Here is a 72,089-nt window from a genome sequence, read left to right as displayed (position 1 = left end):
TTAGTGAGCCTTTAGTCTTCTTTATTGCCTTCATTACATTGCATATCCTCTTCATTAGATACTCCTCAATGAATTCTAAACATGCAATTACAGGTTTGTCCTTACCTTTCACTATCTTCCCATTAAAAACTTCACACATGTTTGAAATAAACACATCAAAAACTGCTCTTCCTATACATTACAATAGCATACAATTAATGTTGATAAATAACTAAAACACATAATCACCATATTGAAACATATACAATTACCTGGGAAATGACTTCTTGCCTAATATACAGGAGGAATCTGCTTCAGCCATTGACATGCCTCCTTATCATACTCACTAAACTCCTTCATCAAATGCTCAAACTCAATAATGGTGGTTGTTGATTGTGACAACCCGAAATTTCTATCTTGTGCAACCTTTCAATTCAATCAAAGTCAGACTTGAAAATTGTTATCTTTTTAGCCCTGTTTAAGGTCTGTTTGAGTGTTATAAGGCTAGTACCCTCAAGGATAAAGTGTTAGAAAGTGTATTCTAGAGTGCAGTGTGCAGCATACAAGCCGAAAACTCCATTCATAAGGAGTTTACAGCCATAAACTAGAGTTTACGGTCGTAAACACCTCCTTGGCCGTAAACTCATACCCATATATGAGTTATGCCTTCATTTCTAGTCATTCTTTACACTTCCAAGTCAAGAAAAGTCAACTTTCTCTCAACTATCATCGAGCTTACACCTTGATCTTCCAAAATGTAAGAATTCCTTCCATTTTAATTGTTGTTATTCTTCTTACTCTAGTATCACCCTTTGATTTCACCCATGAAAATCATCTTTTTGGGTAGATCTTCAAGTATTCAACATTCTCAACAAGAACACACACTAGTTCTTGGACCTTAAACACCCCCTTCAAGCTTCAAAACGTAAGTAATCTTCCATATAATAGTTATACTATAGGAGCTCTTCACATTCACCCTTGAAAACAACCATTTCCATTGAACAATGAGAGTTTATGGCCATGAACATCTCCTTTGGCCGTAAACCCTTATTAAGGTTCCTAGTTAGCCATAAACTCTTCTTCAGGCTAGGAATTCGTCAAGACACACTTCCTTGATGTTGTTTAGGACCATAAAACACTCTTTGGCACATGTCTTCATGAGTGTACGACCGTAATCTCTTAGGGCCGCAAACTCCATGGCCGTAAACACCTTGGGCTGTAAACATCTTGGTCGTGAACACCATGTGTGGCTGTAAACCCCTTTATGTGCAATCACACGTGATCGTAACACTTCCATTCAAGTGGTTCCTATATACTTGCCAAATATCTCATTTCAAACTCATTTTCAAACTACTTCTTAACATTGTTAGACTTTACTGTAAAACCTTTTTTTAAAACTACTTTTAAACTCTTTTTCAAACTCTTTTACTTTCAAAACCATATTCATTTATTTATTATTGTATAAGTATGCTTTAATGGACTTAGGACTATTGCTGATAACCTTGACTGATGTTTCTTTTTGGTTGTGGGCTTAGGGTAGGATACACTAGTCCGACTGTCGATTAACTCATAGTTATACATGCTAAATACTTATAAGAATATAAAATTTTACCTTTAAAAGTTATACTTAACTCAATTGTTCAAGTTGAGCAATTGAGACCTTTCTACAAGTCAAGAACAAAACAAATATACTAGTAAACTATAATAGGTATAGTTAAGAGAACATATACAAGAACAAAAGAGAACGTATACATATACATATACAAGAACAGGAAAGAACATATATATATATATATATATATATATACAGGTACAAAAAGAACATAATAACTAGAATGTAAGATACTACTTCATGGTACAATAATACATTGTTGTATCAGATTGTAACCAGAGTCTCCTGGAGGGAGAGCAAGCATTCTGTGTATAGATCTATACGGGACAGACACTCCCACACCCTGACTGCTAGCTACAATCCCAGCTGGTAAGGCCAAGGGGTGACACAATGTCACCCCACTATTTTCGACGCCGAAAGGTCGTCGTGTATTAGCCGTCAATCAGCATGGTTACAACTACATCACATTTTAAATCTTTTTATTATCCAAACTTTTTTTAAAGGCAACAAGACTCCCAAAGCGTATAGTACATTTAATACGACTATGAGTCTTCATTTTCCCATTTAATATTCAGCAGTGATACCGTTGGGTTAAAACATACTATTTTCCTAATAAAAGATGGCGATAATATGGGAAAACCTACTTTTATACAAATATAAAGTACTAATATTTTTTTCCATACTATTTCAAGTGTGTATACAAATATTACATTTTTATACGAGAACAAACATGTCAACAGTCGGGCCTCGGGTAGAAGGCCACATTTCATTATAAGCAAGAAATATAGGATTTTCTGGGAAAACATCACAAACATTTCAAGGTTTTAAATGCAAACATTTTGTGGTTTTAATTACAAACAAATTACACTAAATACTTATGAACTCACCAGCATTTATGCTAATACTCGCTTTCAAAATAACTTATATTCTCAAGAAACCAGTATACAAGTACACCCACGCAACTTTTGAAGGACGGAGTGGACTCAAGACTCGTCATTATTTTGATTACATTTTTGGTGTCATTTGAACTTTACCAAAGAACACACATGTATTTAACTATTCTATTAATGCAATGGATGTTGTTGCTTGTTTTAATATTATGCATTGTTATGATATTGTACATGACGTCCTCCACCCCCGAATATTTCCGCCAATTCGGTTTGCAGGTGTGACAGATTGGTATTAGAACATTGTTTATAGTGAACTGAGTATATCAACTCATAAAAGATATAAAACTATAAAAACATTGTTATTAAAACACCCCGACCAAGAGATTATACTTTTAAAAATATATCAAAGTATTTTACTAAAAGTATACATTCATGCATTCATACTTGGGTCAGTATCATACTAGAACAGAACAAAAGTATTATGATTGTTGAACAACACAAGTAGGCTTGGGGATGTATGGTCAGTTCTGGGAATGATATAGCCTGATCAACTATGTCGGTCCGAGAAGTGATTAGCATATGCCCAAGAATGGTTGTGATGTTGCAGCAAGTCTAAACACTTACCAACTATCCACAAAAACTCAGTAAGAACATAAAACAAACTTAAAATACTATAGGAGTATTTTGTGTTACTATTAACTTATGCGAGAACTAAAGACTCTTATTAGTAGGTCTATGAGTATGGAGTGCATACGCTAAAGTTATATATAATTAAAGATTCTATAGGCTTAGAATTTATGACTATCGCTTTACTTCCTGTTCCTTGTTTGGTTGTGGACTTAGAGTTGGGTCATTTATTCGAAGGTCTATCTTATCTCAGAAATTATATATAGCTGGTATGCACTACTTATTTATAGAAATAACTAATAAGGATCACTCCCCTATAAGTATCATTAGATTAAGACGCCTAATAACTATCTCTTTTATCCCTTTTCTCGCGTGGATTCCATGGCTGGTGTCCATCATCCGGGAGACCCGTATTTTCCCAATCAGGGAAATGCGAGATGGCCACAGGATGAGCCTAAACAAAACCATGAGATTCCCCTAGACGATGACATCACAGAACAATTCCCCAAAGAGGCCGACTCAGACCCTGGAGTCGAGAACCTACCTCAAGTGGCCCCGATACCAAATCCTAACCAGCAACTTGAATTCCAAGGCCCAACGCCCATGTGGGCCGGGAGCCTGGATAGGTGGAGCCACAAGCAAGGCCAACCCCACCCGTATAATGGGGATCATCACTTCTACAATGTGAACGAAGGAGGCTCTGTAGACAGAACTCTTCCAATCGTAGTGCACCGAGTGGCCCGCAATGTTGAGCTAAGCGTGGCGACCATTCATCAAATTGTATTGCTTGAGGCAGATTCTAATGCCAACACAAACCGCATTCACAATCTCAAAGTTGCTTATGCGAGGGCTATGAGAGACAATGAGGCTCTGTGGCAAGAGCTAGCTGCAGCTCGAGCTGATGTCATCGAGAACCGAGCTCGTCTGACTGTGTATAAAAGACACCTGCTTGACATGGAGCGCCAGCTGGATAGATTAAGGTTCCGTTCGAGGGGTGCCCGCCGCCACTAAAAGATGTCATATCGCCCTTCTCTTTTGGTTTAAGGAATAGCCTTAGTAGATGCTCTATATAACACTCTTTTATGTAAATATTCCTATCTAGCAAGTGCTGTTTCCACTAAACTTCTATGTTGTCATATTTTACCTCTGTTGGTATGTTGTAAGACCAGATCCAATGTCGAATTTTCAGAACTCTATGTAACTTCTATACCAACTATTATGACACATATAGTTTCTTGTAAGGGGTGTGTACGACACAAAGGCTCACAGCCAAAGTGTGTGTACGACCCATGAGTGTGTATGCACATACACTCATGGAAGAAGCATGAAAAAGGTATTTGATCCAAAGGGAAAACTAGTGTGTCTAATGTTCATTAAGGAGATGGAAAAAACACTCGATTTGGACCCCTTTTAGGGTGTGTATGGCCAATGAACCTATGAAGGGTTCACGGCCGTACACCCTTCAAGATCATGAAGGTGATGCCGAAATATGAAGAATCAAGGCTTGGATCTAGTGGCCTTTCAAGTATAACAAGTTTAAGGTTGGAATACTTGCGTTTTTGGGGCCTTGGGGTGTTCACGATCGATGTTAGTTCAAAGAGAATGGGAGTGATCATGGTTGGGAGGAGGAAAAATGAGAATAAAATGAGCACCATATATATATATATATATATATATATATATATATATATATATATATATATATATATATATATATATATATATATATATATAGAGAGAGAGAGAGAGAGGGTGGTGTACGGTCGTAAACCCTGTGTACGGTTGTACACACCTTGTGAATGGTTTTCCAGACCGAGTCAATCCCTCCAACCTTGAGTAAACATATTATAACACCCATTCATACATTACACTAAGGCGAGAAACTCTCAAACGATCCTTTAATATGACTAAAAGGTAGCAGAAACAAGTTGGACTTTGGATTGAATTGATTGACTTTATAAAGCGGGATTTCGGGTTGTCATATCATCCCCCCGTTAAAGGTAATTTCGTCCCGAAATTTAGAGTTTTATACAATTACAAATACCAAGTAAAAAGATGAGGGTATTTCAGTTTCATTTGATCCTCGCGTTCCTAAGTGAGTTCAGGCCCCCGCTTGGCATTCCAACGAACTTTTACTATCGGGATACGACTTTGCTTCGTTTGCTTGACCTCTCAGTCCATGATCTCTACTGGTTCTTCCACGAAGTTGAGGCTCTCGTTGATCTCGATCTTGTCGAGTAGGATTACAAGAGTCTCATCGGATAGACACTTTTGGAAGTTCAAGACGTGGAAGGTATGATGTACGTTACTAAGTTCATGAGGTAGTTTGAGTTTGTAAGCTATGGGGCCTATTCTAGCGATAATCTCGAAAGGCCCTGCATATCTTGGATTTAGCTTTCCACGCTTTCCGAAGCGTATCAAGCCCTTCCAGGGTGAGACCTTCAAAAGGACACGGTCACCAACCTGGAATTCCAAAGGTTTCCTTCTCTTGTCTGTGTAGCTTTTCTGTTGGTCTCTAAAGGCTTTCAATCGTTCCTGAATTTGAACGATCTTCTCTGTCGTTTCCCGAATGATCTCCGGACCTGTGAGAGTGCTGTCAGGAACTCGTCCTTTAGTTAACTGGGTGTCACCCACCTCAGTCCAACACAGAGGGGATCTGCACTTCCGGCCGTAGAGCGCTTCTAACGAAGCAACCTTTATGCTCGTGTGACCATATTGGAGGAGTGCATCAGTGTCACACCCCCAAACCGAATTGGCAGAAACATTCGGGGGGCAGAGGACGTCATGTATAGTATTAAACAATGCATAATAGTAAACAAGGAACAACATCATCCATTGCATTAATAGTATAATTCAATACAAGTGTGTCCTACTTAATAATAATTAGACACCCAAAATGAATGATCAAAATAAAGACGAGTCTGAAAGTGTTCCGTCTTCTCAAAACCTGCCATCATTACCTGTCTACTGATGACCTGAGAATACAATTTATTTTGAAAGAAAGGATCAACGTTTAAGCTAGTGAGTTCATAAGCATTTAGTGTCAAATGTTGTATAAATTCGAAGAAAAGTGTTTGTGAATGTTGTAAATATCTGTAAATGTTTGAAATGAAAGTTTGTTGTAAATGTTTGAATCTCCTAGAAAATCCTATATTTTCTAGTGAAATGCAGCCTTCTACAAAGACAGGAATATTCTAAATGTTTGTTTCTTTTAAGAGTGTGTGTTTTTCCCAAGTGTGACTATCATTATCAAGTATAGTTTTACATTATCGTTTATGTTAGAAGATCACAATGTGAATGCAATGGGAAAATAATAAAGTATTGTAGTATTGTATATAGTAACTACTGTTGTACTAACTACCTTAAATCAATTATTAATTAAGGTATAATGTGATTTGATTGTAACCATGCTTGATCGACTAGTGGTAAACACGACGCTCGAAGGCGTCGAAAAGTTATGGCATTCGTCACCCGTAGACCTGTAGGTCCCACTGTAGCTAGCAACAAGGTGTAGGATGGCCAGTCCAGTATAGATCTATACACAAATTTACGCTCTCCCTCTAGGAGACTCTGGTTACAAAACGAGTCACAACAGTATGATGCCCTGCCCCGAATTAGTGGCTCACATTTATGTTATAGTATTATTGTATTTGTATAGTATGCTCTATCTATTATAGTGTATTGTATGTTATCTTTATATAGTGTATAGTATGTTACTGCTTGTTTCTCATTATAGTATGTTCGAACCGACTAATGTATGAACTGACTCTTGTATGTTTTATTGTACTATAAGTAGTGAGTAGTAATCTCCTAAACTATACCTATTATAGGTTACTAGTAATGTTGTTTGAATGACCGAGTATGTTTGTACACCTTTGCTATCTAAAAGCATTGAACTAATGTAAGAACTTTTATATTTATTCATATATACATGGTATATAACTAAGATTCAAATGACATTCAGGCAAACAACCGATTCCCTAAGTCCACAACCAAACAAGGAATAGGAAATAAAGTGAGTTATCAGTCCTAAGTCCTTTCAACCTTGTTTATATAACTATATCTGGATAGAGTGATCATCTCTATCAAACTCTATTCAGACACTATATTTCTCTTGATAACCCTAATGAAGTCTTATCAATCATTTTAGCTTTTTATAGCTAAAAGATGTCGCCTCACAAGTGTCCAAACAAAAACCCACCCATAAACCAAAATCCACCGCCACCATCCCCTCCGCAGTTTGATGTGTTGATGTTCCAAGCTGTTGTGACTGTGGCTGTGACCGCAGCCATGGCGCAGGTGAATTTTGGTGGTGCCAGTGGAGCTGGAACAGGTGCCAACTCTAACCATGGTGATAGCCAACCGTGTACACGGGAGTGTACATATAAAGACTTCATCAACTACAAACCAATATTATTCAACGTAACCGGAGGAATCATTGCGTTGTCGCAATGGTTCAAAAGAACGGAGTCGATCTTCGAGATCTGCTCCTGCCCAGAAGGAAGCAAAGTAAAGTTTGTTGCCTGCACTTTCTCCGAAAGGGCCCTGACATGGTGGAATGGCCATGTCACGTCACTCACCCTGGTAGTAGCTAACACAATGGGCTGGAAGACACTGAAGGACCTGATGACAAAGGAGTATTGCCCGAGGGGTGAAGTTCAAAAACTCGAGGAAGAACTTTGTAGCCTTAAGATGAAAGGTTCTGATATAGTGGCCTATACAACCAGATTCAACGATCTGGTGACTCTATGTCCCAATATGGTCCCCACCAAAAGCAGGAAGATCGAGAGATACATCTGGGGTTTAGTACCCCCCATATCAGGGAAACATTATGGCATCAAACCCTGCAACCTTTGACAGTGCCAAGCAACTGGCCCAAATACTTATCGACCATGGGGTCCATCCTCCAACAATAACTACAACTACTGTCTCAACACTAGCCAGAACGACCGACAACAAGAGGAAGCGTTGGGACAGAAAGAAAGACAAATCAACTCAACCTTCTTCCAAGAACCAACAGATTGTTATTGTTCGTGCTACCACGATCCCTGTTGCCCATGCACCAGCAAAGCAATATGCAGGGAGTTTACCCAAGTGCACCAAGTGAAATTTCCACCACAACAGCCCCTGCCGGGAGATGCACCGCACCAACTACGACAGGAAGGGCCATACTATCCGGTTTTGCAAAGCACTACCTAGACCAATCACCCAGGTCCCTCGTACAGGAGTAAGCCAGGCTTGCTATGGGTGTGGCGAGATAGGGAATGTAGGCAGAGCGGGAAGACTACTTTCTATTTGTCACAATGAAGCCGTGGCAGACCCTACGGTGTTCACAGGTACGTTTCTCCTCGATAACTCATATGCATGTGTCCTATTTGATAGTGGGACGGAAAGGAGTTTCGTGAACCAAAATTTTTAACACTTACTTAATCAAGCACCGCAAGCACTAAAAGAAACCTTCGTCGTAGAAATGGCTAACAGAAAGACCAAGAGCTCTAACGAGATTTACCTAGGTTGTACCCTCATGCTAGATAGCTATTCATTTCCGATTGACCTCGTGCCTGTGTTAATTAAGAGTTTCGACGTCATTGTGGGCATGGACTGGTTGAGTCTCCATCATGTCGATATTTTGTGTTTCGAGAAAGCAGTCCATCTAAATCTACCAAGTAGCAAAACTTTAGTGATCTACGACGACAAACCAAGTGAGAACCTTCGTATCATCTCGAGCATGCAAGCCCATAAGTACCTACGAAAGGAATATCGTGCATTCCTTGCTCATATAGTCGATGTGAGCCAAGAAACGAAAGACCTAAAAGACATTCCATTAGTGCGCGACTTTCCCAACATCTTTCCAGAAGAGCTACCATGATTACCACCTCAACATCAAGTCGAGTTCAAAATCAACTTAGTCCTACCCCCGTAGCAAAATCGCCCTATCGTTTAGCACCAGCTGAGATGCAGGAACTGTCCAGACAACTGAACGAACTACTCAGCAAGGGCTTTATTAGACCAAGCTTCTCATATTGTGGAGCACTAGTCTTGTTCGTGAAGAAGAAAGACAGATCGTTCCGAATGTGCATCGATTACAGAGAACTGAACAAGCTTACTGTCAAGAATCACTACCCTCTACCTCGAATATACGAATTGTTCGATCAACTCCAAGGAGCGAGCTACTTTTCAAAAATTGATTTAAGATCCATGTATCACCAGTTGCGAGTGCTAGAGGAAGATGTTCCCAAAACAACCTTTCGAACTCACTATGGTCACTACGAGTTTATAGTGATGTCGTTCGGATTGACCAATGCACCTGCAATATTCATCGACTTAATGAATAGGGTGTGTCGTCCTTACTTGGATCAGTTCATCATTGTATTCATCGATGGCATACTTATTTACTCTCGTAGTAAGGAGGAGCATAACAAACATCTATGACAAGTCTTGCAAACATTGCGAACAGAGAAACTTTACGCGAAGTTCTCTAAATGCGAATTTTGGATCTGAAGAGTCGAATTCTTGGGTCACGTGGTTAGCGAAGAGGGAATACACGTGGAACCTTCCAAAATTAAATCCATTGAGAACTGGTCAACACCGAACACGCCTACCAAAATTCATCAATTTCTAGGCCTCGCTGGCTACTATCGCAGGTTTAATCAGAATTTCTCTAGGATAGCAAAACTACTCACTACATTGACCCAGAAAGGTGTGGCCTTTAACTGGGAAGAAAAACAAGAAAAAGCATTCCAAGCGCTGAAACAAGCCTTATGCAACGCACCGATACTCTCCCTCCCAGAAGGGATAAAAGACTTTGTGGTTCATTGTGATGCATCCAACCAAGGTCTTGGTTGTGTTCTTATGCAACGAGGTAAGGTGACCACCTATGCCTCAAGACAGCTAAAGACACACAAAGTCAACTACACCATGCATGATCTGGAGTTAGGAGCAGTGGTATTTTCTATGAAGAGCTGGAGACACTACATGTATGGTCACAAGAGCCTTCAACATATATTCGACCAAAAGGAGCTCAATATGAGACAACGATGGTGGGTAGAGCTATTTAATGACTATGAAAGTGAAATTCTCTATCATCCCGGTAAAGCCAACGTAGTAGTTGACGCCCTAAGTCGGAAGGAATACTATGGTCGTAGAGTCAAATCATTGACTATGGCTATCCATTCACATCTGTCCACACAAATTAAGGAGGCTCAACTGGAAGCTTTGAAGCCCGAAAATGTGGAGGGTGAATCCCTAAGAGGGATGGATAAAAACCTAGAAGTCAAGGATGGCGGAGCCTTATATCTCATGGACCGGATCTGGACACCGAAGCATGGTAGTCTTAAAGACTTAGTCATAACTGAAGCACACAACACTTGGTATTCCGTCCACCCAATTTCAAATAAGATGTATCTGGATCTCAAAAAGTTATATTGTTGGCCTAACATGAAAGCAGAGATTGCTACCTTCATGAGTAAATGTCTTGCTTGCACCAAAGTGAAGATCGAATACCAGAAACCCACAGGTTTACTAAAACAATCGGAGATACCGGAATGGAAGTGGGAGCGGATCACAATGGACTTCATAACCAAATTACCCAAGACAACGGGTGGTCTTGATACCATTTGGGTGATCGTGGACAGGTTAACAAAGTCCGCACACTTCCTGCCTATCAAGGAAACTGACAAGATGGAGAAACTAACGAGAACCTACATTAGGGAGATCGTACGACTGCATGGTGTTACCATATCCATTATCTCTGATATAGATAGTAGAATCACTTCAAGGTTCTCGCAGTCGCTACAAAGTTCCCTAGGAACTAGACTGGACATCAGTACAACCTACCATCCATAAACCGACGGATAAAGTGAGAGAACTATTCAAACTTTGGAAGATATGTTGCGAGCCTAGGTGATAGACTTTGGGAAGACATGGGATACTCATTTACCCCTTGTCGAGTCCTCTTACAATAACAGTTATCATACGAGCATAAAAGGCTGCTCCATTTGAAGCCCTTTACGGCCGAAAGTGCAGATCCCCTCAGTGTTGGACTGAGGTGGGTGACACCCAATTAGCTAAAGGACAAGTTCCTGACAGTACTCTCACAGGTCCGGAGATCATTCGGGAAACGGCAGAGAAGATCGTTCAAATTCGGGAATGATTAAAAGCCTCTAGAGACTGACAGAAAAGTGACACAGACAAGATAAGGAAACCTTTGGAATTCCAGGTTGGTAACCGTGTCCTTTTGAAGGTCTCGCCCTGGAAGGGCTTGATACGCTTCGGAAAGCGTGGAAAGCTAAATCCAAGATATGCAGGGCCTTTCGAGATTATCGCTAGAATAGGCCCCGTAGCTTACAAACTCAAACTACCTCATGAACTTAGTAACGTACACCATACCTTCCACATCTTGAACTTCCAAAAGTGTCTATCCGATGAGACTCTTGTAATCCTACTCGACAAGATCGAGATCAACGAGAGCCTCAACTTCGTGGAAGAACCAGTAGAGATCATGGACTGAGAGGTCAAGCAAACGAAGCAAAGTCGTATCCCGATAGTAAAAGTTCGTTGGAATGCCAAGCGGGGGCCTGAAATCACTTGGGAACGCGAGGATCAAATGAAACTGAAATACCCTCATCTTTTTACTTAGTATTTGTAATTGTATAAAACTCTAAATTTCGGGATGAAATTCCCTTTAACGGGGGGATGATATGACAACCCGAAATCCCGCTTTGTAAAGTCAATCAATTCAATCCAAAGTCCAACTTGTTTCTGCTACCTTTTAGCCATATTAAAGGATTTTTTGAGAGTTTCTAACCTTCTTGTAGTGTATGAATGGGTGTTAGAATATTTTTACTAGAGGTTGGAGGGATTGACTCGGTCCGGAAAACCATTCACAAGTTGTGTACGACCATACACCACCCTCTCTCTCTCTCTATATATATATATATATATATATATATATATATATATATATATATATATATGGTGCTCATTTTATTCTCATTTTTCCTCCTCCCAACCATGATCACTCCCATTCTCTCTCAACTATCATAGGCCGTGAACACCCCAAGGCTCCAAAAACGTAAGTATTTCAACATTAAACTTGTTATGCTTGAAAGGCAGCTAGATCCAAGCCTTGATTCTGCATATTTCGGAATCACCTTCATGATCATGAAGGGTGTACGGCCGTGAACCCTTCATAGGTTCATTGGCCGTACACACCCTAAAAAGGGTCCAAATCGAGTGTTTTTTCCATCTCCTTGTTGAACATTAGACACACTATTTTTCCCCATGGATCAAAAACCTTTTTCATGCTTCTTCCATGAGTGTCCGGCCGTACACACTCATGGGCCGTACACACACTTTGGCCATGAACCCTTGGGCCGTGCACACCCATACACAATCACATGTGATTGTAATACTTAGTTTCAAGTGCACACCCGCGAGCCAAAAGGGTGACTAACCCCCAATGCAAATATCATCAGAAGCTTTGCTTCTCATGTGTGCACATTTATGGAAAAAGAATGAAGCAAAGTTCGGGATTGGTGGGCTGTCACGCATCATCATACACCAAAGAAAGAAGAGCTCATTTTTGGTGACCTGACCGGTTTCTTTGCAGGAAAAAACCGTACACGCCAAGATGCGATGGGCAATGCAGAGACACGGGTCAATGATGGAGGTTGCTTTATCCCGACCGGCACACGAAAAGATACCCCCGATTATTTCCATCCAAAAGGTCTCATGATTGAACCCAACAGGTAAGACGTCGAAAACCGTGGAGGTGTTTGAAGAAGAAGGCAAGCCCAAGATGTCATTTATTTTTGCAAAATCGATGTACCTTCGGTCCCCTAGATGTTGGAATGCGGCTTTTCTTTTTTCGCTATCGTACCAGCAATCGACAAAAAACTCTCTAGTGGGGAGCTCGTAAGTGTGCGCCATGAGGTTGAGAAGGTTTTGCCACCCTATATTACGGAACAATTGGGTGACCCCTTTAAGAACCCCAACGAAGTGAGTGTGGGTCTGCACACGAACTTGGTAGATGCAACCTTTCTAGGTAGGCTTTTCGTGTAGTTTTCGGCTGTCATGGCATCCCGAAATCTTGGAATGTTGGGCGCATCAGTTTGATTTCTAGCTGGGGCCTTGCCTCGGGCGGCAGCCGGGCGCTTCCTAGATGTGGATATGGACTAGTTGCACGAAAAAAATAACCACTACACAAACAACAATCTCAACAAGCGATATTTCAATCCAAATCACCAATCTACTCCCTATGGACTTCTAAAGCAGTTCAACAATCAAAGCAAGAAATAATTCCTAAACTCATATGATGCAATAGCATATGGAATGTTGTTCAGAGACATGCATATTGATCAATTAAAATAAACGACAGAAAGTACCCGTTTTGTTGAAAGTTCAAAATTTACCGCGAAAATTCGAGATTTGAAAATCTTGCAACTCTCCACCCTAAGCTTTAAGCTTTGTTCAATATCCCGTGAGAAGAACTTTACCGCGAAAACCCAAGGAATCCGACAATGGCTTGAAATTCCAGCGAAATTTTCCGGCGAGCTTTGGGAGATATTTTTGGTGGGGTTTGTAGCCTTGTCCAAGAAGATCACAATGGTGGTGTTGGAATCGCGAAAGGTGGTCGGAGTTAGCCGGAAAGCGGCGACTGAGTGGTGGTGGCGTCCAAAGTTACAACAACATATCAGACCGGTTTTTTAGTGAGGTTTGTAGAGCTCGGAAGTTGGTGAAGAATGGCGCTGGTCTTACGGAATTCCGACCGGCGGTTTGACGGGAAACTGAGTTTTAGTGGAGGAGAAGGAGGTGTTCTAATGGAAGTTAGGGGAGAAGAATGGAGAAGAAAAAGGGAAGAAAGGGCCGACTGGTAGTGTATATTGGTCTAATATCACGGTCAACACTGGTCAAAAATGAGTCAACGATGGTCAACAATACACACAGACGCGGAATTGGGTACACGCGGTCCGCGTGAATAAATCCGAAATCATTATGTTTCCCTTCATCACAGGCGGTCAAATGCTGGAGTATACACGGTCTGCTTTAATAAACACGCGGACGGAGTCGCGACTACAAGCGATCCGTGTGAATGGGCTTGAACCTTTTTTGTTTTCTGATGATGGACGCGGACACATGAGGATACCACACGCAGACCATTTGTTTATTATCGCGGACAGGTTCTGGAGTACACACGGTCCGCGTGAATTCTGTTGCATTTTTCTCCATTTTTGCTCTTTGACCAATACGAACACTGGGTCATCAAATCTAACATTCTTTTACCGCAAGAAGGAAGAAAAAGAGATGTTAAATGCAAAAATGGTCCATCTACGACATTTATTCGGAACTAGAAAAGATGAAAAATTTTAGTTTTCCAAAAATGCCCCTCTTTAACGTCTTTGGCGAGACGTGCTTCCCTTTTGATTTCAATACACTGGGGCATCCAATTGGATGAAATCTAGTACATTTGCATTAAAATCTTCATAGAAAGGTTTCAAACGATGCCCATTAACTTTAAAGATTTTCCCCGTTTCTTCACTTTGAATCTCAACTACTCCATGCTCAAAGACTTTTAACACAACAAACGGACCTATCCATCTTGACCTCAACTTTTCAGGAAATAATTTCAATCGTGAATGGTAAAGCTAAACCCTATGTCTCGGTTCGAAATGCTTGCGGTTAATGGAATTTCCATGGAAAAGCTTTGTCCTCTCATTGTAAATTCTTGAGTTTTCATAGGAGTTATTTAGCAACTCCTCCAACTCTTGAAGTTGAAGCTTTCTATGCCTTCCCGCCTCATCGATGTTGAAGTTTCATTGTTTGACCGCCCAAAATGCATGGTGTTCTAATTCCACGGGAAGATGACATGGTTTTCCAAAAACCAACCTAAATGGGGACATTCCTATCGCGGTCTTGTACACGGTCCGATAGGCCCACAAGGCATCATCAAGCCTTGAACTCCAGTCTTTTCTTGAGGGATTCACTATTTTCTCAAGTATACTCTTCACTTCACGATTCGAAACTTCCGCTTGACCATTTGTTTGAGGGTGGTAGGTTGTTGAAACACAGTGGGTCACGTTGTACTTCTTCAATAAAGCCTCCATCATCTTGTTGCAAAAGTGCATCCCCCTATCACTAATGAAATCCCTAGGCACACCAAACCTCACAAAGACATTAGATTTTAAAAAGTCGATAATTGTTTTGGCATCATCCGATCTTGTGGCTTTGTCTTCAACGCACTTAGAAACATAGTCAATCGCGAACAAGATGTAAACATTGCCAAACGAAACTGGGAATGGGCCCATGAAATCAATCCCCCATACGTCAAAATTTTCACAAACAAAGATTGGATTTTGTGGCATTTGATTATTTTGTGAAATGTTTCCCGTCCTTTGGCACCGTTCACAACTTTTGCAAAACAAGTAACAATCATGTGACATGGCCTAAATAGTCCACATTCAAGGACCTTTCTCAAGGTCCGACTAGGTCCAAAGTGTCCCCCACAAGCAAATTCATGACAAAATTGCAAAATGGATTGGTGCTCTTGTTGGGGTACACGTCGCCTAATGATTAGATCGGGACAATGTTTCCACAAATAAGGCTCATCCCACACATAATATTTTGCATCACTTTTCAACTTGTCTTTTTGAGCACGTGTGAATGTGTCGGGATACCTTTTTGTGACCAAAAAGTTAACGATATCGGCATACCAAGGAATAGATTAAGTAAGGGGAAAGAGATGCTCATCCAGAAACTCGTCCCGTAAAGGGAGAGGAGTTTCATTTGAAGTGATCCGGCTCAGGTGATCGGCAACAAGATTTTCACACCCACTCTTGTCCCGGATTTCCAAATCAAATTCTTGTAACAATAAAATCCACCGGATGAGTCTAGTCTTTGCATCTTTGTTCGTCATCAAGTACTTAAGAGCTGCGTGATCCGAATACACAATGACCTTGGTACCAAGTAGATATTATCTAAATTTCTCCAAGGCGAACACTATGAATAATAGCTACTTCTCCTAGTAGAGTAGTTGCTTTGAGCATTGTATAGTGTCCTCGATGCATAGTAGATCACATGGGAGGCTCATCCATTCTTTTGACCCAAAACGGCGCCTATTGCATAGTTGCTTGCATCACACATGATCTCAAATGTGAGATCCCAATTTGGAGCTTGCATGATGGGAGCAGACGTAAACAACTCTTTAAGCTTATCGAAAGCTTCTTTGCACACCTCATTGAACTCGAAATCAACATCCTTTTGAAAGAGTTGGCACATTGGTCTTGTTATCTTTGAAAAATCTTTGATGAATCTTCGGTAGAAACCTACATGGACCAAAAAAGAACGAACTTCCCAAACACAAGTCGTATAAGGTAAGCTTTGAATAACATCAATCTTGTCCTTATCTACCTCAATTCCTTTCTTTGACACAATATGACCCAAAATAAGACCTTGAATCACCATAAAATGATATTTTTCAAAATTTAAAACCAAATTTATTTCAATACATATTTTCAAAATTTTGGTGAGATTGATCAAACACTCTTGAAAGGAGTTTCCATATACTGTAAAATTATCCATGAAAACTTCAATTATATTTTCAACATATTCCGAAAAGATACTAACCATATAACGTTGGAAAGTGGCCGGGGCGTTACATAATCCGAATGGCATTCTCCGATATGCAAAAGTGCCAAATGGACATGTAAATGTTGTCTTTTCTTGGTCTTCCGGTGCCACCAGGATCTGGTGAAAACCGGAATACCCGTCTAGAAAACAATAATGGGATTTCTCATCCAACCTTTCTAATATTTGGTCAATTAAAGGCAATGGGAAGTGATATTTTCTTGTGCTAGCATTAAGTTTGTGGTAATCAATACATACTCTCCACCCGTTTTGCACACGGGTGGGGTCCATCATACCTTTGTTGTTCTCGACCACCATGATCCTCGTCTTCTTCGACACGACGTGAACCGGGCTCACCCATTTGCTATCCGAGATTGGATAGATCATTCTCGCATCTAAGAGCTTCAAAATCTCTTTCTTGACCACTTCCATCATTGGCAGATTCAACCTTCTTTGCGCGTCTCTACTTGGCTTGCATTCATCCTCCATTAAGATCTTATGTATACAAGTGGAGGGGCTCAAACCTTTGATATCTGCAATCGTCCAAACCATTGCTTCTTTATGTTCCCTCAACACCTTGAGGAGTTTTTTTCTTCACACTTGGTTAGGTGAGTCGAAGTGATGACCGGAAGAGTCTCGTTGTTTCCCAAGTATGCATGTTGAGGAAGGACCTTCAATTCTAATTTCAGCGGTTGGACAAGGGAGGGTGGCAATCTCGTGTGAGTTTGAGGTAACTCAATTTGCTTCCGACTAAATTGGGTGGTCTTCTTGATCCCTAAATTGTTGACCAATCTTTCAACTTCGGGATCTAATGAGTAGAGCTTCAACTTCTTGGATAATTTTCCACAATCAAACCCGTTGCTCGAAACCATCTTCAACATGTCACCATTAGACAAATCGAACAACTCTTGGGTTAATGCTTCAACAACATCAACAAATCACAAGGATGAAACATCACTAGGATATTTCATAGCATCATAAATGTTAAAGCTTATTGTTTCACCATCAAATTCCATTGTTAAGCTTCCCGCATACACATCAATATTTGTTCTAGCCGTCTTCAAGAATGGTCTCCCAAGTAAGGTTACAACCGATTTTGAGGATACTTGTTCATTTAGATCAATCACATAGAAATCCGTCGGGAAGGCCAATTGGTTCACTTGCATTAGGACATCTTCCAAAACACCTCTAGGAAAGACACCTGATTTATCCACAAGAGAGATTACAAAACCGATTTCACTTAAGGGTCTGACATTCAATGATTCATACACCGAATAGGGCATGACATTGATAGAGACACCAAGATCAATCATAGCACTACTAAAAGTGACATCTCTAATATTGCAAGGAACCGTGAACATTCCAGGATCTTTTCACTTTGGTGGAAGCTTCCTTTGTAAAACCGCGAATGCATTTTCGTTCATCGAGATTTTCTCATTTCCTTCCAACTTTTTCTTGTTGGTGCAAAGCTCCTTCAAGATTTTTGCATATCTCGGAATATGTTTGATTGCATCAAGTAAAGAAATGTTTACTTCATCCTTTCAGAAGGTGTCCAAAATCTATTTCTCCTCCATTTTCTTCTTCGAAGTTACACGACGGGAAGGGAATGGCGGTTGAGTGGCTATTGGAGTCACTAGAGGGGTTGTCTTTTTTAGGGCTCCGGTTTGTGCATCATTCTTGACTATAGATTCTTCAATGGGAATGACTTCTAATTCTTCCTCTTCATCCCTTGGTTTCTTTTTTGAACTACTTTCCTCGGCTTGTTTGCCACTTCTCAATGTCACCACATTGACATTTGGGTTCTTTTCGGTTTGAGAAGGCAATTTCCCGCAGGACTCCAACTTGCTTGTGTATGTAACTATATATCCTATTTGTGCTTTAAGGTTGGAGATACTAGTTCTTGTCTCTTTTTGGATTTGTTGGGTACTAGTAGCCAAGGATTTGACAATGTCTTCAAGAGACATTCCAGAGTTACTTAATTGGGATTGAGGAGGTTTCTGGTGATGTGGAGGGTGTGGTTTGGGTTGATAATGTGGTTGCGGGTGTTGGTAGTGAGGTTGTGGAGGTAGGTAGGAAGGTCTAACCAATGCATTTTGAGGCAATGGTCTTGGGTTGTAGCTCATGATGGGATTTGGATTCCAACTTGAATTGTAAGCATTTTAGTGACTGAATGGTTTTTTGTGGTAGTTTTAGATCTCTCCCGTGACATTTACATGTTTCGCATCTTCTTGTAGAATGGGGCACATATCCGTAGGGTGTCCCATGGTTGCACATATTCCACAAACCATCACTTGTGGAGTTTGTCTCATGGCTAGCTTCTGGACAACGGAGGTTAGATCTTTGATTTGAGACTCGAGGTTTTATGATCCCACTTCATTGACTTTGTGCTGTGTGTCTCTTTTCATATCTTGGCGCAGACCAAAATGTTGAGAATTTGTGGCTATGGTGTTGAAGAGTTGTCTCGTTTGTTGCAAAGTTTTACTAAAGACATCACCACCACTTGAGGCATCAACTAGTCTTCTCTAGGGATGACAATGGGTACGGGTATACCGGGTTTCGTGCTCCCCATACCCGAATCCCCATCCCCATACCCGACCCCATCCCCATCGGGGATTAAAAATGTATCCCCATCCCCATCCCCAATGGGTATCGGGGATCCCCAATGGGTAATCGGGGATTTTTCCCCGTTACAAAGTTTTGAACTTTTATGAAAAAATACTCATAATTATATATTAACCAACAAAACAAAAACTAACAGAACTAATATATAACACTATAATCACTGAATGTCTTCAAACACGAACAATAACATTCAAGGTTACAAATTAAATCATTCTTTCCAAAAAAGGTCATAAAAAGTCTTCCCAAAACCATACGTTTGATTGTTAGAAAACCTTATTTTGTCTAATGAACATTTGCTTATGCATTATTAAAAATAAAAACATAAATAATACTATATATATATATATATATATATATATATATATATATATATATCAGGTACCCATCGTGGCCGGTTTCGGGTACGGGTATGGGTACCCGACAGGTAAAACCATCCCCATCCCCATCCCTGCTTTTTATATTCGGGTAATACCCATCCCCGTCCCCATCCCCGGTCAACTCGGGGATTTACCCTGTCAACTCGGGTTAGGGTTTCGGGTACCCGTTGGGTACGTTTTTTTTTTTTTTTTTGCCATCTCTAGTCTTCTCTCCATTAGAAGCAATCCCTCATATAAGTGTTGAATGAGGAGTTGTTTCGGAATTTGGTGTTGTGGGCAACTATAGCACAAGTTGTTGAACCTCTCACAATAATCATGAAAAGTCTCATTTTGACCTTGGCGGATTCCACAAATCTCATTTCTAAGACTTGAGACTCTTGAAGCGGGATAGAATTCATCAAGGAAAGATCTTGCCATGTCGGTCCATAAGTTAATTGACCCCGGGGGAAGACAGAATAACCAATCCTTTTGCTCTATTGGCCAATGAAAAGGGGAATGCCCTTAGCTTGATTTGGTCATCGGTTGACCCTTGTGGCTTCATACTAGTGTAAATAATGTGGAACATCTTCAAGTGCTTATGCGGGTCTTCGTTCTCCAATCAATGAAAAGTTGGGAGGTGATGAACTAAACTTGACTTCAACTCCGAGCCTCCTTCCAAAACCGGGTAATTGATACCGGTTGGAGTTTGTGTAACATCGGTCTCCATCATTTGCCTCAAAGTTCTTTCGGGAACTTCTCATTTGTCCATCATTGCAATTGGTTCAATAATGGGTGGATTTTGCTGTAGGGGTGGTGTTTCGGGAATTTCTTGGCGAGGGTCGGGACTAGAATCGGGTTCCATGTCACTTGATGAAGCGGGTTCAACTTCTGGATCCCCGTGAGGAGTAGAAGTTTGACCACGCTCAATTCGTTTTTCCTTCGCCAAACGCCTTGCTTCTTTTTCAATTTTTGGGTTGTAAATCAAGTCACCTGTACGCTGAGATCTGGGCATAGAGAAACAAATTGATTAAAAATAAACCAATCCCTGACAACGGGGCCAAAATTTGGTGGTTGTGGAGGCAAACAAAATAAATACCCTAAGTATTACACACTAAAATAGTGTATAGTGGTAAAGGGATCGTATCCACGAAGATTGATTCAATTTAAATTTCTATGTAAACCTCTTTGTAAAATACTTGCAAAACAAAATTAAAAGTAAAATATGGGGGTTAATTCTTTTTGATTGTTTGACAAAATTAAAACTAGCTAGAATGTAAATATGACAAGTAACAAGTAAAAGATTTGCTTAAATAGAATGAAGTGAAATTAGTTGATTTTGGGATACTCCACATGGATGACATGATTGACTTATCAGTAGACTAGATGGAATAACACTTGTGAGTTGGTTCAACTTGGCTATAGCAATTCATAAACACAAATTACCTCAACTCTTCTTAAATAATAAAATGGTTGGAGGAGCTCTTAACACATTTCCTTAATTAAAGTAAAAAAACCAGTGAAGCATAAAATCTTTTGAAAATCAATTAGCTTTAAGTTATAAGAGTTACCAAGTCCAAGAGATAATCAAATGTTTACATTATCATTATGGAGGAAACATTTCCATGGTTTAAATGAAATGAAAACAAACATAGAAACCATTTGTTGCTTATTAATTTGAGAGTCCATTACTTAACCAAGAAATTAGTCAACAAAAACAAACATTCATTCATCCAAGCTCATGATCAAAGATAAATATACACAACAAGATATTTAACTAGAAAACATTTCCATAAACTTCAAACACAAGATAATATTAAGTCTTCAAAGCAACTAATCATCCATGGGTTAAACCGTAATCAACCAAATGAAAGTTTAGCCAAACATGACCAAAGTAAAAGAAATGCAATATAGTTTAGTGGTACCAAACATTGTATTATATGCAAGATGGAAAGAAATTACACTAATCTTCCAAAAATTCTTCAAATCTTCCAAAGCCTTCTTGAGAGAAAAATAGTGTGTGTTCTTCAAGTCCTCATATGCAAAAATACCTTCAATCTCCAGCAAAAAGAAGTTGGTTTCCGGATTCAAAAAGTTGCCAAAAGTCACACACCAACCTTCGTCAAATAGGGTCAACAAGTCAAAACCCGGGTTCATTTCATCACAATTCACGTGGATCGCGTGGGTAACGCTGAATGTGGGACTTGGGCCATTTAAAATACAATCTAGCCTAATCTTCCCATTCACACTTCAGCCCACATGCATAACTCTTTAGAGCCCATTTGTGTCATTCCAAAGCCTTTAATGATCGATCCAATGCCCCATCAATCTTTCGTAGCTCGAGTTCTCTTCACCTCGTCATCATTCTTCATGTAAATTTAAAACCAACTTGCTCCTTTGATTATGTTGACAACAAACCAAATCACACCCTTCAAGTCCACAAGCAAACTTCATGCTTCCATAAATCTCGCACCCTTCTAAGCCTCTAATAACAAAAAGTCTTCGATAAATCCTACAAATAAGCTCAAAAGTATGGAAAGCACTCGGTAAAGGAGAAAAATAATAAAAAGAGAAAAATATGCATGAAGATTAACTAAAATGAGATGGTTTTAACTAAAAATAAACTATGAAAATAAGTAATAAAAACGAAACTATCAAAAAGCTTCATTGAGTTGTCTTCTTTAGTGGTTATTTGAGTTAAACAATTAAAGGCTTAAGACACTCAAGAATACAAGAAGAAACTAGCATTTCAAGTGTCTTACTCTTGATGGTGGATATACATACATAAAATCATGTTCTTTGATTTTTTGTTATCTTCATCAATACCCCAAAACCAAGTGAGTTCAAAGGCTTCAAAGGTTGTCATTCTAAAACTCTTTGGTTGTTTTTATTTCATTCTAACCTCTATAAATGGATCATTGATGGTTTTGTTTTGTTATGAACCAAAAATGAACTTGTTATGTTTAAAGTCTTTCGTTGCAGTTTTTTTGAAAAACAAACTTATATTTTGTATAAAAACTCATCAAAAGGCACACACAGTATCGGAGGAAGTTACTGCAGTGCAAATATAAAGTCTTAATAGTCTACCTCCACATAGTCGGTAGGCATGCTCTTCTTCTAAATCCATATATTATACTATTTTAGGAGTCAAAAACATTAAATTAGATGTTGTTAATTAAAAAATATCTTTTGCGTTTAATATAATCTTCTTGTTCAAATGGATTCTGGAACTTTTATTCTCTAAGAGCAAGATTCTTTGAAAGTTTTTCACATGAAGCTTTAGCATCATAATTTGGAATAGTATTTGCCATGACTTCTAAATACAAGCCATTATACATCATTAAGATCGATCACACAAATGTTTGTTAGCATCCATGTAAGATGAAAGCATTTATAGGAAAAATAAATAAAAGTTATAAAAGAAAATTTATTTTTTTTGTCCAAAGTACAAATTTACCATTCCAGTAAAAAAAATGAAAGTCTTTTGGTAATTTTAAATTACGGTGAAAGTAAACATGACAAGTTCTACCCTTTGCAAAACTAAGCAAGGGTTTAGGGTCCTCAATTTTAAAGCTTATTCTATTATATATGTATATATACGTATTTTTTGGGTTACACAGATAAGTTGAAGTTTGGATTGGTGATAAAAACATTGGTTTATAAAACTAAAGGTCTTAAGTTCGAAACATTTGCTTACTTGAAGGGCCTCAATTTTTTTGTTTGCTTAGAGCCCCAGATTGATTGAGCCGCCCGTGAATTTAGCAATCTAATATTGGGTTAAATAAATACATAGCATGCTATTTATGACATAAAAATGCAGTCATGATAATTCTATTGTTGTTTAGTTGGAGTTTTACATAATAATTCTAAGTGTATTTCAATATATGGACTAGTCAAACAAAGATTCATCTCCACAATTCATTATATAGTTTAGTGACAAAAATATCCCTCCTATGTCTCTCTCATCCTCTAACATTATTGTCAAGATTTAATTCAAATAAAAACTAAAGTGTATTCCATCGGACTTCCATAAAAATAGCAACTATAGAGTAAAAAGTAGGCTTATATAAAATGTTTTTAATAAAAATAGGCCGCTGAGAAAATGGAAAAACCACTATGGGTATAAGATGTAGGGCGACAACTTTGAATATCCAATCCGTAACCCGAAACTAACCCAACCCGAAAATAGACGGGTTTGGGAGAGATTTTTGACCCACCAACCTATCAACCCGCCAACCCCACCAACCCGTTTATTTCATGGGTTGGGTTGGGTTATCTGTTTGGGTTAGCGGGTCAACCCACCAACACATGTATGTATATATACACACACACACACACACACATATATATATATATATATATATATATATATATATATATATATATATATATATATATATATATATATATATATATAATTATTAATGAAATTTGATTTCCATCCGTATTCATAATATTACGCATCATTGTATTCTTTCCGTATTCATATGTGAGTAATCTGCGTTTGCGGTTCATTAATCAAAAAAAGAAAAAATGCATGTCGTTATTTTCACGAGTCACGAACGAAGAACACATCCACTTTTTCTGAATGTTTTCATTTTTCATTTTTATTTGGATGTTATTGACTTTATAAATTTATGTTGAAAACCTTTTTTTTTATGTTAATTACTTTAATCATTTTATGAATTTATGTTGAAAAAACCTCATTTTTTTTAAATGTGTTGCTTATTTATTAAACGGGTTATATGGGTTGGGTTTGATCCATTAACTTGTGGACCCGCAAACTCATATACTTAAATGGGTTATATGGGTTGGGTTAGGTTGATGTTTCCAACCCATCAATCTGTGACCCGTCAAAACCATCAACTCATATATTATATGAGTTGGGTTGAGTTTATGTTTTCTGACCCGCCAACCCGCAAATCCGAACCCAACCTAATTGCAAGGCCTAATAAAATGACAATGGTTAAAAGTTGGCTGCTATAAAATGCATTTATAAATAAAACATTGAGTGTTGATTAATGATAATCTTTATATACTCTAAACTCACTCATTACAATGAAGAAAACAGAATAAATACAAGATGAGGAGTGGGCCTAGATGTACCGGTAATACACACAATTGGGCTTGGTTAAATACATACAAGAATAACAAAAATAAACATACAAGTTACATAGGTCTGCTAACAATTATAAATGAACAGTTTAATAACAGTTTAAGTCCATTGAGTGTAGATTAGAAAAACAATGATTTCTTTCGGGTATAAAAGTCAATACAACTAATAGCAACACCCAAACATTCGGTTCATATAATTCCATTAAAACATATAAAGTTTATATCACAAAATAAATGAGGACAAATTAAGAAAAAAAAAAGCAAATCCTCTTGTTAAGAGTTGTAAATTTTAAGTGACAATAATGCCCATACATAATGAACATTTAAATAACAATTTAATAGGAATGTTATTGTCCTATTGTTCAATAATTTATTCATCATATCAACTATGTATGTTACATATGAAGCAACAAAAGGATAAGTTAGTACCTGATTATGCAATCGAGAAAATCACCAATGATTTGAGTCCGAAGAAAAGAAAAATAGAAAAAAAATAGTTTAAAGAGTGTGGATGAATAAATAACAGTTTAATAGCAGTAAGAGATATAAATTTACACTTCATGATCTTGAAATCAATTAAAAGTATGGATGAAGAACTAACACTTTAATATATAGCCACATTATTGTAGTACTTTCCATCGATTTGTTCATAATATACAATATCTGTGTTACCTTTGTTGTAGCAAAAGAAGAAAATTGGTACCTGATTATGCAGTCCAGAAAAAAAATCGATGATTTGAGTTCGGAGAAAAGACTAATAGCAAACAAAGACCGATCATATCATATATATAATTAAACTTGAACTTTAATATATAGCCACATTATTGTAGTACTTTCCATCGATTTGTTCATAATATACAATATCTGTGTTACCTTTGTTGTAGCAAAAGAAGAAAATTGGTATCTGATTATGCAGTCCAGAAAAAAAATCGATGATTTAAGTTCGAAGAAAAGACTAACAGCAAACAGGTACCTGATTATGCAGTCCAGAAAAAAAATCGATGATTTAAGTTCGAAGAAAAGACTAATAGCAAACAAAGACCGATCATATCATATATATATATATATATATATATATATATATATATATATATATATATATATATTAAACTTGAACTTGTTATCAATAATGATTTGCTTCCATAAAAAAACAATTTTCATGTCCAATTGGACAGTACTATTTAAAAAATAATTCATCAAATACAACCTTGATTTAAGGTAATGATGTGAATATTTAATTATATATCTTGATAGCTACTGGATTTCGGATTAAAAGAAGCAACGAATTTGAGCAGGCATTAATGGAACCAATACAATAAGATTAGATTTGATTATACTTTCATTTCTTATTTTTTAATTAATGATGGACTAACGTGTTTATTATGAAGAAGATCATCTTTTATGGGCCAAATGTTTTATAATTTGTTTCTTTCCAAAAAAACGTTTTACTTATAAAATTTTCTTTTTAAAGACGAAGGTTTTTTTTGTTTTTGGAAACAATTTCATTTGCCTACCTTTGATTTTATTTTTTTCCAAGTAGAAATTGTAAAATTTGCACCCAATTTGGGCCATCACACTTACGGGTTAACCTAACCGGACCAGGTGAAGGTGCAAGGGGCACTTGGGCGATCTTAGTAGTGGAGCCGTGCCAAACACTTCTCCAATCGAACCTCAAAATTCGACTGCCAATCTTCACACGACCACGAGAGACGCAGATAGGAGAGAAAGGGACAGGATTTGATTGTTTTATCGCCAAGAAAGGTGTTGAATTGGGGGAAAAGGTGGGGGATAGTGGATTCGTATTGTAATAATGGTGAATTTGATGGAACAACTGATTCCGACAGGATTATTTTCTCTTTTCCAATGAAATCAAATGGATGGAGCTACACCCATTGACAAGATCAATCATCTTCGCTGCTGGTTGTTGAATTGCCGCTTTCGCTTACATTCGACGTCCACGGTTTTAATCGATTTCCCCCAACGACCATGATCACTTCCTCCCTTAAACCCCACATCGGATCTCAACCGCAGATCCACTTTTGCTCCAATAACATCGCTGTTTCTCTCTGCTGCTCACTCTCTTTTCATGGATCCTTCCACATCACGTCCTGCTGTAGTTATCGACAACGGCACCGGGTAATTCCGATTTCCTTGCATTAATTTTGTCACACGATGTTTTATTTACAAGATTCATTTATCACAATTCCTTTTTTCCGCTATTGATCACCATCTATATAAGATATCATTTACTCACTCGATTGTTAGGATCATCTGCTTGTTCAAATGGCTTGATCAATAAATGTGATGGCGTTTCAGGTATACTAAAATGGGTTTTGCGGGTAACGTGGAGCCCTGTTTTATTGCTCCAACAGTAGTTGCAGTTAACGAATCCTTCATAACTCAGCCCAATCGTTCCTCTACCAAAGGAAGTAGCAGTTGGCTGACACAGCACAGCGCTGGTGTAATGGCTGATCTTGATTTCTTTATTGGGGAAGAAGCCATATCCAAATCAAGAAGTAGCAGTACTTATAGTCTAACCTACCCAATCAAACACGGGCAGGTGGAAAATTGGGATGCCATGGAACGGTTTTGGCAGCAATGTATATTTAACTACTTGCGTTGTGATCCAGAAGACCATTACTTTTTATTAACAGAGAGTCCATTGACTCCACCTGAAAGTCGAGAGTACACGGGTGAGATTATGTTTGAAACATTCAATGTTCCAGGGCTTTATATTGCAGTTCAACCAGTACTTGCTCTTGCTGCTGGGTACACATCATCTAAGGTTGGTGATTGTTGTTGTTTTCAGCTATGCACACCACCTGTTCGATAAAATTCCCAAAAGACATTATGAAGTGGGGAACTTATGATTTTAGTATTTACATGAATCGTATTGTATTTGCATAGTGTGAGATGACAGGTGTTGTAGTAGATGTTGGAGATGGTGCCACTCATGTTGTACCCGTTGCTGAAGGTTATGTTATTGGGAGCAGCATTAAGTCGTTACCAATTTCAGGAAAAGATGTTACTCTCTTTGTCCAACAACTCATGCGTGTATGTTCATTCCCATTTCCTTTCATTTTCATTTTTTTTTTTGGGGGGGGGAAGTGTTAATTATTCTCTCATGATATTTCCTTATGCAGGAAAGAGGGGAGCATGTCCCCCCTGAAGATTCACTTGAAGTAGCTCGAAAGATTAAGGAAACTTATTGCTACACATGTGCAGACATTGTCAAGGTAGTTTTTATAACTTCATAGCTATGCAAATTGAAAAAGCTACAAACTTTCATGATTTTATGATCATATTTTTATGTTTTTTTTTAATTGCATAGGAGTACAATAAACATGACAAAGAACCTTCCAAGTATGTTAAACAATGGAGAGGTATTAAACCAAAGACCGGGGCACCTTACTCATGTGATGTTGGCTATGAACGATTTCTTGGTCCCGAGGTTTATGATTTATATTTTTGTTATTTTCAAAGATGATGTTACTATGTTTTTTAGTGAATCTTATAATGTTTTTATATTTCTATCATGCAGATTTTCTTTAATCCAGAGATATACGATAAAGACTTCACAACCCCTTTACCTGCTGTAATAGACAGGTGTATTCAATCTGCACCAATTGACACAAGAAGAGCTCTATATAAGGTGGGTACACATTATTCAGTCCATAAAAAATATACATATAATTAGAAAATTACATTAAAAAAAAAAAGTTGATTTAATTTTTTTGAGACTTACTACAGAATATAGTGTTGTCTGGAGGATCCACCATGTTTAAAGACTTCCAAAGAAGGCTGCAACGGGATACAAAGAAGATTGTGGATGCACGTGTTCTTGCATCCAGTGCTAGACATGGTAGTGAAGTAAAGGTAAAGATATTAAATAATGGAGTGTAAAGTAAATATTATCAGATTTGTAAAAAGTTGTTGTTTGTGTATTAAGTAAAAAAGTAAAAAAAGAAACACTGATGATATATAGCTTACTTACTGGTTCAGGCACAACCGGTTGAAGTGAATGTTGTGAGCCATCCGATCCAGAGATATGCAGTATGGTTTGGAGGCTCTGTACTTGCATCAACACCTGAATTTTTTACGGTAATTTTTTTTTATATATTTAATTATTCGGATTCAGTCCAATACATGTGAAACACAGTACAAGTCACCAGTATTTACGTTTTTGAATTTTGATGAATAGGCATGCCATACAAAAGCAGAATATGAGGAATATGGGGCCAGCATATGCCGAACAAATCCTGTGTTCAAGGGAATGTATTGAATGATTTCTAGAAGCTGTTCTTCCCTTGGTGTACATTATGCAGGTTAGCTTTTGTTAAACAAGAGGTGTACACTAGATGTTTTGATTTTCTTGTAAGAAAAGAAAAAAAAAAAAAAGATTATTCTTTGATTAAGAAGCAGATAGGTTTTGTTTTGATGCTAATATTTATTTCTATAAGGTGACACAACTTTTGAGCACATAAAGGTGTCATCAATTTGTTTCAACGTTATGTTTTCTGCAGTTTAAGAATCTTTCTCTGATGCCTTCGAACCCAAGTTGATTTGTTTTTTTTTTTTTTTTTTTTTTTTTGTTCTTTTGTGCACTTGACACCAACGCATATATGAAACATGGCAACTACCCAAACTCAAAGAGCATAAAAGACATTTTTACCCTTATGGTTTGCCAACACAGGTTGATTCAGTACTACTATCTAAACCCCCTACACACTTGGTCCTAGCGGTTTGATTATGTTGCATGCTGGTGTTTTATTTGTGTAGAAGATATTTTTCCTTTTTTTTTTGGACTTATTATTATTTATTATTATTAGTTTCTATATTATTATATTAGAAATGGTTATGGCCCCACCACCTACCACCATCACAGTCCATCGTCACTAACCATTATACTCTGTTCTTGCTTTTCAAATCAAAAGATGACGAACAAACCCATAAATTACATTAATCAATTCAGGTTTCTAGAATCGGATTTCAGATTCACACACACCTTGAAATGATTTCAAGCCTAGAACACCCAAAACATCTTGAGTCCTAATTTTTACTGTTCCAAAATCGATTATAAACCCAAAACAAACACACAAACGTGATTCGCTTTCAGATTTCAGATTCACACACACACACACAAAACACAATTTCGTATTCAAATAAATGAAACCCCCACACGGACTTGAAATAGGTTATAATTTTGGAGAAGGGTAAACAGAACAGATCGCGATAATCCTAACTCATTGAAGGTGGTTGTGGCCAAATTTAAAAATAAATCTGAAACAAAAACCGTAACTCGTTGAGTGTGCGGTGGTTGAATCTGTTGCCAAAGTTCCCCCTTTGTGGGCTGGTTGCCAATAACATCAAAGGGTCAAACCCCTCTTGGTTATGCATTTTATTCTTAAATCAGCAGTTGATGACAACAGTGGTTTTGTAGTTGGTCCTCATATCAGGCAGTTGGTGGTGGTTTTGAATTTGGTTTCCAGATTAGTAGCTGGAGGTGGCGATTTCCATCTGTTTCTGAGTTGACCTTGGGCGTGTTCGGCAAAATTAGCTGGTAGCGGATGGTTTGTAGCAGGTAGTTTGTAGTTTGTAGCTTGTAGCGTTTTGTTAAACGCTACATGAAGTAGCATTGGGATTTGGAGCATTTTGTTTAAACTATACATTAGAAGCTTATAGTGCTGAACGAGGTTTTCTGTTCAAAATGGAGTGTTTTGTCAAACGCTAGAAGTTCTCAAACGCTCCGTGCCGAACACGCCTAATAACGATGGAAAATACGAGAAATTGATGAAAGTCAGAAGAAAGAAGTGGAAATAAAACTTTCGCTTCCAACTTTCTTTCAAATTTAGAAGAATTTGGAGAGAAATAAACAAAGGGGGTGTTTGGCTTAGCTTTTGAATGATTAAAAGTTCTTTTAGAAAAAGATCATAGGCAAAACATGTTTGGCAAAGGACTTCTAAAAGCTACTTTTGGATTTTGCAAAGAAGGAAAATCAACTTTTTGGAAAAGTCATGAAAACCTGACTTTTTGTAACTTTTCCAAAAATATCTTTTGGCCTCTAAAAAGCTAAGCCAAACACCCCCAAAATGTTTAATTTTCCATCACTTCTTTTCATCTCGAAAACACAAAATACATTTTTCTTGCCCTTTCATTTCTCTTCCTTGCTCTATTTTTATTTCTAAATAAGCAATATTATTTATTTTAAGCCTATGTACCACTTTGTTTTGCTTCTTTTGGGTGTTTTTGTTGTCAAATGTATGTTTTCTAACCGGGTAAAATATTGTCATGTTTTGTCTTCAGTAACCAATTAAGGGGGACTTTTATCATTTTTAATATAAATATAAAAACACATTATACTAACATAAGTTGCCTAAAATTTTAATCCATAACTGAATTTTTTTTTGATAAAACATGCTTTTTAATTTTGACAAATACTTTTCTAAAAAGGATAAACTTAAAGTACTCGTCCCTTCATAATATCTAACAATCCATCATTTGAAAGATATCACAAAATAATCTTTAACTCTCAAATTTACAAAATTACTTTTTCTCTAGCACAATATTATGCGAATTTTATTGATTTTCGTGATTTTGACAATATTTTCACGAAAGCGATTTCAGTTTGTAAAAAAATAACAATGTCTTTTGCGGAATTTTTTTAAAAAAATGAATTCGGTTTAAAATAAATAATTCCTAGAAATGCAAGTCAAAATAAGTATAGCGTAAATGGTTATATCATTATATGTGTTGTTCTTACGTTGAAGGTTGTGGGCTCAATTCCCTCACACTCTGGAAAGGGCAATGTTCATTTATATTAAGAATAACTTAAGAATATGTTATCTTTAATTTTTACTACCAAGTTAATATCTGATAGCTTAAGAATATGTAATCTTTAATTTTTTACTACCAAGTTAATATGTTCCCCTCATCAATTCCATCTTTAGTGTGTTATACCTATCTTTTACCTATTTTTTATTCTTTAAATACAAATAATAATTATTAATTTTAAAATATTTAACTTACTAAATAAAAATAAAAATAAATTTAATATTACATTCAAAAGTTAAAAAATTACATCACTTTGTTTTCTTTTCTCAATAGTCTATACATTATATCGCAAATACTAAACATGTTTCTATCTATCTAAACAAATTAAATAAGATAAAATGCATATAAAATAACTTAATTTACACACGTTTTTATTTTATAAAACGTGTTTTTATTTATATGCGCAATATCAACATAACTCGGTTATCATCCATTTTGCTAAAACTATCGCAACTCAATTTGACAATCAAATTATAATACGAATACAAACTACAAAGCTTAAAGTAAGTGGTTTTCTTTATATATGTAATGATAAAATTTATTATCTAATATGAACAATGTTTTAGAAGATATAGAAGTTTGGTACAAAAATAAAAATGTACTCTTTAAATAAAAAGTAATCTAAAGTTCTAAACGACATTAAGATTTTTTTTGTAAAGGGGGTTCTTTTCATTTTCATTTGTAAAAAAGGGCTGTTTTAATTTGGTAGCAAAAATAGGGTCGTGTCCCCACTCATTTCTTAATAGAATGGTTCTTTTATTTTTACATCTTTTACTCTATAATTAATACTGATATAAGGTATATTTATCTTTCAATATTTAATATTTTTATTTTCTACATTCACCAGATTTGTATATAAAATGTTTTTTTAATCATAAGTATCTTATTAAATTATATATAATATACAATTATTTATACCATTAAGAAGATGCTATTAATATTCCAACCAATACCAATATTGAATATTGTTATATAATAAATATAGGAATTTTATATAGAGATGCCAAATCAATGACAATGTCTGCAAAGTTAACTAAAATAATAAATGAAAAAAAAAAAACGAAACAAAAACGTCAAAGTTCATTTGAAAAACTCTAAAATAGTTATTTGTATTTAATTGAATATATTACACTTTTTAATGTTATAAAATTCACTTATTGAATTGAGTTTCTTTCATCATTTCTTTAAAATTCTTCCCGTATTTGCATCCTTAGTTTTTGGAAAAATGACTTAGAAGGTTAATGAGGTATCGTTTTTTTTTCCACATTTGATCACTTTTTTATACTATTTACCATTGAGCTTGTTTTTCGTGTTCCAAAATACCATTGCAACCTGCTATGAGGTTCCCGACGATTTTATCACTTTTTTTTGTACATTATTTACCATCGAGACCAGCCGCCACCGGTTTCTAGATTTTCGATCCAATAACAATATACAATTATACATGAACCTAGGGTTTTCAATTTTAAGAAATCGTTCCAGATACACAAACTTAGGATTTCAGAAATTGTTCTTCAACTTTTATTTTTGATTTCTAGGGCTTTAATTTCCACATTTTTGTTTTGAAACCCCACCGATTTCTTGTATGTTTTTTCATGTAGCCATATACTAGTATTTTGCTAGAATGGAGGTCAATCTGATGTTCGAATGTAAAGGTGTTTGTAATGTTCTAAGTTGTCGTATTTCACAAAAATGAGAGAATACATATTACAACATAGACGGACCAATAGGATAAGCAAACTAACTGGGCTAAACTATACAATAGATACAATATACACTGATACACCCCCTCAGTTTGAGCGGGAGGCCGAAAACGGACTCTCAAACTGGATCTGAGTTCTATGAATAGATATGTCGGAAGTCCCTTCGTAAATATGTCGATATACTGAAGATGTAAAGCCCGTAGATTCGGACTAGTCAATTTAGAGACGATAAACGTCAAAAAATGACTTTTTGATAGATGATTATTTAGAAAGATAATAATAACTAAGTTTTAGTATATGTCACAAGGTTTTCGTACATATAAAGAACGTTGAAATCCGAGTTATAACGAAGAAGTTATGACATGTCGAAGTTTCGCGACAAAACCGACACGACATCGGGAATCGTAAAAAGTGAGTTTAAGATAAAATACTTTCTAACCTTAGTGATCTAAACGAGACTTTTAGAATACGTCTCCACCTACGCATGGATATAAAGAACATCAAAAAATGGAGCTTGTATGCAAAAGTTATGATCTTCCGAATATGTAGCTGTTTGAGGGCATGACATGTGGCAGAAACCCTAACCTCCTTAAGTCCATGACGTGAATATTAAGTCCACGGTGTGAACATGATCTAGGACACATCTCAAGGCTAGAATGCAGATAGCAAGTCTACGAGAGTGATGTGTTAAGATTCCACGACGTGGACATAAAGATCACGGATTGAAGTCAGTATCTTGACACCTTTCGAAGCTAGGAACCAAATGGCAACTCTACGAGGTGATGCAACTATGTTTCATGATGTGGACATATAAGCCCATGATGTGGACATATTTTGGCAACCTATAAATAGCAAGCTCGACCCTAACCATTCTTACAACAAATCTTCTTACCTCTCTCTCGTTTGCTGAAGGCGTTCCGCGTTCTGAGCCCGATGATCATAACCCGCTGACCGTTTCTAGTTAGATTCTATCAAATCACGCTACTCATGTGAGTGCATAGTTACTTTCATCTTACACGTAGATATGAAGTATTTAATGTAAATTACGTGCAATGTGTGCACATTATCTGTGTTCTCGATATCTATGATGGATGAACAATTTTATACATGTTTTAACTGATTTAAACTATATATGTATTTTATATATACAAATATGTTGGGTAAAACATTGGTAGATGAATTAGATGATGTGTGATGAAGTAAAAATTAAAGAGAGTTCTCGATGTTTAAGATGATCCGGTTGTCCAGCAGAGTATAGACAAAGATAGATAGTCCAGTGGAATGCTAGTTGGCTCGTAACCTGTAGATGACATGTAATTTACATGTGAATCACATGTGATTTACATGTGAATCACATGTAATTCACATGTAAACATATGAATCACATCCATATGTGATTCACTTGTGATTTAAATGTGAATCACATGTAATTTATATGTGATTCACTTGTGATTTACATGTGAATCACATGTAAACATGTGAATCACAGGCTCTAATCGTTTCACATCAGATACCACCACTGCATTGTTAAGGGAAAAAGACCTTCAAGTTGAAAAGGTATAAATAAATTACTTTTCTACCCGTTACATTACACAAAAAATAATAAATTTACATAATGAAAAAAAATTGGATCTCATGTACAAATGCAGAAGCGGATTGATGAATTAACAATTGAAAGAGACGATGCTCGATCACATGTTCAAGATTTATTATGTGTGGTTGAAAGTAATGGAAGTTCATTGACACGGGTAAAAATAAAAACAATATTTGTTTTTAACTTTTTATATTTTATTTTATTTTATTTATCTCAAATATTATTTTTTAGGTTTCTTAATATCTTACAGATGGGTTCATATGAATACTCTCACCTACGAGTGCAAATAACACCTGAAGTTGAAACTTACATGATGCTAGAAACATCAATTGTGGTGGACTCACGTCACTCATTTTATGGAAGCATTTGAAACCTTGGATCAAGTCGATGTCAGGGTCATATTACTTCTTTGTAAATGGCAACGGAACCACAAACATCAGTGCAAAAACAAGAGCAAATTTGAAGTTATTAAATCCATTCTTGAAGTAAAATAAAGGCCCTTCAGTTCAATATAAATGACTCTCTCCACCTGCTAAAACATTATAAACCAACATATTCATAACATATGATGTCCATTTCCCATAGTAATAGTAATCCACAACTACCGAAATCGTCGAATACAAAAACAGAACAAGTGGTTAGAAAATAGAGAGTTAGAATTTAGAAAAAACTTTTTTATAAAAGATTACGTACCAAAAGTGTAATTGACATAAACGCCCCTGATATAAACACCCTTTTGAATTTTCGAAGTAGAGAGTAGCAGGGGCGGAACACAAGCACTATAAAAGATTACGTACCCTTCAGTTCAATATAAATGACTCTCTCCACCTCCTAAAACATTATAAACCAACATATTCATAACATATGATGTCCATTTCCCATAGTAATAGTAATCCACAACTACCGAAATCGTCGAATACAAAAACATAACAAGTGGTTAGAAAATAGAGAGTTAGAATTTAGAAAAAACTTTTTTATAAAAGATTACGTACCAAAAGTGTAATTGACATAAACGCCCCTGATATAAACACCCTTTTGAATTTTCGAAGTAGAGAGTAGCAGGGGCGGAACACAAGCACTATAGTTAGGGGGGCCGAAATAAAACTTTAAAACAAAACCATATAGACAAAAAAATTGGTTCAAAATTATGACATATCAAAATTTGAAACAAGAAAACTAATAATAAATATTGCTACATCCCACTTCAAAGTGGAACTCGTTGATCTTTTGCATTTTTTGAAATCTTGCACAATTGTTTCTAGACTAATCGTTTCGGCAAGTTCCCTTTCAAAGTACAAAATCAATGAGTCGTTCAAAAACTCATCTTCCATCTTATTACGTAACCTTGTTTTAATAAGGTTCATCGCTAAAAATGATCTTTCTGTTGTAGCAGTGGAAACCGTAAGAGTAAGTATGAGACTAGCTACTCGATAAATAAGATGAAAATTAGCCACTCTTCCGGTCTTTATCAGCCATTGACACAACTATGAAATAGATGTCAATAGTTTATAATTTGTGTGTTTAACAACATCAATCTCATAGTGTTGAAGTTGCAACTTCAAAAGTAATTTCTTTTGTTCACTAAAATCTCCAGGATAAAACTTTTCCATTAACCAATATACATCACCACTTCGAAAAGGCTCATTAACACTTTTAGGATTTAAAGTTGCAGAAAGTTGAAGCAACTCCATTGAGCTATCATTAAACCGGTGATTCAATTCCATTAATTGACAATTAATGGCTTCGTAAAATATATCCACTCGGTAATGATGTTCAAGTGTATGATCGCTATGCTCCTTAAGAGCTCAAGCCCTATGCTAAAGTAGGCAGAAGATAAATCAGGGATATCAATCTCACGATCCTGAAAAAATGACTTAATAAGAGAGAGCAAACCATCCCATCTTTCATCTTTCATTTTTTGCAAAAGTTCTTTGGTAGATGCAACTAGCTTCAATGCATTGCAAACATCTTGAGATTGTATTTGTAAAGCTTGACAAAGTAAATCAGTTATCTCCATTATTTCCTTCACGAGATGCAAAACAAAAACGAACTCAAATGTAGTAATAATCTCATATGTTGAATCTGCATCCCCAGTGATCGAACCAGTTCCCTCCTCAATAATTTTAAGTAAAACCTCGCAAGTAGGACTAAACATCTTGATTAAACTCGAAACTGATTTGAGGTGAGAACTCCATCTGGTATCTCCGGCTCGTTGTAATGTACCAATCTGATTGAGACCTTTACCTGTCTCTAACTCATCAATAGAAATCATATATGCAATTTTCTCGGCTTGTGCATCTCTTAGTTGATCAGTACGCTTGGAGGAAGCACTGGCAACATTAATAAAAAAAGATAACTTAGTAAAAAACTTTTGCACTGCAACAACTCCTTGTGAAGCAGCCATTAATGCTAACTGTAATCGATGAGCAAAACAATGAATATAATAGGCATATGGACTATCTTTTGAAATCAATGCTTGCAAACCCTTAAACCGACCTCGCATATTACTTGCACCATCATACCCTTGGCCACGAATTGATCTAAAATCAAGATTGTTATGTGACAATACAGAATAGATCCCATTCTTAAGACTTTGTGATGTAGTGTTTGGTACATGAACTAGTCCAAAAAAATGCTCCACAAGAACACCATCTTTATTTACATATCTCAAAACAATTGACATTTGTTCTTTTTTAGACTCATCACGTGCTTCATCAACAAGTAAACAAAATTTTCCACCATCAAATCTCCTTACAAATAATCCGTTTCACCCTAGTTGAGATAAGGTTTAGAATCTCTTTTTGAATTGACGGTGATGTATATAATGCATATTTAGGAGCAGTCCGAAACAGTTCTTTCATCTCGTTGTTATAAAAGCCAATCGCCTTTAACATTTCACGAAAATTTCCTTTGTTGATGGAATCTGAGCTTTCATCATGACCTCTAAATGGAACTGCTTGAAAGGCACACCAACGAACTGAAAAAATAGTAGCCATCAATCTGAGTCTATTATTCTTACGATCTTCCTCTATTAACTTCTCAAACACATTTCGTATATCTTGTGCGTCATTTAACAAATCATCATATGCTTTTTGTGCAATTTTGTGAAAAGATGTACACTCAATCCCCATATGATTCAAAAAGACACATTTTTTCCCACCCACATTCTTCCAATTCTAAAAACTATCTATAGTAAATGCCCGTTGGCCATATTGTCTCATTCCAGAAGGTTTGTTAAATAGAAAACATGGGAAACAAAATGCAGTATCTCGACTCTTTGAGTATTCAAGCCAAGGAAATAACTTAAACCAAGAAACTTGAAAGTTGCGTTTATGGGTTTCTGGTCCAGATTTTGGATATACTGGAAGTTTCGGTTGAAAGGGACCAAGATTTATATATGCTTGGCGGATGCTATCTCGTTGATTAATTGGATAATCATAAATTTGCATACGTAAATCGGGATCACGTTCAATTGTATTAAGATCAATTTCATTCGCTTCAAGTTGAGCTTTTTTGGACGAGTTCTCCACAACAGGAATACTAGATGTTGGGTTACTAGATGTTGGGTTTACCGCAACATGAATACTAGACGTTGGGGTATTTTCATCTAAAACAATCTCTAGAGGTTTTTCAAAATCTTGAGTCGAATTCACACGTTTTCTTTTAAATAACCCGTCAATAGTTGATTGTTTTTTCATGTTGATATGAACTACATAAAATATTAACTAATAATTAGTAAATAACATAACAAAATACTAAAATAAAATAATAACTATCAAATATATTATATAAAACAATTATGTTTTTATGAGAATATAAGTTACTGATTTATTTTATTATATTAAAACCTAAATAAACAATATATTATGACTTTACACTCGTATACAAGCATAGTCGTTATAGTCTTCATATTTTACATATTGTATTTGCATACTAAATGTCTAAATTACCACAAGTTTAAAAACCAATAAATAATATTTAATATAAGTTTGTGAAGAGTCTATTTCTTCACAGGAATCGAGTGACAAGCAATATTAAAGTAATTCTCAGTTGTCACTCTATAACCAAAGCTACACTCCTCCTTTAACATATAGAAAGAGAAACAATAAAAAAAAGAGCATGCAAGTAAATAAACAAAAACGGGAATGAAAATTAATACCTGAAAACTCTTGTGGAGAGCGAAGAGCCGAAGAAGATAACAAATTATTTGAGAGGGACGGCAAACGACGGAGAAAAAAAGAGCGAGCGGAAAATAAGCAGTCCAACGGCGGAGAAGCAGTGGTCCGGCGAGCGGCCATAGAGACTGGTGGGAGAGATGCAGGTGGGCGACAAACGACAACGTTTTTCCGGTGAGATTTGGAATTTTTCCGTCGTCGATATTTCTAGGTCTCCATTGTTTTCTTAAAAACCCAAATCTTTGAGTTAAAAGAATTTTATGTTTGATTTGATTTTTTATTTTGTTTTATAGAGAGTTTCTTAACTTAATTAATTTCCTAATGTAATACGGTTTGTTTTGATTTTATCGCTGATTCTTCTTATTTGGTGAGTGATTTTTGGATGAGTTAAATTTATCACTTGATAACAAAGTTTTGTAACTTACATCACCTATACAGGTGAACTCAAAACGGAGGTGCCACTTGGCAAATATACTTATATTGGATTTTTTTTATAAAAAAACTATATATATATATATATATATATATATATATATATATATATATATATATATATATATATATATATATATATATATATATATATATAAGTATTATGAGCCTTAAAACCGGGGAGGCCATCCCCCCCCCCCCCCCCCCCCCCCCGGCCCCTCTTTGCACCCGCCCCAGGAGAGTAGATTGTTACTAGAAAAAAAAGCAAGGATTGAAAATGGTCAACCAATAATTACTCCAGTTGCTGCAACAGCAACAACCATGGCATAAGAAACAATGTTGAAGAGAGAGAGAGAGAGAGAGAGAGAGATTGCATACATAGAAAAAGAACTTGGCAAAAAACATGTTAATCAAAGTTATGAAAAAGACTTAATATGAAAAGGGAATTGAAAATAGAAAACACGATCTGTGTATAAAGTATAAACACAGATACATAAGATTATCCAATTGATAGATAAAAGAAAAGAAATCAAACGAAAAGGTAAGGGTTTGTTTAGGTAACAAAAGTATAAGAAATAGCAGGGGAAGAGGAATGTCGGATAGAGACTTATACAGAGAAATACGGTTGTCATCTACCTTCCAGTGACTGCCATTTGCCTTCTTTTGAATAGCTTGGGCTGAGAGTTGTTTCTTCTGCTATAGATTATAAACTTCTAGAGATATTAGATGATAAGAGCTTCAATCTCAACAAATAATCAATTTCCTCAATAAATTCTAGCCCTAATCAATCAAATAAATGGTAAGTTTTAAGTATGGCGCCACAGAAAGTACACATAATAGCTTTCCACGATTTCCAGTAAAACGGAACATAGCAAAACCTGGTGGCAGTCTTCATATCAGTGGCACTAGCTCTGCCACCGCACCTAGAACAAAGCCTCGCTGCAGGCTTGCACCGTCTCACTTGACGAGTTTGGTCAACCAAAAAGCAGAAGTGACCATTTCGGTTCGATTTCTCCTTTTTTTTACTAAATTGAATGGATCTCCGGCAAAATGTCGAGTGTTAGGCTTCCAACGCCGGTGACAGTGGAGAGAGGGAATGATTTTGGAAGAAGTGAGAAAGCGGAGATATTAGGTTGTCGTAGTAGTGTTCGATGAAGGAAATAGTGGTAAGTCATCGAAGGCGTTGATTGGTGACAGAGGTAGGTTGGTTGTTGGAGGGCGGAGGGAGGCGGTCGACGGAAAGGGGATGATGTGGGTTGAAGTGTTCATTGCGGGAGGTGCAAAGAAGATCAAAGGGATGCGGGATGAAGATAGCGAGAAAGACGAGATGAAGGGGAAATAATGTATAAGGAAATGATCAAGTATAAGTTATCTTAGCCCTAAAATGCCCTCAAATTAATTTAAGTTAGATACCCCCATGTTTCTTTTTTCCAAGGTTTTACAAAAATGTCACAAATCATTTTGACCTTCTATTATTTTAATCTAACGGCCCTCGTATTGTTCTCGGGTTCTCGGAAAAATATAGGTTCTCAAATGATCCTTCTTCTCTCTCTCTCTCTCTCTCTCTCTCTATATATATATATATATATATATATATATATATATATATATATATATATATATATATATATATATATATATACACATACATACATACTAGGCGAATGCCCGCGCGTTGCGCAGAAACACCTATATAGTTGAAGTTTTTACAAATATATGTTTTTCTTTTAAATATAATAATAACATTGTTGTTAAATTTGATATAATAATTTTTATATTAAATTGATATAATATATTGATTATTTTGAATTATATGATAATATATACATCTATTATAACTTCATAATCTTAATCGTTTGAATAACTTATACTCAGGAGTTACACTTGAATAAAATTAAATATAATATATGGTGTAATGTTGTATATAGGTGTTGTTATTGTTAATTAATTTTTTTAAAATTTATTTGTTTAATGTTTTAATTTCTATCATTATAATTATTTAAAACATAAAACATTTTTTATTTATTTTAAATGTAACAATATAATCATTTATATAGAGTTATTTTTCACTATTGTTATTGTAAGTTATTTTAAGCTACTTATTTGAAAACTTTTAATGATTATAAAAATATATTTAATAAATATTTTAGTTAAATTGAGATTACTATTTAGTTTTTGCATTTATCACTATAATTTATCACTTTTAACTATTTACAAAATATTCTTTAGTTTTTTAAGTGAAACTGAAACTTATATTTAAGTTGACATTATAATATTATATTTATGTTCACAATTTAAGTATTTTGTCCAAACTGTTCAAAAGTTATAGTTTTAAACTGATGGAATGAGTTCTATGGAAAACAAATAACTAGGGCAACATCTACCGGAACAAATAATCAAATGACACGTGTCCATTTCTTTCTTCACAAGTAATGTATTGTGGAAGTTATTGTGGAAGTGATGTGTTGTTATGTTTTCATTGGTTTAAATATGTGTTGCCATAATCATTCATTTTCCATATAACTTTTCCCTTAAACTGATAATGGTTTACATTTAACATCATATTAAATGTAATAAATTAAGTATAATATGTTAAAAATTAAAGACATAACTTTATAAATAGAAGTAAAGATATTATTTTAAAATTAAAATTTAGTTTATTTATGATTACACTTTAAGTTTGGTATTTATTTAACCTTATTAACCAACTTATAATCACTTTTAGAAAGATACTATAATTTATCACTTTTAACTATTTACAAAATATTCTTTGGGTTGTTTAAGTTAAACTAAATTTATATTTAAGTTGACCCTGTAATGTTATATTTAAATTATTAATTTAATTATTATATACAAATTGTTCCAAAATTGTATCTTTAAAATGATAATGGTTTACATCCAACAATATATTAAACCTAATACATTAAGTATAATATGTTATATGTTAAAAAACATAATTTTATTAGTAGAAGTAAAGATATTATTTTAATATTGAAATTTAGTTTATATATGATTACATGTTAGATTTGATATTTATTTAACCTAATTAACCAGATTATAATTATTGTTAGAAAGAAATTGAAAAGTCATGGGAGTTTCAAATGAATGTGGTGCAAGGAAAAATGCTAACTTTATAAGTATACTAGGTGAATCCCCGCGTGTTGCTCAGTGGGATAATTATGTAGTTTAATATGGTTATACATGGTTTAATGTATTGTGAATGAGCCATACATAAAACTTGTATGCGATTAAATAGCATGTATATTTTTTGATTTACAGATTTTTTATCATAATAAATAATGAATTTTTTTTACGATTAGTTTAAAATTTTACATGTAATTTTTATGTACACATTAGCATCTAATGTAATTAACTGATAATTGATTAGATATGGATTCTCATTGGTGTTCGTCTATTTATGTTGATCCTCATAAAAATATATATTTAACGACTCTTGTTAATTTTACTATTGAATAGAAAATGGTGTCGTATTTTAAGTAATATAAAAAATCTCATTCTCAATCTATTTTAAGATAGTGACATATTTTAAGTTAATATAAAAATCATATTCTAGAACTAATGAAAAAAAATGGAGCCAAAATTTATAACTATATTAAAGTTGATTCCAATTACCAAGTGCTCAATCGAACATAATATCATTCAATAAACATCATAAGATATTACGTTATATTCAAATTACGGACATCATTTTTGTAAGAGTCATTCAAAATATATGAGACTATAGTGCCTAATACAACAATGTAATAACCAAATGACCCTAACATATTTCAAATGAAATATAATTATAATATATTATCAATGCAACTAAATTTCTGCATAACATGTGGGGTTCGTCTACTATATGGTATTTTTCTAATATATTGTATTATAGTATAAACATTATATTTGGAAAACCCATTTGAGTTATATTGTAGTTTATAACATTAAGTTTGTGATGGGTTGTATTTGACACACATTTGTATATTTATATCTATATTATATATTTAAAACAAATCTTATATAAACATCCAACCTAAATATTCATCTTCAAGTTTTCTTTCTTCGCCACGTTAACAAACTTTTGTTATAAGGCCAAAATGGAATAAGAGACACACTTAATTGTATGATCATGACATATTGTATTTTAATTGGGGCTTGTACAAAACATGCATGAACATGTATTATTAATTTATCTATTGTTTTGGGTAATTCGAATAAGATAGCTTCAAATCCAACGTATCAAACGGATTACCCATTTACTAAAGTCTAAAACCCATAAACTCAAATATGTTCTAATACCATACAAATGCATGATGTTTAAGCAAATTATTATCTCATATGAATTACCATTGATTATATGTGATTAATTATTAAGAAGGTGAAAATGTTTGGAGGTTTCAAATGCATGAGGTTTTAGCAAATTATTGTGGGGAGTTTCAAAAGCATGACATTCAAGGGAAAATGCAAGCTTTATAAGTATGTAAGATAATGATATATATATATATATATATATATATATATATATATATATATATATATATATAATAGCAAATTACCGAAAAAAAAGATAAGTTTGAATATATTATTTTCTTTTTAAAGATGTAAAAATTTTCAAACGTTATTTTTATAAAAATGATTATTAACGGGGATAACTCTTTAAACAGACTTATATAACTTTTTTTAACGGTAATAAATAAATAGATCAGGATTTTCCAAAATAAATCCCAAACGTCCCTTAAGGCGGGTTATTTCTCCTTTCAGGGTCTATAACTATTTGTTTGCCCTTTCTTCTTTCGACGACACAAGGTTCCTCCATCTTCGGCTAGAGCTCCGACTCCGGCTACATTTCATCCTCGGTAAGATTTATTGTTTGTTTCAGTATCAAATCCTGGGTTTGATGTTAGATCAACTGATTAACAAGTTATAGATTACAGATAAAATAATTAAATGCACATTACACCTATCTGTGTTTGTTGGATTATAATTTATTCAAATTATATCAGTTTTTATGTAGTTCTAGGTAACAAAAACCCTTCGTCCTCAAATTATTTGTGTTCGTTTACATCAAATGAGAAGAAGACGGAAACGAGTATGTACTAGAAATGTCCAGTCCATCTTCCCCTAATAAATCACAGCCTAAAAGTTCTATGTTCAATTCGTCCAACCTACAGTCTTACACATCCTTAGATTATATATCAAGTCTATGATTCTCGTTCATAGTTACTTAGTGATGACAATATTATTAGTTTGAATTTGATTTCAGTGTTAACTTTTTTATTTTCTTTTAGTTTGATTTAATGTATTAGTTTTTAGGTTTATGAATTTTATGTTGGAATGTGTTAAGAAAGTATAGAATCCTGTTGAGTGTTGACTTTGATATTGCTCCTCCACAAGTTATAGACAACTATCTCTCATAATGAATCATCAAAGAGGCAAGAAAAGGGAAAGCAAAAAATATAGGAAACCAAAGTCAATGTCCAAGTGATATGTGCATATCTATACACATAATTACACAACATATCTTAATATTTTAATTACATTTATGCCTTTATTAGAACAAAAGATACTTAATTTGCTATGAATTATGTTGTAGGGACTAAAAGATATGCTTGGAGCAAAAAGGAAGCTGGAAGTTGGGAGTTTGAACCAAATCTCTAAAATGAAGAAAACATACCCCCAACACGCCGTGGTGAATTCCCCACGACATGGAAACTTGAAAATTCCCGATCAACTTCGAAAACTTGGAAAACACGGGATAAACACTATTACTATGGCGTGGTGGACTTACCACGACGTGGTGCTCTGAATTCGGGAAAAGTATAAATAGATCACTATAACCCCCGAATTGGAACTTTTGGCTCTGGAGAATTCGAACCTTTTGAAGGCTAAATACTGGTTCTAAGGCTTGGAAGCAAGAATTTCATTCACAAACCTTGGAAGAACGAGTATTAAGGCAACTAGACTTTACAGTTAGATTTTTTATTAGATTTTGCTATGTCAAATACTATGAATTTCGTTTTTGTGATTTTTTTACAGAAATCATGAGCTAAATACTCATGACTTTCGTTTAGCCTGGGATGATTTGACTATTTGTGGTTGATTTCATGGATCGGATTTAGATATTTGGTTATTTGTTGATTTAGCTTATTAAAGAACCTAAAGTACATTTAATAACCATTATCTCTACTTATTGCTGAATTTGATTAAATTAGTATGACCAACTTTCTTAGTTAAATTTGAATCTTATGATCTTGTGATTTGCAAAATTGTAGGACTAGAGTTTTGAATAAAACCTAGGGTTAAGTAGAAAAGTGGGTAAAAAGGTATAGGAGCTAATATATAACGACGGATCATGTATTAAATTGAATCAATAAACTAAATTGGTCAATTAATTATAAGTCTAATCAATTTGAACTGAACACTAGTGAACTTGTAAGTTTGTCCGCCTGATCACCGAATAAATAAGCTAGTTTGCTAAAGGATTAAATTAGTGAGTACTAATTTGGTCATCTTAGGAACCGGTAACTAAAGAAACTAAGTCCATTGTACTTCCATAAATCAACCATAATAACAAATTAATCCAAAGCTAAACAAAAGTCTCTTACTGACCTAGGTTAATTCATACTAGTTAATTTGCTTTAGTTTAGTGTTAGCTTAATTAAGTGAATTTTAATTAGTTAATAATTTAAGTATCTAGTCTTGCAAAACTAGGAAAACAAAACTTTTTCGTGTTTAATTAGTTATTAGTTAATAGTAGAATAAAGTTAATTAAAACACCTTTCCTTGAGTTCGACACTCTTTCTTATCATATCTATACTATTGCACAATTAGGTACACTCCATGGTGTGTATAATAGTCTAGTGAAAGAAATGTTTTTTATAAATTTAAAACTTGAATAAAAATATAAACACATTAAATACACATCACCAAGAAACCAGTTGGACTCCAAAACCCTCTCCGTATATTTAATTATATAAAAAATACAAAAAATGAAAATAATAAATATTTTTAAAAATTTCCGGTTTTGACGGTTCAACCGGACCGGTTTTTGATAGGTTTTCTTATCACAAGTAGTATTAAAATTTGCTCAATAACAAAATATCATGAATATAAGAACAATTTGATAGGTTTTAAAAATTTACGAATTAGTCTTAAAAATTTGTTCATCACAGTTAAAAACGTAAAAAAAAACTACTTGTGTTTAAAAAAAAAACTATCAAATTGTTCTTATATTCATGATATTTTGGAAAATCATCCTAGATCGGTTACGAAATTGGTAAAGTGAAGATGGTGATTCTGTGGAAGATCTTGATTCAACAGAGAGCGGATCCTATTTTGATATGAGTGACTCATCGATTGTCGTTACTGCTACTGGGAGTGTAAGTGAATTTACATATTGTTTTTTAATAGTCATAGATTTTTTAAGAAAGGAATTGGCAAGAAAACCGGTTTCAATAGTCATGGAAGATTATATTGGTACCAGTGGGCATTCACTTATTAAATGGTCGATTTCGTCTAATGTGTCTTTTCGGTTATCTTGACTCCATGAATATTGTTTTCAGGCACCATTAGCAATGCAAATACCCGATGTAAGTGCACAGTCATCCCTTTATCAAGACTCAAATTCAAACAACACCATTGAGGATGTTACAACCTCGATTGTCGGTATACAAGTAAGTTTTTTTCTACTTAATCACACATAGCAAAGATCTTGATGAACAGAGCCTATAAACATGTGGTTATTGTTATGATACAGGATACTCTAAATCTAATACTCATGAATTAGGGCACAATTCATTCGATTATAGTCGAATGATTACAAATCTCGTTGTCATTCTATACTTTTTGCAACATACACGAGACTAAAATGACATAAAAGCCCCTAAACCTATAAAACTTATTCTTTTTCCAACTGGAACATTCCAACTCAGTCAACTACTAATTCTTAGTTCTTATTGTGTAAGTAAGTAAAAGTATCACACATTATATATATAATATTTTGTTTTTACAATCTCATTAATATTCTTGTCGCTATGAACTATGAATTAGTAGTTGATTGATTTGGAAAGTTCTTGTTAATAAAAGAATAAGTTTTACAAGTCTAGGGGATTTTATGTCATTTTAGTCTTGTGTATGTTGCAAAAAGTATAGAATGAAAGTGAGATTTGTAATCATTAGACTATAATCAAATCAATTGTGCCATAATTCATGACTATTAGATCTAGAGTATCTTGTATCAGAACATTGACCACATGTTTATAGGCTCTGTTCATCAAGATCTTTGCTATGTGTGATCAAGTAGAAAAACACTTACTTGTATCCCGACAGTCGAGGTTGTAACATCCTCAATGGTGTTGTTTGAATTTAAGTCTTGATAAAGGGATGATTGTACACTTACATCAGGTATTTGCATTGCTAATGGTGCCTTAAAACAATATTTATGGAGTCAAGATGACCGAACAGACACATTAAAAGAAATCGACCATTTAATAAGTGAATGCCCACTGGTACCAATATAATCTTCCATGACTATTGAAACCAGTTTTCTTGCCAATTCCTTTCTAACAAAAAATCTATGACTACGTAAATTCACTTACACTCCCAGTAGTAGTAACAGCAATCGATGAGTCGCTCATATCAAAATAGGATTCGTTATCTGTTGAATCAGGATCTTCCACAGAATCACCATCTTCACTAAGGAGAGGGTTTTGGAGTCCAACTCGTTGCTTGGACTTTGACTTTGGTTTCCTGTATTTTTTGCTTTTCTTTTTCTTTCCTCTTTGATAACTCATTATGAGAGATAGTTGTCTATAACTTGTGGAGGAGCAAGATAAAATTCAACACTCAACAGGAGTCTATACTTTCTTAACACATTCCAACATAAAATGCATAAACCTAAACATTAAAATCAGGAATCTGATACTGAAACAAACAATACATCTTACCGAGGACGAAATTTAGCCGGAGTCGGAGCTCTAGCCGAATACAGAAGAACCTTGTGTCGCCGGAAGAAGAAAGGACAAACAAACGGTTATAGACCTCGAAAAGAGAAATAACCCGCCTTAAGGGGTGTTTGAGATTTATTTTGGAAAACTCTGATCTATTTATTTATTACCGTTAAAAAAGAGTTATATAAGTCTGTTTAAAGAGTTATCCCCGTTAATAATCATTTTTGTAAAAATAACTTTTGAAATTTTTTACATCTTTAAAAAGAAAATAATATATTCAAACTTGTCTTTTTTTTTTCCGGTTATTTGCTCTTTATATATATATATATATATATATATATGTGTGTGTGTGTGTGTGTGTGTGTGTTAATAAGAGGAGGGTAGTGGAAATCTTTTGTTCTTAAACCATTTGATTTGAGTTATAGTGAAGGAATTGCAATCTATTTTTTACACTAGTTCATTTTGATGACTTGTTTATGTTGTGTGTTACTTATCAGATCAAGTTATTACATAGCAGATTAAAAACCACCTAAATAAAAAATTATTGGAACCAAAATCATCTGGTATCAATACAAAATAAAGTAATCTCAAATAATTTCTACAAAAAAGTTAATCTCAGATGAATTAATTGGAGATTATTACATGTAATTGAATGACATATCACCCTTTTGGAGATCATTCTTAGACGGTAATCTCGCTAATTGTCAGCAATAAGAAAATGTTACATGACAAAAAACTTATCGTCACCGATATCCAAAAAAAGTCAGTTTCACGCACATGATCCATAATAAAACGGCATATAATTTTACCATAGAATCTTTGACTTTTAAGGGCTTTCCTATGTTTAAGGGCTCGGTAGCATCACGAGTTACTTCACATGTCTGACAATATGAGAACTAAATTAATCGATAAACAAACCACAAAATTCATGGTGACCATGCATCATTATCTGGCACACTGTCACGGGATGACTCGATCACCATGTGCCACTTAGTGTACGACTAAGTCAGACTACAACACTTTCTAGAGATGTATAAAAGATTAAGTAAGCAAGATAATAAGACTTTCGAGTTTCTACAAACGAAAGAGAACTTCTATTATAAGAGCTCGAGAGAATACAAGGAAACTTTCCGATGGTTTGGAGCAAATGAGCTCCTCCCTATTTATACTTGTCCTTCCCCCTCTAGGGAAGTTTCTAGATATTACTACATTAATCCTATTTCTTGAATATTCTAGACTATTCTACCAAGCTACATATATTTACAAGTCTTCATGAAATGTTCTAAATCATTCTTCGATGTCCTAGAAAAATCTAGGACGTTCCAGGGTCTAATGTGTTATACTTGTAAGCTATGCAGTTATCGTGGTCAAAATTTCAATAGCGGTCACATGCCGCTATTTGAGATCGCGATTATCGCGGTGGTATAGAGGTGGTATAGCGGTGATATAGCGGTTTTTTAATATTACGTATAATTTATAATTTTATATTATATTTATATAGAAGTTATATATATTTGAGTATTAATATTATAAGTCTATATAGAATTAATATCATAAACCTAAAAAGTCATATAAAAACATAATATAATATTCTATTATGGTAATATGGAAACTAGGTAGTATCAAAGTGTCAAATAGAGTTTAATTGTATTGCTCGTGTTCAATATCGTATTAGTAGGTCATGGTTGATAAAAAGAGTTAAGTCCCAAGTCGTAGCCTCATAGGTGTGGTTCGATTTACAAAAATCATTAATGGAGTCCGACCATAGCAGTTCAAGTTGTCGTGAGTACATAAAGAGATGAGAAAGAGAGTTGTCGGTAAATGTAGTTGCTTTGAATGCTTTTAGTTATGTTAGTTGTTTGGGCATTTTAAAATGAAAGTGTAGTGAGATCATTAAAACTAATTTTTCATTGACAAAGTAACCAAATGACCCAAAATGTGAATGAAAATGGAATAGCGCCCGTAGCGCTGCTATAGCGGTTATTGAAATAGCGGTAAATAGCAGTGAATAGCACCGCTAATAGCGGTACCGCGAAATGAAAACGCTAAGTTGAAATTAGTGGTTCCTGATCTCCGCAAAACGCTATAGCACCGCTATAGCGCGCAATTGATAGCTTAGCTTGTAAGTTCTCCCATTTTCTTGAGTACTTTGGAAGAGTCTAGAATCTTGATCGTTACACCCTCCCCCACCTATGTTCTTGATGACCTCGTTAAGTCTTAGATATGTACTCTTCAATTTTGCATCGCAATTGCCACATATCTTGCTCTCGTTCCCTACTAGACTCATTGTCGAGTAGTCCCTTCCATCGAACATAATATTTTGTCCAATTGGGTGAGCCTCATATATGAACTATTCTATCTGCTAAGATCTCGTCCACCTCCTTGCCATAAGAGACTATGGTCGCTACTGGGGCTCGATGTGATTTGCTCCTCGATGGATCTTCTTCATCACGATTTTAAGCTTTGAGGAGACTTGCATGGAATACTGGATGAATTTTTAAGTAGGATGGTAATTCTAGCTTGTATGATCGGGTCCTAACTTTTTTGAGAACTTTGTATGGCCCCTCGTGGTAGATTTGAACATCTTTTGTGGGAGATTTACCATCACCTCGTCCCCTACTATGAACTCTCTTGCCTACCTCTTCCCGTCTACCCATTTCTTCATTCGCTTGGCTGCCTTGTGTAAGTGAGACTTTGCTATGTCGAGTTCCTCACTCCATCCTTTGACAAACTTGTACGCATGTGGGCTTGATCCTTCGTAGCCGTTTGTTAGCTCTTGGGGCGTCAATGGTTGTTGGCCCATTACATTCTCGAAAGGACTCTTCCCCGTAGCCTCACTCTGTTGTAAATTATATGAATATTGGGCCACATCAATTAGCTTGGCCCAATCCCATTGGTTTGCACTGACAAAGTGCCTCAAATAAATCTCGAGCAAGTGATTCACCCTCTCAGTTTGGCCATCATTTTGAGGGTGGAAACTAGTCGAGAAATGGAGTTCTGATCCCATTAGCTTAAATAGCTCCCTGCAAAACTTCCTTGTAAAGAGAAGATCTTTATCACTTATAATGTTTCGGGGAAGTCCCCAATATTTCAAGACATGCTTGAAGAATAATCGTCCTACTTATTCAACTGTGCAATCCCGAGGGGCTGGAATAAATGTTTCATATTTGGAGAATTGATCTACAATCACCATTATAGATTTGCACCCTTTGGACGTAGGTAACGTTGAAATAAAATCCATCGATATGCTCTCCCATGGTATTTCGAAGATCGGTAGTGGTTCCAACAATCTTGTTGGTTTGGCTTGTTCGACCTTGTCTTGTTGACAAATAAGGCAAGTCCTCACATATGCGTCTATGTCACTTCGCATATTGGGGCAATAATAGGATCGTTCTATGATTGCTTTTGTACGATGGGTACCTAGATGTCCAGCCCATTTGGAATCATGACATTCCTGTAAGTCTTCTTTTCTCAAGTTGTTCCATCTTGGGACATACATTCGATTGCTATCCGTGAATAATAATCCATCTTCGACCCAAAATTTTATTGTCTTTCCTTCTCTCACCATTTCCATCAAGTTCTTTGTTAATGGATCGTGCTTTAGTCCTTACTTGATTCGGCCAGCAAGATCGCATGTTACTCGAGTGATGGTTGCTGGTTCGGCCTTTCGATTCAGAGCGTCGGCAATTACATTGGTTTTTCCCGGCTTATACTCCATGACATAATCGAATTCTGATAAGGAATTTTGCCAATGAACTTGCTTAGGGCTCAGTTTATTTTGATTTGGGAAGTAACTAGTCGTCGCATTGTCGGTTTGGATAAAGAACCGACTCCTAAGCAAATAGTGTCTCCATACTCGAAGGCAATGTATGATTGTTGTCATTTCCTTATCGTGTACAATGTATTTCCGTTTTGTATCATTTAACTTCTAGCTTTCGTAGGCCACTAGATGGTCATCTTGTAATAATAGTCCTCCAATCGCGAAGTCTGACACATCTATTTTGCACCTGGAATGGTTTCGTGTGGTCTGGTAGCTTCAAGATTGGTTCCTCCGTGACGGCTTTCTTTAGAAGATCAAACATCATTGACACTTCTCAGTCTATTCCCATAAAACATTCTTTTTGAAAAGGTCAGTTAGGGGAGTGGCTTTAGCTGAGTGCCCGGATATACATCTCCAATAGTAGTTTATAAGGTCTAAGAACGATCATAGTTCAGGAACATTCTTTGGCGGATCCTATTCTTGGATTGCTCGTATCTTGTTGCTATCCATATGGATCTTCCCATCAACGATCTTATTCCCTAGGAATGTTACTTCTGGTTGGGAAAATGATCACTTTTCTATCTTTATGTATAATTGGTTTTCCGTGAGTATTTGGAAGACTAACCAAAAATGTTCAACGTGCTCTTCTAACGACTCTGAATAAACTACTATGTCGTTTAAGTACATCACCATGAATTTTTCCAAGAAGGGGTGGAATATCTTATTCATTAAAGTGCAGAATAAGAGCCATACCTTGTCACACACGTCGTCTTCGGTTCATCCCCTGTTGCTATGCATACTTGCCAATAAACCGATCTTAAGTCCAACTTTATAGACCATCGTGCACTCCCGATTCAGTCGAATAGATCAGCTACCAGTGGGATCGGGTAGTTGTTCTTTATCGTTACTTTTTTTAGTGCCTGATAGTCTATGCACATACTTAGACTTCCATCTTGCTTCTTCTGGAACAAGACTGGGTACCAAATGGGGCCTTTGAAGGACAGATAAATCCGGAATCTAGTAGTTCTTCCAATTGCCTTCTTAGATCTTTCAACTCAGGTGGAGTTATTCTATAAGGACACATTGCCGCTGGCTTAGCTCTAGACTCGAGTTCTATCTCATGATCCACTTCCCTTCTCGGTGGTAACTTCTTTGACAACTCTGGTAGCATCACGTCCTTGAATTCTTCTAGTACTTTTTTCACTGTTTTTGGCATTTCTTCGTTGGGCGGGGTGGTTTCTTCTTTTAACATTGCTAAGTGCATTATTTCTTCCTTCTTTAGTCCCTTGTTGAGTTGTATGGCCGATAAGATCTGGGACATTGTTTTGCTTCTTTCCAAGGGTACGAGGTCTATCGTTGAATCCTTGATGATACGCATCGTTTGATCTTCAAATGAGAAAGGGCGTACATGGTCGAAGAACTCCATCCCCAAGACCATGAAACAATCATCCATAGGTACTACGGTTAGATCGATAGGACCCTTCCATCCTCCTATCTCGACAATTACCCGATAAGCGACTCCAAGAATAGGCTCGGAGGGAGAGTTGACAGCTTTTAACTAGCCTATTTCTTTGGTGTATTGAATGTTCATCTTCTTAGCTTCATCTTTAGAAAGGAAATTATGGGACACACCTGTGTCTACTAAGGCTTTAGTGACTTTGTTGTTTATACTAACTTTCACAAACATGAGGCCTCTTTCTTTCTTTGTGTGGGCCTCTTCTTTTGCCACCGAATTGAGGCATCACATGGAGCCTACTTGTGCCTCGTCTTTCTCTTCCTTTTCTTCTTCGAAGACCATCGCATTGAAACTTTTCTTCTTGGGACAATATTTGATTAGATGAGGGTCGTCACATAAGTAGCACTTGAATTCCCTTCGAGGTCCGCCTTCAATCGTCTTCCCCTTGAAATATGATGGTCTTGCAGTAGGTTTATCGTCCTTCTGTTGCGGCCTTGTTGTTGGTCTCTCTCCCCCATTAGGTTTCCTAATTGGGGTATCTCTTCGGAAGTCTATAAGGTCTTCCGCTACTACTATAACTTCATCAACATCTTGGACGTTCCTTCTTTTGAGCTCATTATAATCCCAATATTGTAGTCCATCTTGGAAGTTAAATAACTTGTCTTTCTCTTGTAAATCAAGCAAATCCAACTTCAAGGTGGTGAATTCTACCACGTAATCTTTCATAGACCCGACATGCCTCAATCCTCAGAGTTTGTTCATGGCAACTCCTTCAGCATTATGGGGGCAAAATTGTTTCTTGATTTGTTTCTTAAACTCGTCCCAAGTGTCTATAACATATAATCCTTTATCAATGTCACCATGCTTCCGCCTCCACCATAGTGCTGCATTTTCACTCAAGTACAGAACGAACGTGTCTATTTTGTACTTTTCCTCCTTTACTCCGATAGTATTGAAATAAGATTCTAAGGACCAAAAAAATTCCTTGAGTAGTTTAGGATCACGCTTACCTCCATATTTCGAGGGGTTAGGTTCTTCTGTGTGTGGCGTCATCTTCGTAATAGATCCTCCGGCTATCGCTGCTTTGTATAGCTTCACCTCATCTTCTAGAACACTTATCTTTTCACGGAACTCATTCCACAAAGTGTTGACAAGTCCAAGGACTTCTTCCTTGATGACACCGATGGTTTCCTTCAATCCATCATTCGTGTCACGTATCTCTGTTACAAACTGATCGACGGTATCCTTCCATTCAAGGATCTCACCGACGTTGATCTCCGTCCTTATAAGCTTATTTTCTAAGCTTTCCAAGGCATATATCGATTGGTCCCTCTTCTTGGACTTTCTTCCTTTCTCCTCGATGACAGGGGGCATGTTTTCCACTTCACTATTTCCTCCTTCCATAGCCATGATCTCTTGCTTGTACGAACTCTATGCTCTGATACCACGTGTCACAGGATGACTCGATCACCATGTGCCACTTAGCGTAACTTCGACTAAGTCAGGCTACAACACTTTCTAGAGATGTATAACGATTAATTAAGGAAAAGAATAAGACTTTCGAGTGTCTACAAATGTAACATCTTAAAAATCAGGTATACCTTGTGAATCTCCTTCTTTTAATGATTGTCATATTTAGCCCTTAATAGGAAGATGTTAGGTTGACAGGTACGCGGGGTGTAGTGGGGTGTACGCTCAGCATACTTATCTGAATTCTGATCGTGAAGGATTGCCAGGTACGCGGGGAGTACCAATGTGTATGCGGGGCGTACCCGGCCCAAAAGAGAAACCCTAACTCCTTGAGCCTCCCTATTTAAACAACCTTATGGCCCTTTTGTTGGCCACCCTTCCCAGAGCATTATCATTTCTAAACCCTAAATCTCGTTCATATAGCAAGGGAGTGTCTAGGAGAGCCTTGTTGTGTGTTCTTATCCATTTGGAGCAAAGGGAAAGCCTTGGAAAATGAAGAGTTAGAGCTCAAGTTTGTGGATCCGAGATTAGCAGTAAAAGAAGCTTCATTTTGAGGTAAAAAGCTTCAAGCTTTGCATCTTTTATATTCATGCCTTGTAGGAGAAGTTTTAGGGTTTTTGTCCCCAAGTTGATAGCTTTATGAGTTAATGAGCTCTTAGAAGCTGAGATCTGTCCCATGCTAGCCCATTTAGGGTTGTTATGTGATAAAAATCCAGTTGGTGTTTCGATTAACATCTTGTTTGTTGGTTTCTCAAACAAGCTCACACATTAATTTACCCATTCTCTAATTAATCCTAGTTTCATATTCATTATTCCTAGGCATATGATAAAGTGTTCACATAAACATATGAGGTTAACAACTAAGAGATGTTCATGCAACTTAATTGCCTTCCAATTAACATAAAATAGTTGTTATTAATGCATAAGGTTCTTTAACAAACTTAATTTAATAAAATCACCAAATAACAATCAATCAAAAAGTAATAATTAAACCATAGGAGTAATGTGGTCTTCCCCAACAGAAACAAAACGAATTTAATTCATAGTCATAGCAAAAACAAACTCAAAAACAAATTCAGCTAGGCTAAACATGCTTAATTCCTAAGGCTAAGTGGAATGAATAACCTAAATTGCCTTGATTCTTCAAAGGATTGAAGGTTAGGGTTTCTCAGCTCTTCAAAGAATTCTTTTTCACAGATGCAACTCTCAAAAACGCCAAAAGTCTTTTCCATTCAGATAATGGTTCGATATTTATAATTATTACCAAATAGGGGGTACTCGGCGAGTAGAACACCCAACTCGCCGAGTAGATGCATAAAATCCATCTAATGCCAGGAGTCTTGAATTATCTTCTGGAATATTCTTGGGTACTCGCCGAGTAGCCTCGAGAACTCGCTGAGTAGATGTGCTTTCGTTCCTCATTCTTCATTCTTTGGTCTCTAATTGCTTCTCCTTGTTCCCTTTCACTTCCAAGCGTGTCTTTTGGACTGAAAACACAATTTAAGCATTATTAAGTACCTTTCGTCCACATTATGCACATAATTAGCTAAAAATGAATAAAAATGTATGCTAAACATATGACTAACTATGAAAATATCAAAATACCCCACACTTGACCTTTGCTTGCCCCCAAGCAAAACTGAATTTTAACATATTAGAACCACATATGACAACTCCAATCTAACCCAACCATTATGCCAAGACCGCAACGCATGCATTTGTGTCTAAAATTTTCCTAAATACCCCCATACTCCAAATACTCACAATCCTCATAAACATTCTCCCACTCACCCCGAACTATGCTCATTTTATGCATCCCTCCGAATCCATCCTCAGAAAACCTCTTAACCTCAAGTTATTTTTGGTTGAGCAACCCAAGCATACATAATCTAGATAATTACAATTTATGATACCACATTGGAGCTCTTTGGAATTCTTTATTTCTTTGACATTTGATCTTTGATCTATTTGAATTCACCACCTTGTTGTTTGATTTTTGGTATCTTCGACTTTTTGAATTTCTTCAGAATTTTTGATCTTTGAACTTCGTACTTTAACTTTGATGCTCCAAAAATTCTTCAAACTTTTTCTTGTAATTCTCTTTTTTTTAACATGTAACTCACTTTTTTTCACTCAAAACCCTACATGCTTAAGCAGGGGCGCTCAACTTCAACCTTTATTGGTTAACGATAATAATTTTCCTGGATACATTTCTGGTACACGATGCTAAACATATTGCATCCTCCAGGCTAAGCGAGGTCATGTTTTTGTCCCATGATTTCACTGGAATAAGGAAGCCACAAATGCACTATAACGTATATAGGCTCAAGTAAACATTTGAGTTTTCATGCAATCATCAACATAATTCTAACATATAATCCTAATTACTTTTTACCAATATTTTCTAAATTAATTCCTAAGTAATATTTTTGGTATGCAAGAGTTGAATTTTTTTTTAAAATTAGCCTAAATTAAGATTCTAAATTTACTAATATGTGACCAACCCCCTACCCCACACTTATTTTATGCAATGCCCTCATTGCATATCATGCAAAAATAAAAATACGAACTATAGAGAGAATTGGAACAAACTCCCATGGGGTAGCAGTCGCTAGGTTGATATCTCTTCTCTTCATTTCGTCTTCAATTAACTTTGGACATGGAAATAGCTCATCCATGTCTTAAGTGTCAAAATCTCGTGTGGTAGTCATGCAAATAACTCAAAAATGTAGGACAAAACTCCTAGAAACCTCCAGTAACAACTCTTCACGAAAAATGGACAAGTACTGCAGTGAAAGTGCTCAAAACAGCTTTGGAACTCGAAAAATGTCTATCTACTCGGCAAGTAGTATCGTGTACTCGGCGAGTAGCTCTTAACTTGCAGTTATTACGCGTAATTACCCATGTACTCGCCGAGTAGGAGTTGTACACTCGGCGAGTGGGCGTTGTATTACCAAAACTTATCCAGCTTGTTTTCTTCTCGATTAGGGTTTTGAATTGGGATGATTCTTTGACTTCTCCTCCAAACATTTCAGCAGCAACACCCTTCATCACTCCCAACTCTAACGGACTAAATCCTAAGGATAAAACTTCGCACTCTTACTTGAACATTCCTCACTTCCTTACTTGAACCTTGACCCTTGACACTTCTATATGCATCCTAACCTTCCAATCCTGAAAAATATGCAACCAAAAGTGAAAGCAATAAAAGTCCTAAAAGAAACCAAATCACCCAAGTTCAACATTTGTTCAAATCAAACACCATAAATAATAAAAACATAAAACATAAAATCTTCAGTCCTCTTCCTCCATGTCAGCTCCTCTGGCTCCACTTCCTCCTCCTTCATTGCCCTCATCATCCTTTCCTCCCAATTCATAAGGTAGGGATAATCGGGACCGGGTCTCGGGGCGATATGCATTTGTTGGAAGAGGTATTCAAATGATTGATTGTTATAATTGACCCCTCTTCCAATATCATCCAAGTATCGTTGGTACTCAACTTGGTTCCATCCATCGTTCTCTTCCTCCACCGGAATAACCGGTGGGTCTTATTATACCCGCTCACTTCGTTGCCTCACCCGCCTTCCCGGTTCCTCGGGGATAGTCGGCTCATCCGCATGTGGAATAGAAAAAGAATCTCTAAACTTCTCCACAATCCTTGCCCTCCTATATAGTGTTGTGTTGAACGGAGGGGGAGAAATGACCGTCAGCGCCCTTGCCTCTTGCAAATCCAATATCCCAAATGATCTTGCAAGCCTTGTCACAAACATCCCTCCGTTGATCTTGGAAGTCACCTTCTCTTTAACAGCCCCTTCCGCAAGATATTTGGCTATGCAGTAGGGGACATTGCAGAAAACATCGGGAGTAATAATACTCCAAAGACAGAAGATGTCAAGTGTTGGGACCTTGTCATCATCCTTCCTCATAGTAATCGTTATGGCAATGAAACGATGAATGAGAGGATGGATCAGTGAACGAATGTGACCCTCCTGTGCGGTAGATGGGATGTACACCCGGTTAGCAATAGTACTCCACTAGGTAGAAGCAACCACTGCCTCGAGGAGATCTTTGTGGCAATTCTCCAAGAAAGCTTCAAAGTCTTCATTCAACATAGTACTTTGCTCATAAATGCCAAGCCTCCATGAAAATTCAACCATGCTGCATTATCGCAGCTCCCCACCAAGAGAAAAGGAAATTACATTGGGATTGTAATACTCACTACCACCTTGGAATGAGATGGTAGCAAAGAACTCCCAACATAATTCAGCGAAGACCGGGTCTTGAATTTTGAATAACTGTAACCAACCATCACATATGATGGTTGTATCCCCCATATTGCATTCTTTCACCAAATATGGTGTCAGTTCCTCTTCCAAACCAACCTTCCCCAGCCAATCCCAGTCCACTGCATTAGGTAAGTGAATCTCTTTCTGTTTCAAAGCTTCTAATTTGTTTTTGGCACGGGCTTGAGATGATTTAGAGGTGATTCGGCGAAATGAAAGCCACGGGATGTCCCCTTGGCTTTCCCCTCTTGAAGTCTGACCTCTTCTAGACATGGTACCTGCATAATAACATTAAGAAAGCACAAACAAGCAACACCCAACAATTAAAATCGAGTAAAACATATTTGTATAGCATCCTACTCGCCGAGTTCATGTCCTACTCGGCGAGTAGGATGAACATCGAGACCAGATTCAGGTCATATGTATATGGGTCATCCAAAACACCCAATTTTGCATAGGGGTTTGCTGTACTAAGTCCAATAACCACTAATCCAAAAAAAATCTCCTAACACCTCCTAATTCATGGTAAAATCAAAACCCTAGAAATTGAGGAAACCCCCAAATCCGAATTTAGGCAAAATAAGGGCAAAGAAGTGATAAAGTTTTAACCTTTGATAAGTTTTAAGTGTAAAAATCATACATTTACTCTTGAAAGTTGAAGATTCAGCCAAAAAACGAAGGAATCGCTTGAGAGTTGCTGTGCACAGCGAGTGTGTGGGTAAAATGAGTGAAAACCCTTTTTTCATTGATTATAAACCGTCTGTGTAAGTTGTCTTCTCGCCGAGTAGAAAAGTGCTACTCGCCGAGTAGAACTGTATATTCACGATTTATTGGTTATTTTGACAAGTACTCGCCGAGTACACGCAACTACTCGGCGAGTAAAGCTTGCAGTTTGACAAAAATTGAATTTTTTCTTATTTTTAACCCACCACCCCACACTCTAGGCATTGCTTGCCCTCAAGCAATCATTCAGAACATATTTCAGAAGAAGATGAATGAAAAAGATCCTAAAAAAAATTAAAAAGAAAGTAAAGGAAAAGAAATGCAAACTCTAAACTCGGGTTGCCTCCCGGAAGCGCTTCTTTTTAAGGAGTTATTAGCTGGACTCCTCCCATTCTACGTGGCTGCAATTCCTTCCAGCAACATCAACTCTTCCATGCCTTCATTCCGTAAGACTCCTTCTTCATACCTTTTGACCCTATGTCCATTGACCTTGAAAGGGGTACCATCTTTTGACAACAACTCTATAGCACCATGTGGAAACACCTTCTTCACTAGAAAAGGACCATCCCATCTTGACTTGAGTTTGCTCGAGAAGAGTTTTAGCCTTGAATTAAAGAGCAACACCTTTTGCCTTTCATGAAATTCTTTATTTTCCTTGATCCTCTTGTCATGCCAACTCTTGGTTTTCTTTTTATAGATTAAAGAACTAGTGTAATCATCATTTCTAAGTTCCTCAAGAGCATTAATTTGCATCAACCAGTTGTTCTTGAGCTCCGCCATGTTGAAGTTGCACATCTTTAAAGCCCAAAAAGCTTTATGTTATATCTCCACCGGTAAATGACATTGCTTTCCATAAACTAGCCTATATGGTGTAGTACCAATAGGGGTTTTGAAAGTTGTACGGAAAGCCCAAAGTGCATCGTCTAGCTTATCCGACCATTCTTTCTGATTGCTCCCCACCGATCTCTCTAAGATTCTCTTTAAAGCTCTATTTGTCACTTCGGTTTGTCTACTAGTGTGTGGATGATAATATGTAGAAAATTTATGGGTTACCCCATATTTCCTTAGCACCTTCTCTAGTTGATCATTGGCAAAATGAGTGCCTTGGTCACTTATAAGAGCTTTCGGGACTCCAAATCTTGAAAATAACTTCTTTAAAAAGTGCACCACCACCCGACCGTCATTAGTTGGCAAAGCTTGTGCCTCCGCCCACTTGGATGATACATAATCCACCGCCACCAATATGTATTTGTTGCCTTTGGACATGGGAAATGGTCCCATGAAATTGATCCCCCACACATCAAATACTTCGCACACTTGAATACTATATTGTGGCATTTCATTACGAGATGAAATGTTTCCCACTCTTTGACATGCATCACATTCTTTGACAAATTGGGCTGCATCTTTAAAAATCGTGGGCCAGTAAAACCTAATGTCAAAGATCTTCTTAGCTTAGTAATGTGCTCCATGATGTCCACCCGTGGGCCCGCTATGACAATGCTCCAAAAAATTTCGGTTTTCATTCCCGAACACACATCTTCGTATAATTCCATCCGCGCAACTTCGGAAAAGATATGGTTCATCCCAAAAATAATACTTTATTTCGGAAAAGAATTTCTTCTTTTGTTGGCTGGTAAGATCTTTTGGGATGTATTTGCTAGCTAAGTAATTAGCTATATTTGCAAACTATGGTTCTTCTCCCACGGTCACCATAATGTACTCGTCCGGAAAATCATCTCCAACTCTATCTTCTTGCAATCGCGGGTTTTCAAGCCTTGACAAGTGGTCAGTTGCTACATTCTCCATTCCCTTTCTGTCGCGTATCTCTATGTCAAACCCTTGAAGAAGTAGAACCCATCGTATCAATCTTGGCTTGGCATCCTGTTTGGTAAACAAATACTTGATAGTAGAGTGGTCAGTAAAAACAGTTGTTTTAGATAAAACTAAATAAGGGCGGAATTTATCAAAAGCGTACACCACAACTAATAATTCCTTTTTCGTGGTGGTGTAATTTTCTTGGGCCGGATTTAAAGTCTTGCTAGCATAATATATGGGTCGAAAGTGCTCATCAACCCTTTGACCAAGGACAGCTCCTAATGCAAAGTCACTAGCATCACACATTATTTCAAATGGTAAATTCCAATTTGGAGCAATAATGATCGGGGCATTAGTCAATTTTTCCTTTAAAAATTCAAATGCCTCTAAACACTCTTTAGTAAAATTAAATGGTGCATCCTTTAAGAGTAATTGTGTTAGAGGTCTAGTTATTTTAGAAAAATCTTTTATAAAACGCCGGTAAAAGCCCGCGTGACCTAGAAAACTTCTAATGCCCTTCACATTAGTTGGTGGGGGTAATTTGGCAATGGTGTCAATCTTTGCCCGATCCACTTCAATTCCCAATTTGGAAACCTTGTGGCCTACAACTATACCCTCCTTGACCATAAAGTGACATTTCTCCCAATTGAGGACTAAGTCAGTTTTTTCACACCTGGCAAGCATTAAGTCAAGAATTGTGAGACAATCATGGAAGGAAGATCCAAAAACAGAAAAATCGTCCATAAAAACTTCCATGAATTTTTCCACCATATCGTGGAATATGGCTGTCATACACCTTTGAAATGTTGCGGGTTCTTTGCATAGCCCAAAGGGCATGCGTCAATAAACAAAAGTCCCACTTGGGCAAGTAAATGTGGTCTTTTCTTGGTCCATTGGGTCTATGGGTATTTAGAAATAACCCGAAAATCCGTCTAGAAAGCAATAATAACTATGGCTCGATAATCTTTCTAACATTTGATCACTAAAAGGTAAGGGAAAATGGTATTTACGAGTGGCATCATTTAGATTTCGATAATCGATGCACACTCTCCAACCGGTTACCGTTCGTATCGGAATAAGCTCATTCTTTTCGTTGGTTATGACCATCATCCCTCCTTTCTTGGGCACAACTTGGACCGGACTCACCCATAGACTGTCGGAAATGGAATATATAATTCCCGCATCTAAAAGTTTGACCACTTCCTTCTTGACCACTTCTTGCATATTTGGGTTTAATCGTCTTTGGTGCTGTACAACCGGCTTTGCTCCTTCTTCTAGATTAATCTTGTAAGAACAATAAGAGGGGCTTATTCCTTGATGTCGGTAATGCTCCATGCTATGGCCCGCCTTCGCTTCTTCATAACTTGAACTAGTTCTTCCTTTTCAGATTTGGAAAGGTCAGAGGCTATGATGACTGGCTTTTGATGGCCATCTTCAAGGAAAGCATACTCCAAATGTTCTGGTAACGTCTTGAGCTTAGTTTTTGGGTTATGTTGGTTGTACTCGTCGAGTGCAGATAAGGGACTTGGCAAGTTGGCAGCTGAATTTATGAATTCTGTTTTTTCCAAGCATGGACTCAGCGAGTAGCTCGGCCTTACTCGGCGAGTTGAGCTGTCAGATTGCTTCATTAATTCCTCAAACTGAGCTTCTTCCAGCAACCTCTCGATCTCCATTAAGTCTTTTTCAGCATCAAATTCTTCATCAAAAATTGTGGACTTGTTGGAATCTTCACTTTTGAATTCCTCCATTAATTCATCAAGCATGTCAATTGAGAATGTCGTGTCATCACTATGCCTTGCATACTTCATAGCTTGATCAACCCCAAAAGTGACTGAATCTTCTCCCACCCGCAAAGTAAGCTTCGAGTCCCTCATGTCTACTATAGCACTCGTAGTGTTGAGGAAGGTCTTCCGAGGATGATCGGGACTTGAGGATCTGCCTCCATATCTCGAATTATGAAATCAGCGGGAAATACAAATTTGTCCACCTTGACCAGTAAGTCTTCACATATGCCTCCTGGAAAAGTGACTGTCTTGTTTGTTAAGTGAATCGTCATACGAATTGGTCTTGGTTCCGGGAGATCCAGCTTCTTGAAGAATGAATATGGCATGAGGTTTACACTTGCTCCCGAATTGGCCAAAGCATGAATGGTAGCCAAGTTACCAAATTGGCAAGGCAAAGTTAAGCTCCCCGGGTCACCCTTCCTCTTTGGTAGCTTATTTAGCATAGCAGCTAAGCAATTTTCATTAAGAATTACTTTTTTCACTTCCTCCATCTTCCTTCTATTCGTGTGAAGTTCTTTAAGGAATTTTGCATATTTAGGCATTTGTGCGACAGCTTCGATGAAGGGTATGTTGATTTGAAGAGCTTTGATATGATCAAGGAACTTCTGGTACTCCTCTTCCTGCTTCTCTCTCTTAGCTCGAGCTGGGTATGGCAATGGAGGCTGGTAAAGCTTTTCCGGGATCTGCTCTTTCGGATTTGGCAGTGGACTCGTCGAGTCCATATTCTGGACTCAGCGAGTAGGCTCTGTTCCATGAAGATTTTGATTTTGGTCTTGAATTTCATTATCCTCCTTCTGTAATTCCTTGGGTACTTCATTCTGAATAGGGGCCAGAAGAGTGATTATTTTTCCACATGAGTAACATACTTGCACCTTTTTGTTGTTATTTTCATCCAAGTCGTAGTCTTTAGTAAGATGAGCTCCATTACAATTTTCACAACCCACCCGAATAGCATGGATCGTTTGATCCATTTTATCCATCCTCCTATACATGGTTTTTAGCATAGCCATGACCGCGGACAAGTCTTCAGTAGCTGCATATGCGGCTCCCCTAGTAACATCATTTCTTGGGTTATGGTATTCTCTAGAGTGCTTAGAGAATTCTTCAATCAATTCCTTGATCACCGGGGGTGGCTTCTGTTGGAATAGTGTCTAAGGCTGCAACTATATTAGGCAAGTATTTGACCCGATTGTGCATGGTTCTTTTGGGTTGCCTTCACCATAGCAACTTGACAGGATGATTTATTATGAGAGAATAGATATTATTAATATATTGTGAGAATAATATAAGGAATAATAATATTGTTATTTGATTAATATAAGTCATAGATTAATTAGTATTAATTTGGTGACTTAAAGAGCTTAATTAAATAAGAGGGTATAAACTGTCAATTGTTTGATAGTTACACTTTGGGCTACGAATCCTTAAGAGATAGGGTTTGGACGATTTCTAGGGCTAGGATAAGCCTCAAATCGTCCAAGGATTATCTAAGGAAAGGATTAGGATTGCTTAGGGTTTAAGTTATCCAATTAGAGTTTAAGGGTGAAACTCTAGGAGCCTTACAAGTATAAATAGACCCCTTGGGATAGGGAAAACCTCACCTCTTCTTCAGCAAGGAAACCCTAGCCGATTTCCTCCTCTGTCCTCTCTCCCAAATCATTCTCTTTGCTAGTTGGTGTTTGTAAGCCATTAGAGGAGTGACAATTGTGACTCTAAAGCTCCAAGAACAAGAAGATCAAACAAGTGTTTCAAGGTAAGCTTCTAACTCTGGTTTTGTATTGTTCTTATACCTAATTAGCCATTCGAAGTCTTGGATTCAATGCATGTTTAATTAGAGAAACCTAGATCCAAGCATTAGGGTTTGTATGTGCACATAGGAATGTTCATATGACCAAAACCCATCAGTGGTATCAGATCCTAGATTGGTTTCTATTAAATTGTTGCTTGATTGTTTGAATCTTACCTGCAAAATTCGAATTTTTTGATTCTAAGTCATGGACTCGGCGAGTCCCATAGTGGACTCGGTGAGTTGGCCTGACTCAACGAGTCCAGAGTGGGTACACGGCGAGTCCGAGCGTCAGGAAGAGCCAAAATCGGGATTTTTTTCATATTTATCTTATGGAAACTTACCTTTATCATATTAGATCAACCCAAATCCGATTTTATGATATATATATATATATATATATATATATATATATATATATATATATATGACTATATTTTTGATCTAATTGAAGATATTTATCAATTAATAAAATATTTAATTTCCTTATATGATAATTATTAATTATTTTGATTAAATTGGTAAATTGTTTTTCAAGAAATCATAAATAAATCAAATATGGATAATTATGTGATTAATTGTTAATTTGAATTATTTGTTATTTGATCCTTTATGTTTTAAATGTTTAAAACTTGCCCGCAAGTTTTGAAATTTATGTTTTGTGATCAAAAGTTTAATTTAGACAATTTAAATTTCAAACCCTAGAATTTTACAAGTTTAAAACCCAACCCTATACTAATATAATATTACAAGATTAATATTTATATATGTATAACTTAAATGCTAGTCTTACCATTAGTAGGCCTCATTCACGAAGCTGGTCTATAAGGTGGGTATAAGGTTGCGGCCTATAAAATGGCACTTAATGGGTGTACACTCACACTCACTGCTTGCTTGATCGGTGGAGGGTCGTTAGCCAAACGGGTAGGATAGGGCAACCTCATCCTCTCATTAAAAGTATAATATGAAATACAAAGTAACTACATGTTTTCTTAAATTTTCCCAATCTTAGTTACTTTAGGAAAAGTGAATTGATGCAATCCCATGAAATTACACTTTGCACCTTGCTAAGAAGTTAGTGGAGCGTGTGTGGTTTACCGGCACACTAATTGGTTCTAAGCGAAGGTGGCAAAGGGTGATTCATTGTTTATCATAGTTCAATGGAGCGTGTGTGGTTTACCGACACATCAAATAGGTGATCGTTACAATGAAGGCACCATGTGAATTTGCATGGTAATTCACACCCGCTTTGTGATCCTCGGTATCCCAGTCACAAACAAGAGGGGCATATCGAGATTTAAACATGCCATTGAAAAGTTTCAATGAATCTCATCCAAACCTAGGAATTCTTAATACATTTAGGACTTAAAGTTATGTTTTTCATGCTGGAGAATTAGTGAATCGTCATTCACCTACCTTCAAATTGTTTGCATATTAGATTACGACATCCCTTTTCTAATGTGTAAATATTGGTGTTGGATCCTAGCCCTAATTTTTCTTATTGGGTGATAATTAGGGATTCATATTCTAATCTATCTTTGTCCTTTCTATTTGTAGATGTCGAACGCTAACAACGCTGCTGCTAGTTCATTCACTTTGATGAGCCTTTGTCAAAAGGTCACCTTCGATGGAACGAACTTTAGCGAATGGATAAGATACATTCGCACGATTGCTCGCTATGAGGATAAGGAGTATGTCCTCGATGAGAAGCTCAAGAAAATCAACCCTGAAATCGCTACTCCAGCCGAGATGACCGCTTTTGAAACTCACGAGCGTGATGCAACGAAGGTACATTGCATCATGATCGCCACTATGAACTCCGAATTCGAAAAGTCCTACGAGGACATGTATCCGTACGAAATGCACCAAGACTTGTTGGAGAGATACCATCAAAACACGAGACAAGAGCGTTATGAGATTTTCACTAACATGATTTCCGCTAAGATAGGTCATGGAGAGTCTCTTACCGTGCACCTGCAAAAGATGCAAAGGTATGTCGATCGTCTTCGCAAGTTAAATGTTGACCTTGGGGAAGACTTGGCGATCGACATGGTGCTTCACTCTTTGCATCCAAGTTACAATCAATTTAGGATGACATATCACATGAACAAAGAAGAGGTCACCCTAAGCAAACTCCAAGGTCTCTTGAGGGTCGCTGAGAGCAACTTCAAGGACAAGTCTGTTGCACCAACTCCCAATCCGCCGGGCGCTCCTGTTTTGGCAATTGGACAAGGAAAAGGAAAGAATAGGAAGGCTTCGTCTAAGAATTATCGCAATGTTAAAGCCCGAGATGGTGCCTCTTCTAGTAGGACCAAAGTTGATCCCGCTAAGCCCTGCCCTAACCCAAAGGAGACAGAGTGCCACCATTGCCACAAGATAGGACACTGGAAGAGAAGCTGCCCAGAATACCTGCAAGCCATCAAGGAAGGAAAGATCAAGCTATCTTTCGCAGGTATATACATAATTAAATCTAACGATTCATCTCATGATATTTCTTGGGTTCTTGATACCGGTTGTGGTTACCACATTTGTTCTAATGTGCATGGACTAAGAAGAAATAGAGACGTGGAGCATGGAAGAATAAATCTAATCATAGGGAACAGAAGATCATCGCTTGTGACCAAGATTGGAGTGTATTCTTTAGTGCTTAGGAATGGTTTATCTTTAGATTTGAAAATTTGTTTCTATTCGCCGGAAATGGCTAGAAACATCATTTCATTTCATGGTTTGTTTAGACAATGTTTTATATTTTCTTTTAATAATGAGAATGGTTCTATTTTGGCTTATCTAAATGGTGTCTTTTATTTTGAAGCTATACCATGTAATGGAATTTATGAAATTTTTATGATTGTTGATAACTTAGGAAATGATGTTTTATGCATGGATTCTTCCAATAGTATGGATAAGGCATCCTTGTGGCATTGTCGTCTTGGACATGTCAACAAGAAACGCATAGCCCAACTCCAAAAGGATGGAGTGTTAGAGTCATTTGACCTTAGGGAAGATGACACATGCGAGTATTGTTTACTTGGAAAGATAACTAAGTCACCCTTCGCTGGTACGTGCGAAAGGGGTGAGGGTCTATTGGACCTCATACATACCGATGTGTGTGGACCTTTTAGATCTACCACGAAGGATGGAAACCGCTTCTACGTGACTTTTACCGATGACTATAGTAGATATGGGTATATCTACTTAATCAAGCAAAAGTTAGAAACTTTTGAAAAGTTCAAAGAGTTCAAGAATGAAGTGGAGAATCAATTGGGCAGGAAGATCAAGATGCTTCGATCCGATCGAGGAGGAGAGTACCTAAGTCTTGAATTCCACGATTATCTCAAGGAGTGTGGAATAGTTTCACAATTGACGCCACCTAGGACACCGCAATTGAATGGTGTGGCAGAAAGGCATAATCGAACCTTGTTGGACATGGTTTGCTCTATGATGAGTCGTGCTTCGCTATCTATCTCTTTTTGGGGGTATGCCTTAGAGACTGCCACCCCTATCCTTAACCGAGAAGGTTGCCAAAACACCTCACGAGATGTGGACAGGGAAAGCTCCTTCGTTAGCACATATCAAGGTTCGGGGTTGCGAGGCTTTCGTAAGACGAGATACTCGCGACAAGCTCGAACCTCGTAGTGAGCGATGTATTTTCATCGGCTACCCGCAGAAATCCTTTGGATATCTCTTCTATAGACTGAAGGACAATGTTGTCTTTGTTGCGAGGAGAGGAGTTTTCCGAGAGCGAGAACTCATAGGCCAAGGAGACAGTGGGAGGCAAATCGAGCTTGAAGAGATTCAAGAGTCAATAGATGAAGGAACCTCTACCACTGACGTATCATTACCTCTTAGACGTTCCGAAAGAGTTAGAGTTCAACCCCAGTTGTATGGTTTTCATATTACTACCGAAGGGGAAACGTATATTAGTGATAGGACACTAATAAACCTTGATGAACCTAATAGCTATAAGGAAGACATGGCAGGCCCGGAGTCTGCAAAATGGAAAGAGGCAATGGATAGCGAGATCTAATCCATGTATGATAACCAAGTTTGGAATTTGGTTGATAATGTGCCCGGACGTAAGACCGTTGGGTGCAAATGGATCTTCAAGAAGAACACTGACGTGGATGGAAAAGTACACACGTATAAGGTGCGATTGGTTGCGAAGGGTTTTACTCAAACTCCCGGAGTTGACTATGATGAGACATTCTCACCAGTTGCGAAGATAAAGTCTATAAGAGTGATGCTAGCTATTGCCGCATTTCATGATTATGAGATTTTGCAAATGGATGTCAAGACCGTTTTCCTTAACGGGAAGTTGGCTGAGGATGTTTACATGGATCAACCAGAGGGGTTTGTGGATCCGAAGCATCCAAATAGAGTGTGTAAGCTTGAGAAGTCCATTTATGGACTTAAGCAAGCATCTCGCAGATGGAATCTTTGCTTCGATGAGAAAGTCAAAGAGTTTGGATTTGTACGAAGCGAAGATGAATCATGTGTATATGTCAAAGCCAGTGGGAGTATAGTAAGCTTCCTCGTTCTATATGTCGATGACATATTACTCATAGGAAACGACGTCCCGACACTGCAGGAGATTAAATCCTGGCTCGGGAAGTGCTTCGCTATGAAGGACCTCGGAGAGGCTTCCTATATTTTGGGAATAAGGATAGTAAGAGAAAGAAGTAAGAGACTAATAGGACTTAGTCAGAACACTTACTTAGAAAAGGTACTAAAAAGTTTTAGTATGGAAAACTCGAAGAAGGGAGAATTACCGATACAAAGTAATGCCAAGTTGAGTAAGACTCAAAGTCCGAGTACCGAAGCTGAGATAGATGAAATGAGCCGAGTTCCATACGCTTCCGCAGTTGGCTCAATCATGTACGCTATGACTTGTACTCGCCCTGATGTAGCCTTTGCTTTTAGCATGGTTAGTAGATATCAAGGGAACCCTAGCAGAGCCTATTGGATTGGTTCTTAGTCCTCAGAGGGAGTGATGACTTGAAGGTGCGAGGGTATAGTGATGCCAGCTTTCAAACCGACAGGGACAACTACCGTTCGCAGTAAGGATGGGTCTTTACCCTGAATGGAGGAGCAGTGACTTGGAAAAGTTCCAAGCAGGAAACCTTAGTTGATTCAATGTGCGAATCAGAGTACATTGCAGTGAGCGAAGCGTCAAAGGAGGCAATATGGCTTAAGAACTTCATTGGTGATCTTGGAGTTGTACCTGCCATAAAGGAGCCCATGGAGATTTTCTGTGATAATGAAGGAGCGGTTTCCTTGACCAAGGAATCGAGAGATCATGGTAGATCACGACATATCGATAGAAAATATCACTTTATTAGACATCGTGTAGAAGGACAACTCGTAGTGAAGAGGATATCATCAGAAAATAACCCAGTAGATCCGCTTACGAAGGGACTGAGTAGGGTTAAGCACTTGCAGCATGCTAGGAGTATTGGACTGAAGGATGATATTAGCATAGATTAGATAGTATTAGAAACGTGTAATAGATAAATGTAATTAACATTTGATGATTAAATAAAGGAGTTTTATTTATAAGTAATGTTACTGTATTATGTTAATTGTTTAACTATTGTTTCACTTTGCATGTTTTGACTTCCAGAATAATTGAGTTTATTAAGAATAATTGAATTATTCAAATTGTCCACAATCGTTCATATGTCGAAAGTAGATATGAATGAAGATTGTCATGAATAGGTGTGTAGATTGTCTAAATAGTTTTAGACATAGCAAAAGATTGCTACAACATTCATGAGTGCTTATGAACCTGTTTTGAGCATTGGAACAAACCCGCGCTTGCTGGAATCATCTTATGGAATGTGATAAAATGGGTGATCGCAAGACGATAATATCATATAGTCTTAAAACGTAGATATATGGTTTGTTATTTGTTAATTGATTGTACATTGATAATGCGAAAACGCATTGGTAACTCGATGTTATAAAACACATTGTTGTGTATAGTTGATTAATGAATAAGTAAATTCATATAAGTCGAAGTTTATCTGTAACTTTTATCCTAAGAAGGAAAAAGCGATATCTCGGCCGCTCGATGATTTGATTTGACTTATGTGTTGGGCCCGGTCAGAACTGAATTGATGTGTTCGATTAAGTCCTATGTCAAATAAATCGGAGATCGAGAAACCAAATGCTAGACCAATTATTCCATAGAATTGTCAGCATGATATCTAACAGAGGACTGTACGATCCCTTATCTAAACGACAAGATTCATTAGATCAAAGTTTGACAGCGTCTTTGAGAGCTACGATTGCAAATTGGATTGTACTTGTGCATATAGTTACTAGACTTATCCAAGTGAGAGACTGTTGGAATAGTGTCTAAGGCTGCAACTATATTAGGTAAGTATTTGACCCGATTGTGCATGGTCCTTTTAGGTTGCCTTCACCATAGCAACTTGACAGGATGATTTATTATGAGAGAATAGATATTATTAATATATTATGAGAATAATATAAGGAATAATAA

At 36.6% G+C, this 72,089-nt stretch overlaps 3 protein-coding genes across 3 annotated transcripts; 1 reads left to right on the top strand and 2 right to left on the bottom strand.

Annotated features, from left to right (window-relative positions):
• The first annotated feature begins 26,393 nt into the window (after positions 1-26,393).
• Positions 26,394-29,378, top strand: DIS1 (Actin-like ATPase superfamily protein). The gene is made up of 9 exons (XM_078989011.1): positions 26,394-26,957; positions 27,138-27,606; positions 27,729-27,875; positions 27,965-28,057; positions 28,153-28,272; positions 28,363-28,473; positions 28,572-28,697; positions 28,824-28,922; positions 29,023-29,378. Exons 1-9 carry the CDS (start codon positions 26,908-26,910, stop codon positions 29,101-29,103), a joined length of 1,296 nt encoding a protein of 431 aa, XP_078845137.1. The 5' UTR covers positions 26,394-26,907; the 3' UTR covers positions 29,104-29,378.
• Positions 29,379-36,672: 7,294 nt separating this feature from the next.
• On the bottom strand, positions 36,673-38,080 carry LOC145038505 (uncharacterized). Its single transcript, XM_078986841.1, has 2 exons — positions 37,705-38,080; positions 36,673-37,658 (listed from the first exon to the last, which is right to left on the bottom strand). Exons 1-2 carry the CDS (start codon positions 38,078-38,080, stop codon positions 36,673-36,675), a joined length of 1,362 nt encoding a protein of 453 aa, XP_078842967.1.
• A 25,813-nt stretch (positions 38,081-63,893) lies between these two features.
• LOC145038476 (uncharacterized) lies at positions 63,894-64,520 on the bottom strand. The gene has a single exon (XM_078986827.1). It carries the CDS (start codon positions 64,518-64,520, stop codon positions 63,894-63,896), a length of 627 nt encoding a protein of 208 aa, XP_078842953.1.
• Between the last annotated feature and the right edge of the window lie 7,569 nt (positions 64,521-72,089).

This window comes from Lactuca saligna, chromosome 4 (genome assembly GCF_052625555.1).
Source record: "Lactuca saligna cultivar CGN05327 chromosome 4, ASM5262555v1, whole genome shotgun sequence".
Taxonomy (NCBI): domain Eukaryota; kingdom Viridiplantae; phylum Streptophyta; class Magnoliopsida; order Asterales; family Asteraceae; genus Lactuca; species Lactuca saligna.
The sequence above is the reverse complement of the archived record's forward strand: the minus strand, read 5'-3'. Positions and strand labels throughout refer to the sequence as shown.

Coding starts and splice junctions, on each gene's coding strand:
- DIS1 (XM_078989011.1), top strand. CDS start 26,908: ATGGATCCTTCCACATCACGTCCTGCTGTAGTTATCGACAACGGCACC. Junction 27,876..27,964: donor TTGTCCAACAACTCATGCGT/GTATGTTCATTC, acceptor TTCCTTATGCAG/GAAAGAGGGGAGCATGTCCC. Junction 28,273..28,362: donor AACGATTTCTTGGTCCCGAG/GTTTATGATTTA, acceptor TCTATCATGCAG/ATTTTCTTTAATCCAGAGAT.
- LOC145038505 (XM_078986841.1), bottom strand. CDS start 38,080: ATGGGGATTGAGTGTACATCTTTTCACAAAATTGCACAAAAAGCATAT. Junction 37,659..37,704: donor TAGGGTGAAACGGATTATTT/GTAAGGAGATTT, acceptor TTGTTGATGAAG/CACGTGATGAGTCTAAAAAA.
- LOC145038476 (XM_078986827.1), bottom strand. CDS start 64,520: ATGGACTCGACGAGTCCACTGCCAAATCCGAAAGAGCAGATCCCGGAA.